We start from the raw sequence: 72089 nt of genomic DNA, 5'->3' as shown, positions 1-72089 counted from the left end.
CCACATTCCATTCTCATTTTCAGGTTTTAGCTGCAAAATTATCAACCTGATGAGGAGATTTGAAAATATAAAATGCATGATTACTGAAGCTTATTGTCTGAGCTACCACATACTTAAGTTTTAGAGGAAATGGAGCAAAATCAGCTGAAATAAAGGCGCTTAACCGTTGTCAAGTCAATGCATGGTTTAAAAAAAAAAAATCACCTCCCATAGACATAACACGTCAACTTGTCTGATTTTGAGTCTTTACCTTTAATCATAATTTGAAGTATGATGGTAAGTCTTCTCGAACTAAGAGTGTGGAACGGAAGCTTCTACGTGAAAGATGAATCATGATGATCACCCGTGACCGACACATCTTCAAAGGGATCAGTTATTAGAGGTGGAACCCTCGTGCCAAGATATTGTCTCAGCAATTCCAAAGCAATGATTACCCTTACATTAAGGTATACCATAATTTCCCTCTGAAATCATTGGTATCATTCATGTACAACTGCTTGCCTTGTCCATAAACTTTGCTTTACAAACTTTCAGTGAAAGGTGTCATAACATAATTCTGTAACTCCATTACCGGTGATTGACTACATACATAAAGATATATCAAATTGAACGCTTAGCGCGTATAACTAAGGGGGATTTTAGCCTGATGCTGTGTTATTCACTGCTCAGATACCAACAACACTCATCACCTACGGTTACGTATAGAGAAATAGCCATGACGAAAATAAGGTTTTCCTTTTCTTTGGCAGATAGACACACAACCCCTTTGAACACACTATAATTGACATGGAGGGACATGAAAAAGTTCATTACTACTACTAAACAGTGATGCCTTCTACTCATGTGGCACAAGATACCTCTATAGCAACATAAAACCTGTCTACAATTCCGTTATTGGGTCAAACAATAACAACCTGGAATTTCAAAGAGACGAGCGAGACGACATACACCTGGCCTAGAGTTAATTCATTCAGTTGCCATTCCTACTTCAGTTGAGTTATGTAAATTATTTTCCGACCTGTCTTGTGCAGTGTATAACAGGAACAAACGTAGAGAAAAGGAAAGAGAAAACGAAAGGTGGCAAGCGGGGCACTGTATACCAAGGGCAATTTACAACATTACGTATGATAAATGAAGCAAATCCAATCTCCAGCCTCCGACAAAAAAAAAAAAAGGAACTTGAGTGACTGTGTGTCGTGGGGTAATGACATCGGAATGAAGCTGAACTGCCAAAAGAAAAACAAAGAAAGAGAGAGAGAAAAAATAATAGCGTCCTGCGGGCCCCGAACATCTCGTCCTAAGGTAGTGCATAATGACCATGCAGCGCTCTAAGCGACTGTAAAGCCACACGGCTGTCCCGAAGATTGGATGTGAAATTCATATCTTTATATCATTTACAACATGAAAAAGTTCATTACTACTACTAAACAGTGATGCCTTCCATTCATGTGGCACAAGATACCTCTATAGCAACATAAAACCTGTCTACAACTCCGTTATTGGGTCAAACAATAACAACCTGGAATTTCAAAGAGATGAGCGAGACGCCATACACCTGGACTAGAGCTAATCAAATCAGCTCCCATTCCTGCCAGTTATCTAAACGTACATGTTCCTACCTATCCTGTTGCAATTTAACAAGAACCAATGAAGAGAAAAGGAACGAGCAAACGAAAGGTGGCAAGCGGGACACTGTAGCAAGGGGCAATTTACAACATTAAGACCTAGTGTGACAAAATTAATGAAGCAAACCGAATCTCCAAATCTCCAATACAAAACAAGGGAAATAGAGCAGCCGTGTTCACGGGTTACGTATACTTGATAAAATAATACGATAAATGACACCGGAGTAAAGCTGAACTGCCGAAAAAAAAAAAGAAAAAGAAAGAAAGAGAAAACTCCTGCGGGAGTCGAACTTCTCGCCCTGCGGGTATGGCGTTATTAACACCCAGCGCGCTAAGCGATTACGCCACACGGCTATCCTGAAGATTCCATGCGAAACTTGAATATATGATAACACTATCGTGACACTGCTGATTGAGATGGCGCTATTCAACTTCCCACAAGTGGCCGCGTGGATTCGACCAATATACAGTTGCAAAGAACAATCGGGAATCGTTCCGTACAGATTGCGTTCTTATTTTCAGTCTTTAACTACAAAATTGTCGACCTGATGAGGAGATTTGAAAATATAAAATGCACGAAAACAAATCCTTTAACTACGGAAGATTTAAAGACATTTTTACCCTAACCATAAATGTATTTAGCCAAGTGTGGCGATAACAAAGGCGACAATGCAGATTGTATAGGGAGTAACGAAATAAACATATTGGGTATAGTCCGAGTCATCATTGTAGGATTATAAGGGAGAAACCTTTAATCTCATTTGAAACGACATATAAGGAGAAGGTTCTATGTCATGATTCAGACAATCCCAGTAATTTGGACCAGTATAGATAAGCGTGTTCGTATTTTAAACTGAAATCGTTCGAAGGAACAGTAGGTAACACGTATTGCAGCGACACGTTGAATAGTTATGGAATAATTGTTTTTGAAGGAACATGATATGGCACGCCAGAGGGAAATCAAATATTTATGTTCGACACCAACTAAAAAACCATTTCATCAAGTAAAATTTCATTCAACAAAAATATATTCGACAAAATATATATTTGATAAAAGATATATTCAATAAAATATGTATTTGAGAAAAATATATTGAATCAAAATATATATTTGACAAAAATATATATAGGTTTGACCAAAATATATATTTGACAAAAATATATATATATTTCACCAAAATATATTTGACCAAAATTATATTTGACCAAAAATATATTTGACCAAAAATATATTCGACAAAATATATATTTCACCAAAAATATATTTGACACAAAATATGTTTGACCCAAAATATATTTGACCAAAAATATATCTGACGAAAATATATTCGACAAAATATATTCATTTCAACAAAAATATATTAGACCCAAAATATATTTGACAAAAAGTGTTTGACATACATGGCTTTCCATACTTTCGAAAAAAAAAAATCATTCGATGAACGAAAAACCATTCCATGAAAATACATTTCATGAGCTGAAATACGTTTCATGACAAAATACGTTCGACAAAACAAGTGCGCAATATTCGCTGTGTACCAAGCTGACCCATGCGACTTGTCTACATGCAGCGCAACACGTACGCATGCATACACTGCACGTGTACCATGCATAGCACACTACAGCTAGCTAGCCCGTCATCGGCGCGGCGCAGTGCGCCGCTTCCCGCCGCGGTGGGATGCTCGATCGAGTGGTGGGGTTTGAGCGCGGTAGCTTTCGCGATTTCGATGTCGATCTAGCTCAAGACTTCACGCATGGGCCATGGCTTCCACTGTTCTAAAAGTGGGAGTAGGAATGATCCCGCCATGGCGTTATGCAAAAGATTCAGCACAGCTTAGCTCCGCCATTGCCATTTGGCGAGCGCGAGATCGGGATCAGGTCGTGGCCGTGGCAGAGCAACATCAGCGGTAACCGCATGCAGCAGTGACCCCAACACGTTACTGGTTACAGCGCCCCGCGCCGGGGTTACATCATCACAATACAAATACACGTACAACCAGTTAATGGTACATAGTACTAGTATTTCATCACATCATCACTATACAACCAGCTATATACCTCATCATTATACAACCAGATACATACTTCATCACTACAACCAGATACTTCATTTGATGAATCTTCAAGTCTGATTGGTTAAGAATTGGGGCATACAGTCAGCAATTACCTGTAGTTCCCACAGTACCCAAACTGACCCATATTATGCTAAACTGCCCTCTTGATTTGTAGCAGCACATTCATATGCACATGTAGGGTAAGCACTTGGCTTCAATAGTGAGAGAGATGACCAATATCCAATACGATTGCAATGCAATGAAATGGCAGCGCAGATGTGTGAATTGGCTATCCAAGAGCTATTGCCATCAACCTACTAAATTTTCATACAATTTTCTTCATTATATAATACATGTATGTACAGATATGAACTGCTTTTCTTCAAGGCAGTTGTTGCTATCGGTGCCCCTGTAAGGTTCCTTGGGTCATAGCACAGAGCCGAGATCCCTCGTGGTAATGATATCAACAATTCCCCGAAGAGCAGTCCATATTTGCACTCTAGGAGATTGTCATTAAAAACTTCATGTCTGAATAGATGGGAGAAGTGTTGTGTGGTGGTTAGTAGAGGTGCCATTGAACTACGGCAAACATATTCCATATGTAGTATCAAAATGTCAATAAATGTTTGTAGAATATGTTGAAGGAATTGAACTACAGTCAACCTTGCCCATGTCGAATCTATTTGGACTGAAGAAATAGCTTCGATCAGAGAAAATTCAACTAATGAGGGATTAAAATTAATAGAATGTACCGGTATAAAGAGAAGAGGACTTGAAAAGGACCTTTGACTTGGGTGATTATTTGACTTATGCGAGGCCAGCTTAAGCAAGGTTGACTGTATTTTCATTTGTGTTGGAACTTTTGCAGCAGTTATCAAAGAATGAATAAAACTGGATACAAATACAGAATCCATGTTATAAAACTTGCAAGGATGATACACTAATTTCATCACAATCATAGTCATGGATTGAAAAGGAACACATATATGCTATTATGTGCCAAGTTTTTTTTTGTTTTTTTTTTGTATGTGAGGGTGTGTGTGTGTGTGTGTTTTCATTTGATTGCTCTTATGGTTTGTTCACTTATAGGTCTCCATACTTTCAACACTGTTATTATTCCTCGAGTACTAGCAGTATGTTGCACTGCATCTTGTATGAAAAAAACAAACACCAAAACCTCTAATTTTGCAGTCATTCACCTGGAGCATATACATTTGTACTGTACTCTTCTGAGCAGCAGTAAACTAATTTGCCCAGTTACAATGAACTGGTTGTTTCCAGTCGCACAACTTACAATATATATAGAAAACTTACAGTTTGTGGGATGGCGTCATTCAGTTGTGTACACAGCTATATGATGTACGTAGTAACTATCTCACTTTTTCAGTCATAAATTTATCTTGTGTATCATTCATCCACTCACGCATTCAATCACTCCTTTCACTTTGTATGCCAAGTTAACAAGGAAAGATATTCGTGCCATACCAATCACAAGATGGAAATTTAATTGCAGTCATTAACAATTCTGGACATAAAAGAAATACAAGTCTATGTAAATAACACTGTATATTCAAATTGGCTTGCCATTATTCAACAAGACAGCTCGCACTGCTGTTGTATGCATTCCACACAACCTACTAAAGAGCTCTGAACCACACTGCTTTCACAGTAGTTTGGGTACAGTCCCTTTGTTATCAGTCCATATTTTCCATTCACAACAGACCCAAGAGATGTCGCCTGTAGGCCACACAGTTTTGGGGGATAAATTGTTTCCTGTCATGAATCGCCCACTTATGGCCAGAAGTAACAAGATTTCAGAGGCTGAACTTATTTCACAGATGAGCCAGCAGGCAGTATTTCTAACATTATGGCGTTGTTATTTCATGTTACTGAGTAAGATCTGAATATTACTGAGTACATGTATTACCAGGTAAAATTTGTATGCTTACCGTTATGTTGTAAAAGTTGCATCGCAGATTACAATTTGCACTGAAATAACCCCCATATTTCTCCTGTTGAAACATGAGAGATATTGAAACATACATTTTCTTCATCAGACACTCACAGATAAAACATAATAACATATGATAACCAATAATTACAGTATATAGCGCCTTTTCAAAAAAGACTTGAAGCACTTCAACAATTACAACACTGATCCACTTACAATGTAACATGTAGGGGGCTCGTAGGCATGGCACATCCAGTCAATATTTGAAATATTACACTTTGGAAAGTCGCAAGTAATTAATGCAGGTTTGATTCATTTCAGAAGGGATCTTTCTTTTCTATCAAAAACAGATCCCTTAACTTCCAAGCTTCAATCATATTTCTTACATGTCATGTGGTTGAAGCTTCTCTGGCATTGCCAGCTTAATGCCACAGTCAAGGTGTCACAAATTCCAATCTTTCAAATTCATGAAATCAAATTCCAATCTTATACAATCTAAATGAGGCAATTGGCACAAATGTACATACCTTGTCACATATCTTTTTTTTTTTCTATATTTTTCAAATTCATTTCATTTCAGTCTCACAATAATTAATGAATGCTAATTTTGAATGGCAAGTACAATGCTTCTGCTCTGACATTATGCTGTATACTGTAAACCTGTTTCAATCAGAGGGGGCAGAAATTTGCTTACGACACACGTTAGCCTTAACCCAATGAGGACTGACTGATTTTGCGACAACAAGCATTTCCCATAGACACCTGCCCTAGTATACTCCGACTGGTTCTCAATTGGTTAAGAGGAAACTCTGTTAAGCAAGACTTGAAGCACCTCCAGACATAAAGAATCTTATTCGCAAGTGGTACATGTACACTGATCTTTGAAGGCACTGAACACATAATCAAATTCTTGTTAACATGAAAAGTTGGCTTACACCAGTCTACTGTCAGCCGCAATTACAGGAAAAAGATCATCAATGTAAAGTATTGTATCATCCAATGAAGTCCCATTCTCTGAGTATGACTACTGCACATCAATAGTTTATACAGGATCCTGCTGTGTACTTCACTGTGAAAACAACCTTCAAACAATCAGAGTTAACATGATACAGACTACAACTGTGTCAAAGATAAGGTGGGTCTGAAAGTCAAGACTACACACAAGGCCTTATGAACATCAATGCTGAACTGTTACCACATACTAGTATATTATTCTGTATGTACAACTTTAATAAAGATGTGGAGTGTAAAACAGATGCACCCATCGTGTCACTGACTTCATTTGTATTTCCAGTTCCAGTGTATATTGTAAGCAACTTTGTTCAACTTTGTCAATAAACAAAACTATTTCATATTGATCACTTAAATAAACAGGATTCAAGTCAACATCCCTTTAAAATTAACTCTGAGACAAATAGAACTATGCAGATATTCATCAGTCTAGAGATACCACACAATTACACTTGCTGTAGGAAGTCTTTAATATTAGAATCTCAGATAAGCTGGAAAACATGATCAAGAGAGGCACTCCTGTATGGATTGTACATTGCTAAGTAATTGAAAAATAAAACTTTATAAGACCAAGGAGGTACTAGTACCTCCTTGATAAGACGATAATTTGTAAATTTACGAATAATTTCTGAATCCAAAAGAAAGATTCATATACACTCAACAACACTGACAAACAGACAGACACACAATAAAAACTCACACACCTATGAAGGAACTTTGTTCACAATGTAGACAGACACACAATAAAAACTCACACACCTATGAAGGAACTTTGTTCACAATGTGGACTAAATCACATTTTTGAACTAAGGAAAACCCACTAGAACTTTAGAAGACTGAGAGCTAAACACTATCAATTCTGTTTATGCTCTTCCAGCATTATCACAGCCAATGTGAAAAACTGAATGTGGATTTTTCTTCCCAACACCAGGATGTAAATCCTGCCTTTCCACTGTAAATCTTACTGTTTTCAACAATCTACATATGGCAGTTTATAATCTGACAATGTAAGTACATTTCAATTGGACCACAGTGATCAAATTAATTTATCATAAAATTTCATTCAAAGTTAAATGGTGCAGTATTTCGAGATATTTACATTGTAACCTCTGGCAATTTAAAGAGTCATGAATACTGAGGAAACACCACAGACAGTATTTTTGTACAGAGCAAGGTGATATCCAATATTCTTACAGAGCTAAACCTGCTCATAATAAAGAGGATAAAATGGGCTTACCCCTTGCATAGAGACTATAAAATCTCTATCCCATTAAAAGTGCTATTCATTGGAGTGGGTGAAAGGAAAGCGATGGAAGGTTAATGGCAGGATGATGTCACGGTTTAGGGACAATATGAAGAATGATAGGAAAATGATGTGATGTCACATGATGATGATGATGTCACAGTGTTTGGTGATGATGTCACAATAATGTGAGAATGATGCTATGATGTTATAAAAGTATAAGAATTATGTCTTGATGACAATGACGATGATGATGATGATTTAGTCTTATTCATAGAGGGTAGCCACTTTAGTGATCTTTGCACTGTTCTCCTTGTGGTTCCTGTTCACATTCATGAATGTAATTCAGCTATCAGGATTCTGTCATGATAATCTAATGATGATGATGATGTGAGGATGTCATGTTGATAATGAGCTGGCGATGTTCCCCTAACATCATCAGCTATCAACCAAAAAAAAAAAAAAATGGCTTGACTGAGAGTGATGGGTTGACATTGGTATTGGTATTCCTCTGAGTAACCAGTGCTATATAACTTGCAAATATATCAAAGACGATTCTGACAGAGAATGTCATCACAACTATGAAAACTGTATGTTTACTTGGGAAAGGGGAGGGAGAGAACTAACCTGAATTCAATTTCATAGGGGCATGATTTGTTTTGTCCCTTTAAGCAGCATTACACATTAAATTGTTCTTGTCATCTTATCATCATACAAATCTGTAACTGCTGAAAGACTGCAATAGTGCAGATGACAGAGTTAGCATTCATGTACCAATTGCAAAATTTCAAATACATGAAATCAAATGCTACAGATTCAAGAAATGAACTAAATATAAATGCATTACTCAATACTGGCAACCTTCATCATCAATAAAAACCATTATCAGTCATAATTGTTTAAAGTAAATGCCCATTATAAGAACCATGAGAAACACTTAAATATAAAACCTTGTGCAAACAGGAACACTTCCATAAGGCAAAAAAAAAAAAAAAAATCATTGTATTGGCGTAACCCGCCCGACCCTAGAAAACCCCCCGACCCTGAACTTTTCACACACACAAAAAAAAGGAAATACATCGTTTTTACTGAGAGAGGGCGCGATACGGGTTTGCGAATTATCAAAAACAACAACAACAACAACAACAACAGCTGGTGTCAGAAAATGGCCGCGCAGTACAGCGTGTTGGCGACTGATAAGTCCGGTTCGAAGATTTTATTTAGTATTATTCAGAGAATCGATTTGTCAGTGGCGCTGGGTGATTTAGCCCAGGAATTTCTGACCGGTATGTCGTGACGGCTTTTAAACTGGTTATATAACAAATTTTGGATGCAACAGACCCTCTCTATCGAATGGGGTTTCGTTAAATATGAGTTTTACACCTAAAATACAGGTAGCAGGTACACAGTCTTCACTTATTAATGACTTTCACTGAGTATACCCAACCAAACAAATGTGACCGTGCACCTCAAAACGAACATAAAGTCGCACACACTGATTTTGCGTGAGGACTGAAAACAAGTGAAATGGGTCAACCTAGCCAAAATTGACTTTTTCATATTTTCTGCAAGAGCAGGTCTTCTTTTACATTATGCTAAAATTTGGTATCATAAAACGGGCAGGAAAGTGTGTTTTTTAGCAGTTTATCTCGGACATTTTTGATAGAATAGTGTGATTAGGTGTGTCTTCAGAATCCCTTTTTCATTTCTGAAAAACCTTGTCCACACTCTTCACTTTCAACTCTAATAACTTTTGCAAGGATAGTGCTACTGCTTTGAAAGTTGGCATTAATTATGGACAGAATGTGTTAATGAGACATGCTTAATTTCAGTTTAATCTGATAATCCCTTCATTGGTGTTACTCCAGTGGTTTACTTCCTGTTTTTTGTCCCATTCATCGCACAGCCAGCACGGTTTGGTGAAGATTAAGCGCTTGAATAGACACTGTACTTCAGAGCCTCTTTTCTCAGTTCACACTTTTTCAGAGGTTGTGCTTTCTTTCCAATATTTAGATAGGTTAGGAGAGTCCATTTGATTTGAGTTATACATCATTTTAAAGCTTAAAGTCTGCTCTTTCAGAATATGGCTTAACTAAAAATTCATGTCTGGCGACTTTTTGTTTGTTTTGAGGTGCACTGTCACAAATGTCCACCAGTACATGTATGAAGATTTTGACAGATTAAACAAATGTCCACCAGTGCATGTATGAAGATTTTGACAGATTGAATGCGTCAGAAATACTGCAAAACCACATAAGATTCCTGCCAAGTATCAATGAGACCATCGTCAGGTCAAACAAGTTCAAAATCACACAGTTGCTTGATGATGTGACGCCGACTCAACCGCCGATGACCCTACTTTTAATCTCCGGCACAACTAAGACAGAGGAAGTCAGCATCACCAAGAAACAGATATCTGAAATGAGCAACAAAAATCAGTAAATCGAGAGTAGGTCATTAAAAGGAGTTCTATGGAAAAGAGTAAAACTGTGCCTGATTGCCCCTCTAATTAAACAGACATGGAAGTCATTGTAGTGCATTAGACATTAAATTAGTCAATTATACCATCCAGTCAGCAGCCTATGAAACCAAATATATAGCATTATTTTCCTACAAATATCTTATAAAGTGAAAAAAAAGTATAAGAAACCTCTAATTTTCTCAAAACATGAAGCAGAGCAGAATACAAGAAATCCTACAGAAGTGCTGAGGTTTAGTTGTGAAGAAGTACAATCATAATGACAGATGTTTTACACATGGTTAACTCATTCATTTTTTTTTTTTTTGCTTTTAAAGGACACATTTTTTAATGGACAATAATTTTACAATGTGTACAATTAACAATTAGCCTGTGATATTTAAATGACGGCCCTTGGTTTCAACAATAACATGACAAAAGTGTGCGAATACACCAGTGGGATGGGAGAAGGGGAGGGAAGTTCATGCCACACTCACCTTATACTGACAGTGCTTCCATCTGGAATATTTCCTGTAGTGGTGGGAAGTAGATAACCAACATCAGTTACATCTTGAAGGACAGCTTACCAAGGCATGATCTGCATGTTTGACAACATTACTTATCAAAATTATCACTCATTACTTTATGTTGAAACGTACTGACAAAGTCTGTACACAACTGAGTTATTTCATCACCAGTGGTGCATCAGACAGTATGTATGGTCTTGTATTCATACATGTATGCTACACGTCTTTTTATGACTTTGTCTGACACAGAGAAGGCTGAGGCAGGATTGCATCTAATTGAGAGGAGCAGTCATTATTACAGTGCCATCTGGACTGCTTGACAGGCACAAGTTGATAAATCCCAGCTCAAGATAGTATCATGCTTGTCCTTGTAGCAAGGGCATAATATTACAATTATGTATAGGAAGAACTTGACCAATATTAATAGAAATGTGTGTACAGTCATGGACAATAAAGGGAGCACTAACCTCTCTCCAGAAGACCCAGAGGTTTCCCACGACGATGAGGGCAGACATGACTACATAAATAAGAAGAGGTCTGGTGATCATGGGGTCACGAACCTAACGAGGAGGCTTCCTTATTACATCCTTGTCCAATGGCTCCACTCCGAGACTGGACAGAGGAGTGGGGAGAGAATGAAACATTATCATACAGTCATGTGAACTACAGAATGCACAATTTTTTTTTTCATGTCAGTATTTGTTCATTATCCATCTTTGATAATACATGTATACACACTCTTTCTTTCTTTTTTTTTACAGAATGAACAAATATTTGTCCTTTCTTCCAAATTAACAATAAAATCTGTAGCCATATAGACAGAAAGAATTTATGGAAACAACATTAATGTGTAGAGTAGAAATAGCTGGCGTCCAGACTTTCTAATAAGAAGGGTCACAAAGAGAAGGAGAGTGGCATACAAATGAGACTTCGAAACACTGCTGATTTGAGAGGTATTGATTTTTACTTTTACAAAATTATTTTCCCCATGACTGAAGAATTATAATGGTACTCACTAAGATGCTGTTTTAGCCGATGAAAAGGTAAAATGAAATATTTTGAAACCAAAGCTTTAATGAGGTTCAAAGATATTTGCTTGAAGAAATTTGATTGATTGATTGATTAATTGATTGATTGATTGACTGATTGATTGATTGTGAATCTTTATGCAGAGTGGCCTGATTAGACTGAATCAGAATAATGACTGCACTGCCGGCATAATTGCCCTCCCCCTTCAGAATGCTCTCAGACCTGCTGATGTGTGCACATTGTGGCTCACCCTTGAGCAGGTGGTCCTTCCATGATGACGTTGATCCAAAGGCTCTGCATGGCATTGAGTGGGTTGGAAAATCTCATGATGATGGATAGGGCTATCAGGGTCCAAGGCAGCTATGCTCCTACCAACACAGAGAAACAAACAAACAAACAAAATCATATGTTGCAATCTAACTTCATAGATCCTTCACTTCATACTTTTGCATAATCATTAATGTGTCCATGCAAATTGGTCATTACGGGATAAGTTTTCATCAATAATTCAAATTTCAACTGATTTCTTGCAAAGTAGAAATCAATATACATAATCTTATCACAATTTGTATTCATGTTTGTTTCAATCAAATTACAAATGATTATAAATGATTACACATATTTACATCATATTTGTTATTAAGGGGTCATTTTCAATAAGACTACGTTGTGCTTCTCATGATTTCTCCATTATCATATTTGACACAGTGCATTTTTGTTTGTTTGTTTGTGTTTTTAATACAGATTTTGTCAACCAATAATGAAAGTGAAAATAAATGAGATGACTGAATGAAATGGATGAATGAATAACGTTTGTTGGAGAATAAGCATCAACCCATTTTAATTCTTCCGTGAAAACACTGTTTAGAGTCTTTAATGCCTATATTTGAATAATTATTCCACTTCCAATTATTTGAAGGGAATGAAGTATACAATCTTTCGTTTTTGGCATGCAGAACTCAATTGAAGCAAAAATAGTGAACCATTTTAAGCCAAACATTTTCGTGTGTATTCCAATTTTGCAAATTTTGTGAGATCCAAGAGTCACAAAATCAAAATACATACATGTACATGCAAACGTTCTTGTTTACACTGTATGCATTGAATTCAAGTGGCATGCTGAACTAGAAATGTCGCTAAAGCGACTGGTATGCCTCCGCCATAATGCATGATTTTCCTAATAGGTCTACTGTACATGTGGACAATGTGTGATTACATTTTCACACAATTGGCAAAATATTAAAATAACAAGTTTGTCACAAATGTGTTGAATATTCACCTTCCTTGACCTAAGTTTAATTGGATGATTAGGAGAGCATGCATTTGGGGATTTAAGGACTTTAACTTGACTTTGCCCATTCATAAGTTTATGCACTGAGTACTTTTCAAGGTATGGAGAAAAAGTGCAATTTCTGTATTGAAAAGTACATTGTTACCATTTTCATCTGGCCTTTGACCGTAAAATTCATAGGATAATCACTGTCAGGCAGAACATGCATAAATATGTAGAAAGTTTCAAGATACCTTGAGCCACTTCTGAGATATGGAGGAAAAAGTTAGTTCAGCACTTTCCCTTGATCTTTGACCTTTTGACCTTTAAGGCAAAAAAATAAGAAAAGAAAAAGTTTCCAGAGAATCTCTATCAGGTTATACATGCATACACCAAGTGTAAAAAAAAAATAATAATCCCGCTGGCATTGCATGAATATGAGGGAAATAGTAAAATGTTGAAGTGTTGCCCTTGTCTTTGGCCCCTGACCTTTGACCCCATGAACCCTAAATTCTCTAGATAATCATTGTCAGTCAGTACATGTATATATGCTATGTTCCATGAAGATACCATGAACAATTTCCAAGTTACGGACAAAAAAATATTGTTACTTGACCTTTTGACCTTTGACCTTTGACCTCATAACCCCAAACTTCCACCAGAGAATATTAATTGGGTAATACATGTATACACTAAGTTTTAAGAAAATATCTTCAGGCATTGCATAGATATGGTGGAAATAGTGAAATTTTACATATTTGACTTGACCTTTTGACCTTTGATCTTGAGCATGTGCACCCAAAAGTTGATAGGCACAACTTCACCCCCTAATACACATACATGCCAAGTTTCATTAGGATACCTCAAAAGGTTTTTTAGTTACGCTGTCCACAAAATTCATTACGGACGGAAGGACGGACGGACGGACGGACGGACAACCCGAAAACATAATGCCTCCGGCACCACTTCGTGGCGGAGGCATAAAAAAAAGAAAAAAAAAAGGCTGTCAGCTGTGATTCAAGAAAATTTCACACTGCAAATATTTATTGCCTTACAGTATGCACAAAACTACTTCCATTGGGGTGTAAGAACAACATTTTGTGTAAGTAGAGAATAGAAATTGTTAAGAATTGGGTGTGCACTTTTGATTATTGCAACACAAGATAGATACTCAGAATCTACTTTTTGAAACAAAAATCTTTACAGTATCCTGTCTTCATTTCTTTCTGAATCTACAACTCCTCAAAGATTAGCTGATTGATGTAACTACCTTTATGAGGGTCGTAAAATTTTGATATACACTGATCAGGATCCTCTGATGAAATAGTTATCGCAGCACAAGCATGGCTCCTGTAAGCAATATGTTGATTAAACAGAATTTCCCCACTAGTTAAAGTCAGGGTTAACCACTCTGGAATTGGACTCCAGCTATCACTGGGGTAACATGACTCTCACCTGGTATAGCAATTATTGAAGACAGCTGCTCTGGTTTGTCCAAAAGATCCACATTCTCTCGACGGAAAGACTTTGACTTGGCACCAGCAAAGTTCCTGAAAGAATACAAGACAAGCTTATCAACAAAGAACATGATACATGTACTACAAAATACCACAAATCATAAGCAATTACATCTGGTACAGAAATCCTATGACCCACCAAACAAACAAATAAACACAAACTACAATAACAGTGAACACATTTTTCTTTTAATACTGCACAATTTATTCTGACAAATGAAGTATGGAATTGTTTGCTTGATTTTCTTCTGAACTTAATAATCTATGCTTTATAATAAGGAGCTACAGTGTCAAACCTTGGCAAAACCATCACTGGATCAATACGTCGGTGTTACCACGAACCGACGCTATTTCGTTTTTGAGCGAAAATGCAATTCTGAGAAAATCGCGTTTAAAGATCTCACAAGTTTTAGACAACGTTTTCAATGACTTTTCCTGTCTTGTGTGTGAAAATTTTGACAGGGTGATGAGAGTGGAAGTTGTTCTTCCTATCCATAGTGTAATTTTAGTGTGAATTCAAAAGAATTACGATATTTCTGTCTTCAAACTCACTGCGTCGGTTCGTAAATCCATCGTTTCTTGCGCGCACCATAGGTTATGTACTTAAGCGCGGGTCTCACGAACCGACGTAAGTTGTATTACGCCGGTTCGTGAGACCCGCGCTGTAGGGCCTGCACAATAGGTAACGTGCAATACGCGTGTATTTACGAACCGTCGCTATTTCATGTTCGTATGTGTTTACATACAAATACTATTAGGGCTATACCTGCTTATCAACAATAGCCTTATTAATTGAAATTAATTGTCATGTAATGATTATTGTGATGATTATAATACATTAGGTGATAATTAAGATGATAAGCCAGTTTCTCTTAATTGTTCTAAAAAGCGTGTTGTCCTTGTTTTCATCTTCATTTAGCATTGTTATTAGAGCTGTCGTTGATCGCTCCAAAGATTTCTTTGCCCTCCCCCCTCCTTTTTTTGTGTGGATATATTATTCGACACTTTTGCATGTGGACATTTATCATTTGGTAATTAATATGTACTCGGTATACTGTGTTTCATATTTTTTTTACTTTTTACTGTTTTATTTTTCTACTTTTTTAACTTACTTTCTTTATTTTTCACATAATTTTTAATTCAAATTCAGTTCACTTCTTTCATAATAATTATGAATGTTTGTTCTAAGATGAAGGATACCGCTAAATATAGGGAAAAAGATGTGCCAGTCAGTAATGATTACTTGCATTTACTCATCTTTCATACTCATGCACTCTGTTATTTCTTTCTCTGAAATAATCTATTAATTTCTTTATTTCTTATTATTCCACATTATTTGTGACTTTTACTTTGTCACAATTTTTATCGGTGTCATTATCGTCATTTGGCTTGCATGCGAATTCACTCATAATTCCTCATTTGCCATCTTTCTCTTTCCTGCTCAACAGATTCTTTGATAGCTGCACTTGATCATATAAAAACATAAAACTCATCCTGCATGCACTCTTCGAAACTGATAAACTCCTAAAAATACATAAATATCAAAATTATCAGAATTTCAAGCTTCATTTTAAATATATAACAATGGTCATGTTTTATTATGCCTTTTGCAGCAATATATTGAAGAGGTACATTATGTAATCGAAGAAACATAGGTTCTCAATAAAGTATCAAATTTGAATTATTCAGAGATGAGTAATGACAATGGGAAGGATAACAATTGTGGAAGAGCTCCATAAATCAATAAATATCTAATGGCAAATGGAGATGGAATCAATATTAAAGAATATGCGTAATTCAAGTTCATTATTACATCAGTTCTTGTGTGTTCACAAAAAGAGAAACACAGTTCGAATATGCGCACCAAATCTTACAATTTACATTTACATCTATAGAGTGCGGACGGAACATATACAAAAGAAAGAATAACATTCTCAAATTAATATATCAAGCATAATTATGTATATGAACATAAAAAGATGTTGCTGCATATGCATGAAGCTTGTGAGTGCTGCAACACACATTATGCTCAGATGGAAACTTGATGTATATCATACAGAAGAGAAGAGGTACTGCATGTACATGTAGATACACTATTCACAGGACAGTAGAGAAAAAGCAAGAGAGAGAGAAGGAAATGGGTGTCTAAAATAGGTCGATGTAAGGAGTGCCAAGCCAATTAAGTCTCTAATAGTTATACATATATGAAAAGGAAACAAATTAATCACAACATAAATGATCGTGCTCATATTAACCAATAATTAGCATCTAAAAATGTGTGTAGAAAGCCCATAATATCAGCCTTTCGCCCCGTAGGCTTGTTACATATGAGAAAAGAGAAATTTTGGCCGACCCCCCCCCCTCCGAATCCTTAATCCACCAGTACTATAAACACATGTGCTAGCAAATTCACAAGAGGGGTGGGGAAATTCTGCCAAAATTGTGTGTGGTTAAGATAATTAAAAAGAAAGGTCATCGGCAAAACTACGGGGTGGATGCAGACGAATTTTCATGTGATGACTAAAAAAAAAATGCAGCCAAAGGGGGGAAAAAGGACGGTGGAGAGGGGCCAAGGCTAATTTGACTCCCCTCCCCCCCCCCCCAAAAAAAAAACACCTCACTGTTTTACAGCACCTTTAAAGGACTCTTAATTTTCTTTTGTAAAATACAAACGTCTCGAAGTAAAGGCGAAATGTAGACCGATACAGTGTATGAAGTGTACATCCCAAGCTATTAAAGAAAAAAAAAAAACAGATTATGAATATTATTTAAAGTAAGAATTTCAGTGCGTTTAATCATCTTTAGTCGAGTTGCAAATGACATGTGCATATTTAATAAGAGCAGTTAACTTCGAAGCGCCCCCAAGCCCTTCTATATTAAACATTCATGTCTAAAGGTAGTGCTAGGGCATCCCGGTGGTCTAGTGGTTATGGCGCTGGTCTAGTAATCCGGAGGTCGTGGGTTCGAATCCCGCTTGGGCTGCCTGTGATTTTTTTTTTTTTTTCACAGCAGCCCACAAACTGCACACTGCAGTTGCATGTGTTACTACGGATGGAGACAGATGAATAATCTATTATTTTAATATACAATGTTTGACATCCTTTTTGTAATCACTTTCTTTAATTGTACATTTAGAGACATAATGAATTATTATTAAAAGAAATCATATTTCTGTATTTTGTTGTGAGTTTGCATGGGAGCATACACGTATCATAATTTACAATTTTAGTTAAATAAAGAACATCTCATAACAGAACTGTCAAGTGATGGTTGAATGATTATGTCAATTTGTTATAAGTCCTATCAGTTATATGGAGTGCATTTCCCATGTTTCTAAGAATCATACGTAACACATTCAAAGTGGGTTGAAGACAACAAAATAATAAATAAAAGAATAAAGGAGAATAGAATGAATTACAGTTTGAGGTGAGTTTGGCATGTCATTAACTGGATTAATATTATCATCTAGCAGAGATGCATATTTGATTATTTGTTGCATTAATTTCATAAAAATACATACATGTATAACATGTCTCAATCAACATTCAGAATGTTTGCAAAATGTAGATGAACATGTATCATGAACATGGTTGAAGATGAAGCTGGAACTTTTTGTTAATGGGTCTAAGCTACCATTTGTGACTCTCATAAATCTGTTTTCTGTGAAAATTCGTACAGCGAGCGAAAAGTTTCTGATATACACATTTTGACAGTGTGACACATTTGGTTATGCCCCCGACAATTTAGATTGACTCTCGCAATTATCACCGTTTACGAAAAATAAATCAGTGAAGGGCATGTTAATCCTCAGTCGATAACTATTACAACTATGTAATGATTATTCAACCATCTAACTTCATCTGATTACAGCATCATCTGAATATTGCCAATGTGCACTTAGAAATTTATCAAGATGTATCACAAGGTTATGATTACCACACAAAACCTTCAAGATTTATTATCATGAAATACATACCAATGAACACTTAAAGAAAATCTAACATTCCATATCCACATGAAGCTTGCCTTGATATAAATGTCTCTCAGTAGTGTTATTAAAGTGTAGCAAAATTGTAATTACGACATCACAGAATGGAATGCATGTTTTCACCTTCAATCTTAGAATCTTCTTTCATGTTTCTACTTTACAATCACATTTTAATGTAGATATACCGTCCTTATGTTGTCGCCCTTCATCCCAAGTTCTCCCTTCTATCCTATCTGTAGATTGTCTTCTTTCCTAAGCCATTGTATTCACATTCCTTGATGATAAGCACGATGCTGTACTTTTTTTCTTCTCTGAAACAGTCCAGCTCTTCGCTACTGCATGGCATTGATCAGTCATGTGAAAGAAAAGACAGAAATTAAGAACTTTCGATTAAAATCAAACATCATGATACAAGATACAACTTTCATTTTGAGAAAAAGAAATCAGCCAACTAAGCTGTAGTTGAAATCATTTTGCTCTATTTATATTAAACATAAAACAAAATGGTATACAGGATCAAAGAATGTCAAAAAATACTGCTGTTCGTCTTTGATGCATATTCAAATTGTCTCGCCTTTTACATATTTTAATGATGCAAGATCTTATGTCTAGCACTTAGTAAGTCTCATGTAGAAATTAAATTATCATTCACATGAATAAATCTACATGTCCTTGTAAATAAGGCATTGCTTTGAAAAAGCTGAATATTACTAACTGCATTTGGGAAACAGTCTACGACAATCAAACTTCTTTATTATCAGAGACTTTAACATCTTGATTAGACCTAGACTCTAATTACCATTGTATTCACATCCGTTGATGATGTACACGACCCTGTACTTTTTCTTTTCTTTTCTGAGACAGTCCAGTTCTTCGCTACTACATGGCACCAGTCATCTGAAAGAAAAGAAAGAAATTAAGAACTTTTGATTAAAATCAAACATCATGATACAAGATACAACTTTAATTTTGAGAAGAAAAAAAAAATCAGCCAACAAAACTGAAGTTGAAATTATTTTGCTCTATTTATATTAAACATAAAACAAAATGGTAGGCCTACATATGCAGGATCAAAGAATGTCAAAATATACTGCTGTTCGTCTTTGATCCATATTCAAATTGTCTCGTCATTTACACATTTTAATGATGCAAGATCTTATGTCTAGCACTTAGTAAGTCTCATGTAGAAATTGAATTATCATTCACATGAATATAAATCTACATGTACTTGTAAACAAGGCATTGCATTGAAGTAGCTGAATATTACTACCTGCATTTGGGAAACAGTCTACAACAATCAAACCTGTTTCTTATCAGAGACTGTATCATCTTAATTAGACCTAGACTCTACATTATCATTCAGCTTTTAAAGGTATTAACCATTCACCTATAAAACAGTGGCATTGTCATGTGCATCATATTTCTTTGATACTGCACATATTTTCATGAAGTCTGTGCAAGAATGCAAATGAAACACGTCTGCTGTTTGGTATTTATCAAAAAAAAAAAAAAATCACTAACCCGGAAGTCCTTGGCCTTAGGAATAACACGTGTCGAGTTAGCAGGAATTGACATTAAAATAGAATAAGAATAGATCTACTAAATAGGCCTTTGCCTCATGAATGTCTGGTCTAATTATAGACTAAGTGAAGTCTAGACCTTTCACTTTTAAGTTACACAGATTTCATATTACTTAGATCTAGACTACATCTAAATCTAGACATCTAATACTATTAGATCTTGACAACTTTTGTCTTTGTGACACGAAATTAACACGTCACGGATGATATTTCGGCGATGTCCAACAGGATGACAGTACCACTATTACTAAATCAGTAAGTTGACATAGATAACTAACATCAACTTGTTAAAGTACGTTAGAGATGGCACCATATACAATAACCGGTGACACTGACACTGACAGATCTAGCGACTACGTTTAGACTAACGTTAAAGAGTGAGACTCGCCATCTCAGTAAGTCGGCCAAAGACAAAGTCAATACAGGGCTAAGTCAGTGTTACTGTTATGTTAGGCCTAACAAACGTTAACGGTTACTCGGTAAGGTTAGGTTTACCAGGACTCAAGAGTCCTGGTTAAATCAGTCGAGGGACATTTCTTAGGAAGTCCTTCGATTCCAAGAATAAAAAGAGTGAAAGAACAAAGGGAAAAAAGGAAAGAAGAAAGGACAAAAGATTATGTTTGGCTGCTGTGGAAATCGACAGCGCCACTGTATCACTATCAATCAAGCGTAAATATATAAACGCCATTTGGTTGGGCCACATTCACAAGTTTTAGGGGAAAAAAGCCCCACTGCTGTGCTTAGGTACTCCACTCGAACTAACGTTAGACATACACTACACACAGTACGGTACTAGGGCTGAATTCACAAGTATACTTTAACACTGCACTGTACAGGAAAGCCACCTAACCTGTAGAGTACTCGTAGTGTTTAGGTAGTATCACTAGACCACATACTGTCATAGATGACATCTACACCAACGCTGCACACTGGCACTGGTCAGACGGTCCCTGACCAGGAAAAATCACTGTTGAGCACTGACCAGTAACTTTTTCAGGAATGGACCAGTAAAGATTGGGGGAAAAAATAGGTGGACTCTACCTACTATTACCACTAGTCTAGATGTAGATCTAGAGCTAGACTACCGGTATGGCTCTGAACTGTGTTAATTTGACTTGGTCTTAGACTTCAGCTGATCTTAGTTTTAGTAACTGGTATTACAAGTCTTAACTTAGACTTAATAGTTAGACTTGAAAGTAAAAGTCTAACATGTCTAACTTTATTCTTTACTCTTCCTTTGAGTTTTACTGTTAGACTTTTTGTTTTTTTTTTTGTTTAGTACGCCTCATGATTTCATTTTCAACTCAAAAGTCAAGGCTTTTAGTGTCTTCGAGACTTTGAAATCTTGCAATCTGCATGTCTTGCACACAGACGTTACGACTACAGTACTCAGTAGTCTCAGAAGTAACGACATAAGTTGAAAAGAAACAATAAATAATATGATTTGGGATCTAATTTGAAATTGGATGGCGTTTACAGACTAGGCTTCATAAGCATCACGCGATTGAATACATGGGACTACACACTACCGCAATTAATGGTTATGGTAGTCCAACTGAAACTGTTATTTTGAGCATGATTTTAATAGGATTATAGCTTACCATTCACTTCACTCGTGGACAGTGGGCTGGCTTAGGCCGTCATTCATCTTTCAGAAGGTTTGGTTCTCACTCTGAGGTCTGGATTAGGGCCAAAACCTAATTCTAGGCCATTAAGTTGAACAAAGCTCAAAGTAATGCAACTGCGACGGTTCGTAAAACCCGCATTGCTCTTCACCGTAGCAATTCGGGTTTTACGAACCGGCGTATCTTTCGTGCGTCGGTTCGTGAAACTCCTTTTTCTCAATTTCTCGATATTTCGAGTACCGTCGTTTTTTTCTTTCTTTGATAAAATTAAGAATAATTAATTTTGTGATCTAAAATTTTGGGATTTGGTAGAGTTTTGAAAGCACTTTCATTTGGTACCAATATCTCGATTTTGAAAATTTTGACCAAAATCGAAATAGCGTCAGTTCGTGAAAACGCCGACGAATAGAGATCAACACAAAGTGACTCACGTCTTCCAGTCCTCTTCTGTTTCCCAGATCTCGTAGACGGCATAGTTACAGGTCCCCTCATGGCCTCAAACATTCTCACACTGTAGCTGCCATTGTGTATTAGTGGAAACAACAGAAATACAATGCACGACATTACTGGGTAAATACTGTATACCTTTTGGAACATAATTTTATCAACATATAATAAACTTGATGTTGAAAAGATGAACTGAAATGTTTCCAATTAGTACCATATTGATGTACCGGTACTTGTTTCAGGTTTCTCTAGGTACTGCTATTACAGTTTGCCTACAATATATTTAGAGGCATATATATTGTAATTCTGCAAGGGGGAAAGCAATGATAAATGATGATGATGATGATGATGATAATCATGACTAGAAACATCATTTTCATTATTCAAGTAATAACAACAGTGATAATTCATCATGAAAATTTTATTATGATCACTACCATCACTATTTTATTATTCCTAATATTACTAGCTTTGAAAAAAACACACCAAATCACTATATTCCAAGTTTATCACAAAAGTAAAAAAACATTCACAATGGGGCATAAAGTCTTGACTTCCTAAACTTCATCTTTGAAACTTTAGTTTCAACACACACACACACACACACACGCACACACACAAATAAATAACAATAAAGAGGTAAAATTTGAACAACAATTTTCAAACAGTACAAGTACTTGACTAAGTTAGTACTTGACTGGATTAGGCATCCAGAATTCTGCTCTGTTGAAAGATAGGGATGGCTGTTTATATCACATATCTATATCCTCTGAGAATTGTTCATTCAGCTTATTCAATCTCATAACTTTCCATAAGAAACATCACATTCATAGAAGAAAAAAAAAAGAAATAAAGTCAATTTTCCTAACTCTGTCATTAGTATAATATTACTGAAGCACTTTCCATTCAAAATATCACACCAGTGGGAATCTAGCAATGAGGACACGATGTCTTACCTCACACATCCATCATCTCTTCCTGCTGCATCAACGTATGTCCTCAGGTTGTCACGGAAACTTCATATTCTTTTCCTCCTGTACGTACGGCGAACTACCTGCTGACAATGAATGCCTGTGGAGAGTAATCGTGATCGCGTGAATAACTGCAGTCAGCAACGCGCTGTCGTAATGATACTGACCTGTGTGACAGTAACTCTAATTGTTAGTCTCATGGGGGGGGGGGAACAACTAGCAATCTATATTTCATTATGAGTTACACATTACTCCAGGTTAGAAGGCATATAACCTTGTTTTTTATGATGTCTATGATGGTCCCCTTTATTTAAAAGCCACCGTAATGTGTAACGTTAACATTAGACAGCGTAAGCTGTGAGCGCGAGCAGAAACAACCACAACTAAGTCAACGTTGAATTCAATGCTTCCCCATGTCTCATTTAATTCAAATTTATGTGAGTGACTGGAAATGAGATACTAAGGAATCCCTGAAATTTTGGTGGAATTTGGTAGAGTGAAATTTGAGGTATATCTTCTTGCCTCTTAGATACGATATTGGCTTACTGCCAATACTGCATTACCATTTTACTACCGCCGGAATCTGTCTCTAAGAAGCCCATGACCGACGGCAACGAGAAGAGACAGATCTCAGACAAATTTCAATGGTCGCGCTCTGTACACGTAGTGCTCCTCTACAAGTCAGCGTGGATGTGTCTTCCTGGACATTTTGCTGACTAAACCATACAGATACAGATCTCATCGGTCGCTCTACGACAGTTTACCAACCTGGGGTTGCTGAGGCTGAGCCCGTAGTGCCGGTGCGGTGCCGGTGGTTGAGCCTGAGCCTATTTACAGCCTCAGGCTGTGGTCTATTTGCCCTTGGCCTGCTTGATATTTGGGTTGGAGACCGGGGGTGGTATTCTGTAAGCGCGATCCTTATTTCGATCCTAGGAGCGCGCGTAGGACAGAAAATAGGATACCCTTAGGACAGGCAAAATCGGTATTCTGTAAGCCTGTCCTAAGCCTATCCTAGGACAGTCATTTATGAATAATGAATATTAATGAGGAAAGACAGGACACGCCCGGCGCAGTATCTATAAGCCAATCATCTGGCTAATTTTACGCAATGCGCGCCCAAGATCTACATTGCTCAAACATGCGCTTCACGCAGCTCTACTGTGCGAGGAGTTAAAATGTATTGTCAGTCTAATTTTACAGTTAAGAATACAATTTTGATTATCAAAGCTTTAGCACGCACTTAGCCCACCATAATAGATGTGACCTTACGAGTTCCATTAATTAGCATTTAAGGTTTTTGCAGAAATTCGCTCAAATTTTGAACTTTTGGAGGATGTTGGGGTAAACTGGGATATCATCACTGCATGCCAAACTTCGCCCTTAATTCAAAGTTATTATAAAATATATAAGATTTTCCTAAATAAATATAAATAATAATAATAATAATAATAGATGCACTCACAGACACACACAACACATGCGCTCACATTATTCTATGATCGATATGCCTGTAATAATGTCTTGCTAATAGTTACTGTTTGTCCCACTTAAACCAAACCAATGTTCCACTTCTCCCAGGAAAAAAAAAACAATGATAACACAAATATGAGACTTATAGGAATATAGCGTAGCAACCCGTTATATGGCTGGCATCAAAAGTCTTTTGGTCCGATACATGTGTGCTCCATTCTAAATGTTAGAAAGTTATTCGAGAACCTTCATCAAATCACAATTTTTGTCCCACTTAATTCACCCCGCTAGCTCTCCCCTATCTGTATGGTAGTATAGACTAACATGCAGGGCAATGATAACAGAATAAATAAAGGAGATTACTGATAGATTAAACAAAGATATAAACATGGAGCTACTATAGCTCCATGATATCCTTGTATACGGGTGCTGATCGTTATTCCGAAGGTTCGCTATTCCAAAGGTTCGTTATTCCGAAGGTTCGTTAATCCGAAACACACAAATTCTCCATACCTAGAGGTTCGCTAATCCGAAAATGAAAAGGGGTTCGTTAATCCGAATATTTGTGGCGTTATTTCGAAGGTTCGTTATTCCGAAGATTTGTTAATTCGAAAATGAAATTTGGAATAACGAACCTTCGGAATAACGAATCTTCGGACTGGAAGAGCCTTCGGAATAACGAACCTTCGGAATAACGAGCTGTAACCGTATAAACACGTAAGTTTACATTTTGAAAAAAAAAATGCTAACCCATGCACATGGACTGTTAGGTCACCGGGTTGCGTCACACACTACGTACGTCTTAACAATAATGTGAGCGTATGGATCGTTGCGTTACTAGTACTTTACATGGCCGGCGGAACCGTGGGGGCCGTATGGGGGCTCAGGCCCCCACACCTTTTGGGCACCATACAAAGAAATACATAAGGTGTCATCACTTTGGGCCCCCACAATTTTTTTTTAACCCGCAAGTGCGTAAGTGGCACTACTATTAAATAGAAATAGATAGAGATCTTGAAGTGTGCGGAGCGCGGTAAGGTTATGTTTTTCCAATGTAGACTTTTTTTTTAATTCGCTTGTCAGCAGAAGAAACCCAGAAATGGAAAGGGTGAGAGGAGCTGAGGACCTTTTTTTATTTTTTTTTCTTGTTAGCTCATGAAACCCCACGCTTTTAAAACGTTCAGTCGACCCTGCTTTATTCTTCACGCGACCTAGAAGCACACTGCATACGTTTCTTTTTCTTTGGTTACTAGATCTTCATAGCAACGACTTCGAGGGTCACGTTATGTGGGCGGCAAAGGTAGGCTACTTGCACTGCGTCCGCATGACGTTCGGGCAGACGTTGAGCATAATAATAATGATAACAACAATAATGACAATAATAGTAATAATGATAATAATAATAATGATAATGATAATAATAATAATAATAACAATAATAATGACAATGATAATATTAATAATAATTATCATTATTACAATATTAATTATAATTATAATAGCTTTTGTTGTTATATTGTGTACATAATGTTTTTATTATTTCTTTTGTGCCGAATAAAATGAAGTGTGAATTGAATTGAAAATGGCGAACAAAACACAAATAAACACATACCAGCTAGATAAAGAATACAACTGTTTCGAACATTATAAACTGCAGTTTTAGAATCCTCAGTATGAGAGGAACAGATAACTCTGTTATAACGATTCATGTATTTATTTTCTTGTTCACGAACATATAAAATAAGAGACAGTGGGTCGTCAGCAGGCCTATATACGCAATAGCCCGGCATAATCGCCAGAGAAAGATTGCCTAGAGGCTATCCTTACTTTTGCTCCTAAACTTGATCCTACTTGTGCTTACAGAATACCACTTTTCTTAAGATCTCATTAACATCTAATTACATCTAATTAACATATTAAGTTACGCCCCTATCCTAAACTGGGAGAGAAATAAGGATCCCTGACGTCACTATCCTATTTCTCCTCCTACGCGCGGTGTTACAGAATACCAATCGCGCATTTAGGAGCGAGAGCTGTCCTAGGATCCTTACAGAATACCACCCCAGATCGTCATGGCAGGCGCTGCCGTAACTATTGACCGATTCGGGTTCATTGAGGGCAGCAGACATTTTACGGCACAGGGCGCAGCCATAGTGGGTGTATCAGCCGACCCCCCCCCCCCCTGCTCTCCCCCACCCCGGGGCAACATGTTTACACGCACTTGTAACAAAGGTTCGCGCACTAAGCAAGCATTCGCGCACTCAGTACGAGACGCCTATTGGCTAAAGCAGTTTTTCATTCTGCGCGCGTGCTAATGTAGGGAGAGGGGTGGGGGAGTGCGGAGGGGGGGGGGGGGGGGTCGGCTGATACACCCACTATGGCTGCGCCCATGACAGAAATACACATAGCGCGTCACAGAATCGGTCAATACACAGCCCAGTCGCTGTACGTAGGATATTCGCACAGCGTACTCCGTCTGGTCGGGCTAACGCTGCCGCTGATGTAACCCCCGCGCGGGGCGGCCGGGCGCTGTACCAAGCACTAAGCAAGCATTCGCGCACTCAGTACGAGACGCCTATTGGCTAAAGCAGTTTTTCATTCTGCGCGCGTGCTAATGTAGGGAGAGGGGTGGGGGAGTGCGGAGGGGGGGGGGGGGTCGGCTGATACACCCACTATGGCTGCGCCCATGCCAAAAATACACATAGCGCGTCACAGAATCGGTCAATACACAGCCCAGTCGCTGTACGTAGGATATTCGCACAGCGTACTCCGTCTGGTCGGGCTAACGCTGCCGCTGATGTAACCCCCGCGCGGGGCGGCCGGGCGCTGTACAGGTAACGTGTTGGGGTCGCTGCTGCGGTTACCGCTGATGTTGCTCTGCTCGTGCTAACTTAGTCTCCAAGTATGTCCACGACCGGGCGACCTGATCCCGATCGATCTCGCGCTCGTCATCTCACTGGCAATGGCGGAGCTGAATCTCTTGCATAACGCCATCGAGATCATTCCTACTCCCACTTTCAGAAGAGACAGACATCAAAATCGCTAATGCTTTGTATAATAGCGCGCGTACCGACGCGCGAGCGTCTAGCTCTCACCGCACGGTACGGGCTAGCAAGCGCGCGCGGATGTGCATGCGCATGCAATTTGCAGATTGATGGTGCATACCACAGTGTACACGCAACGACATGTGCAGTGTAAGCTTGCGCTGCGCTGTATTTTCATCGAATGACTTTTTATTTTCATGGAATGATTTTTTGTTCATGGAATGGTTTTTTGTTCATCGAATGATTTCTTGTAAGTAAAGAACGCCATATAGGTGTAAAACACTTTTTGTCAAATATATCTTGGGTCTAATATATTTTTGGTGAAATATATATTTTTTGTCGAATATATTTTGGTCAAATATGATTTTTGGTCAAATATATTTTTTGTCAAATATATTTTGGATCAAACATAGTTGGTGTCAAATATATTTTTGATCAAATATATTTTTGTGAAATATATTTTTGGTGAAACATATTTTTTGTCAAATATATATTTTGTCGAATATATTTCGGTCAAACCTTCATATTTTCTTGTCAAATATATATTTTGTGTGAATATATATTTTATGAAATATATATTTTATCGAACATATTTTTGTGGAATGAAATTTAAATTGATGAAATGGTTTTTTAGTTGGTGTCGAACATAATTATTTGATTCCCTTCTGGCGTGCCATAACATGAAATACAAAAAAAAAAAAATAGCGGGGAGTAAATAATTATTACACATAATCCTAAGTTGTTCTAACATAAGTAAAAGTAAGTCATTCCATAACTTCTTTGGATTATAGAAGCAAACAACAAATTTGTATTGCAACTGATTGACAGATTGCCCCTACATCGGGGTAAATAAGCACTGAATTGATCAGTGTTTTAGTAGTAGCCATGATCAAAATCATGCACGTACATACTCGAGCAGGATTCGAACCTACGACCTCCTGATCACCGGACATTTACGTCGATGTAGGGCAATTTGTCAATCAATTGCAATGAAAACATCTCGACGGAAGAATTTCACGAATTTATATATGAAAATATGAAATAATGCGGAGGGCTTTCTTTTGCAGTGATAAGATTCTATTCAGGAGCATCTGATGAGTATTTTCCCGAGATAAGATTCCATAATTAAGGTAAGGCAATATCAGAGAGGAGTACAACAAATATACGTGATGACTTTTGAGCGCAGTGAAATTCCATCTGTCTATGACGCCTACACAACGAAATAATTTTACAAATATAACAAGTACTTTTCAAGATGATAGTTTATTGGATCTGCAATTATATCCAGAAATGTGAACAAAGATAAACTTTCTAAATTATAATCCTCCAGAACTCGCTCTGGACAAAACAATAACAAAAGAAATAAAAAAATCCACAGCTTTGCTGAAAAATAACTAATCATTTCATTTTTTTTTTAAATAACGCTGTATAATTTTGACTGACCCGATAAGTCACTTTCCCCCTTATTTTTTTTCAACTTTTTGAACAAGAACATCCATATCATTTTGGTCACTACTAATACATTTGTAGCATCGGCAAAATCTTTAAACGGAAGTACTTCAGATTCAGAAGAAACATGATAGGGCAATTTGTCAATCAGTTGCAATGAAAACATCTCGACGGAAGAAAATCGGTGGTCTAGTGGAGATGACGCCTGTCCGGTGATCAGGAGGTCGTAGGTTCGAATCCTGCTCGAGTATGTACGCCCATGATTTTTTATCATGGCTACTACTAAAACACTGATCAATTCAGTACTTATTTACGTCGATGTAGGGCAATTTGTCAATCAGTTGCAATGAAAGCTAATGAAAACATCTCGACGGAAGAAAATCATGAATTTGAATAACAAAGCAGTACCCGCTGCATGCTATAAGGATTAGAACCAACACTTGCTGTCGGGCGAAAGCTCGGTGGTCTAGTGGAGATGACGCCTGTCCGGTGATCAGGAGGTCGTAGGTTCGAATCCTGCTCGAGTATGTACGCCCATGATTTTTTATCATGGCTACTACTAAAACACTGATCAATTAAGTACTTATTTACGTCGACGTAGGGCAATTTGTCAATCAGTTGCAATGAAAACATCTCGACGGAAGAAAATCATGAATTTGAATAACAAAGCAGTACCCGCTGCATGCTATAAGGATTAGAACCAACACTTGCTGTCGGGCGAAAGCTCGGTGGTCTAGTGGAGATGACGCCTGTCCGGTGATCAGGAGGTCGTAGGTTCGAATCCTGCTCGAGTATGTACGCCCATGATTTTTTATCATGGCTACTACTAAAACACTGATCAATTCAGTACTTATTTACGTCGATGTAGGGCAATTTGTCAATCAGTTGCAATGAAAACATCTCGACGGAAGAAAATCATGAATTTGAATAACAAAGCAGTACCCGCTGCATGCTATAAGGATTAGAACCAACACTTGCTGTCGGGCGAAAGCTCGGTGGTCTAGTGGAGATGACGCCTGTCCGGTGATCAGGAGGTCGTAGGTTCGAATCCTGCTCGAGTATGTACGCCCATGATTTTTTTTTTATCATGGCTACTACTAAAACACTGATCAATTCAGTACTTATTTACGTCGATGTAGGGCAATTTGTCAATCAGTTGCAACGAAACATGATTAATATATTACTATTAATTACAATGGCTCTAAAAGAGTTCCTTGTCGAACATCAAACTCAATATTTCTTTTTGATGATGAATTTTCTGCAATTATTGAAATAAACTGATTTCTGTTAACTGGATAACTCTTTAACCACTCTTAACGCCTTCGCGCAAATTCCATAGTGCACTGAAATTAAACGTTCTAATCAATTGTATCGAAGGCCTTGGTGAAGTCATGAAATGTGACCCTGCATCACAAAACGAACAAAGAGTCGCCAGATACATGTATATGTTTTTCGTTGAGGGCAGATTCTTAAAGAGCAGACTCTTAGCTTTAAAATGATGTATGATTCAACTCAAATGGACTCCCCCAACCTATCTAACTACTAGAAAGAAAGCACACAATCTGTAAATGTGTGAACTGAGAAAAGAGGCTCTGAAGTGCAGGGTCTATTCAAGCGCTTAATCTTTACCAAGCCGTGGGAGCTGTGCAATAAAAGGGAAATAAAAAAAAAAGAACAGGAAGTAAACCACCGGGGAAAAAATGAAGGGATCACCAGATTAAATTGAAATTCAGCAGGGTTTATCAACACATTCCGTCCATGATAAAATGCTAACTTTCAAAGCAGCAGAGCTATCCTTTCAAAAGTTATTTGACTTTAAAGTGAAGAGTGTGTAAAGGATTTCAAGAAATGAAAAGGGAACTCTAAGATTTACCTGATCATTCTATTGCCCCCCCCCCATGAGATGCAGAAAAACTGCTACAAACACACTTTCCCATTCATGTTAAGATCCCAAACTTAATGAATGATGGAGAAGAAATCTAGCTCTTTCAGAAAATATTAAAAACTCAAGATTTCAACATTTGTGTGTGTGTGTGTGTGTGTGTGTGTCCTCACGTAAAATCAAGGGGTGCGACTTTGTGTTCGTTTTGTGATGCACGGTCACAAATGATAGTGGTTTCCAATTCCATTATCTGCTTTGTCAACAAAATTAGGAACTGCGACCGGCAGTTTTACAAGCGTTAGAGTATTTATGTAAAGGCCCCATTATATTTTTTTCATTCCGTTGGGACAACTTTACATCATGATATCGCCATTTGTGTTCGGTATGTTCTGTTATTTTTTCTTCTTCTCTCTCTCTCTCTCTCTCTCTCTCTCTTTAAACCAAGGATATGGTTGCATATATTTTGCATTTTTACTTGCTGTATTGCTGTCAATTATTTTGTAATTTCTTTGAGAAAATGAATAATATGAACAAGAATTGAGCTGAACTGAGCTGAATTTATTCACCCTTATAGGAAAATACTTATATTGGAATGTCAATTTTGTGGCCGCCATGTCGGATGCCTCAAAGGCCTCATGATGCAAGATTTGCTTTATCCAGGTTCGGATTTAGCATTCGGCTTGAGAAAGGGTTGGAGCATCAATTCATTTTCTATTGTTCAGGAAAAAAAATTAGAAAAGGAAGAAACATTTCCCTCCACGTTGAATATCTAAAAAGTCTTAGAGGCGCAAGAATAACACCATCCAGATTCAGATTCAGTACTCATGACATAAAGGGTGAAACTATCAGGTCTTTCGTATCTTTCATCATAGGGAATCAACACTTACGAATTAGGTCTAATTAACTTTTTTTTTTTCACTTTTTCACCATTTATGAGGAAAAGGGAATATCAGATTTTGGCGGCCATATCTGAGGCCATCTTGAATGTCTCACATCACTCAAGGATGTGTAAGAGTTACAGCATTCAAATTGAGATTTGGCACTTTCGAAATAGGGGAAAAGATCATAACCATTGGGAGAACGCTAATAGTCAAAACTTTCTACAAAGATTGCATCCGGCAATCTTTACGGCCTAAACAAGTATTTTAGAGCTATTAGTTCACCCTGTGACGATGACTTCGATTGCGTTTTGAACTTGTACCGAACTACTTTCAACACAACTATTACCTTTATAGTTCGATTGATGAACTAGTCTTTTGAATTCATAATCGACATTCGTAATCGTAAGCATACAGTAACAAAATACTGTCAATAACAGTTGGAAAATGCAAATGCTATAATAATAGCGCGAAATACACGAGTAACGATCATCTTCATACATTCTAATTCCCAAGTGATGTCGCTTCGAAAATGACACATGGTTTGACTACTGCTTCAAGCAAAGAAAAGGAAAAGGAATGGGATATACTTCTAATGATAATATCACGCCGTACAAGGCATTCCACTGTATTCGGTAATGTCGGTTACGTTTTTGTGCGCTTTACATACGGAAAATAAAAGGCAGATAGATGCTATTAAATCCTAACACAACACATTCAAAATGATTTTTTTTTTTTGAAATAGACCCTGTACAATGTAATGTTTTAGTATTCGGTTTGAAACTTTAAATTTGCGAGTCCTTTATAACGTTATATGGGTTATTACATTACCAAGCAAAAAGTACAGTACTTTAAGGATTCAGATTTGCTCAGAAGATTAACAATGCTATCTTTGGCAATAGTTTGCAACAGAGACAATCCGCGTCAACAGATATATAATGTAATTCTGTTTTCATAAATAGAAAGGAAAACGTAAATAAGTCAACTTTATAACTTCAATTAGCTTTCTCACCAACTGAACTTGATTTGATCTGCCGTGCATGATATCGCTGTGTGTTCGTTTAATTCTATGATATTGTTGAATTTGATATTGTTTAATTGGCACGCGTGTTTTTTTTTTTCTTTATGCAGAATATTTCAGGTAAGTATAATTCATTGAAGCTAATAATGTTTGTACATAATATGACGTGTTCGTTGTTTTGTATTTTCATTTTTATAATATATCACGTGTCCATTATCTGATTATGACTACGAAAATATGACAACTGTTTAAATGCGGAGTATGTACTGGAACACTAATGTCTCCCACCAGTATAGACAAACTAATTTCTAGTCGTCTATCCCCGCTTGAAATGGAAATGAAATTACACACAAAAAAAAAGAAGAAAGAAAACGAAGTTCAATTTTCATCAGCTTTCAACCGTTTTGTTTAGTGCCTGATACATGTAATGGACCAAATTCTTTAGCGCATAAGCAATCACACAACTTTTGGGAATAAATGTATGTCTTAATGATTGTATCTTATGGAAGAAAACTCGTCTCCCCACCTGAATTTTAGCTTCTTATTTTTAAAGCTTACGGGAAAGAAATAGTTGAACATCAATCGCAATCATAAAGAGAAGCCACATCCTTAAAAATAAACACAGGAGTACTGAGACGCACTACGAAATAAAAACTGGTCTTTTATCACTATTGACAACGTATGACAATGAAATGCTTCCTTCTGTTGGGGGGGGGGGGTTATTGATTACTCTGAAGGTTCGTAGATCACAAAATTTATATGGTTCGCTATTAGCTTAGGTTCGTTAAGAAAAAAAAAATAAACAGATAAATGCGTTCCTTTTCCGGTGGTTCCTTTACCCGAAAGTAATCAAGCAATCACTTATTTCAGTATAAGATTTGTGAATACAAAACGAAACGAGGACGGCCTTTCAAGTATTAATTCCGAATATAATTGTAAATATGATTATCGGTCTATACTCAACTTCTCAAATGCAGAAAGATTACAACTGTAAATGTGGTGTTCTGTAAATAAATAAATAAATAAATAAATAAATAAATCAAGATAGGTTTAGGCTACAAGTTAATGGTTCTTTATATGCTATGGTATCACAAAAGTGACCGAGAATAAGAAGTACTATAATTTGAAATCAGTATGATACAATCATAATTATAAAAAAAAAAAAACATGAAGCTGTCAGACCTATACATCAACATTTGCTTCTGATACGTATAGTATAAATTATGTGCAGCTTTGGCAAGCGCGATAAAAGCGATAAATAATGTGGACGCAACGCCTGTAAGGGAAATGTGCCTAATATGGCGGGAAGTCAGAATGTTACGGCTGTATACAGCTGCAGCAGAGCAGGCACGAAAGCAGTCGTTGATGCTCTGCAACATTACGACCATGTGCATTATTAGAGGGCTTTTAGTACACACAAAGAACACGATCTGAAAAGACGACTATCGTTAATTAACTTCATTAACTTTCTCTACTGATGCTGTCTTTTGAATCCCCGCCTACAATGGGTTCTCAGGTTCTATTCACTCTAGTAGTCCATGGGCCAGGCCAGATATTGGTACCATCTGAGGTGGCAATACCTTTTTGGTGTCATTTTGTTTGTCGGGCATAGATATGCCTATCAAGCTTTGATAGCATTTCCAAATGAGTAGCTTAATCAAAGTAAATGAATTTTAAACCAATTTGGTCTCGTTGTTATATCCCTCTACTTCTGAATCGAGACCAACCGCTATAAAAAGAAGAGCGCTGTCTTCGGTATGTTCACATGATTGTGTTCTGTTGTAAACGCGGTGCGCTTAGTCTTTTTTCAAGGCAGCGAAGGGAATATCCAAGGGTTATGATGTCCACGGCGCTTAGTCTAATATTCAAGACGGCGAAGGGAATATCCAAAGCTTATAATACAGTGTATATCCCTTTATCTAAAACAAACAACAACAACAAAGCAATTTCTCGTCGATTTTAGCGTATTTTTCAACTATTTATCATTTTCCGCTGAAAACGCAACGGTGAAAAAGCTAATACCATGCCAATGTCGCTTTATTTCCATTCAACAATGAAAGATTATGCAAAAACAATGTACCGGTACACTACAATACATTATAGTTAATAATGTTGTAAATGAACAGAGTGATTTTTGTTTATAACTGATGTATTTGTTGAGAGGGTGGTATAAAAACAGTATAGATAATCCCTTTTATTAGGAACTTTAGATATGATAACGGTACATTGTTCTAGACAAAGACTAAGCGCACCGCGTGACAGCTGTGGACATCATAACCCTTTAGATATTCCCTTTGCTGCCTTGAATAAAGACTAAGCGCACCGCGTTTACAACAGAACACCTGTGGACATACAGAAGGCAGTGCTCTTCTTTGTATAGCGTTAGTTTCGATTCAGAAGTATAGGGATTTAAAAACGAGACCAAATTGGTTAAAAATTCATTTATTATGACTAAGCTACTCATTTGAAAATGCTATCATAGCTTGATAAGCGTATCTATGTCTGACAAACAAAATGACACCAAAAAGGTTTTGCCACCTCGAGTGGTACTAACAACCCATTTTTCGGCTCTTGGCCCATGGACTATAGGTATTGGTACTTGCTAAACGCATCTCCTTTAGTTTCCATTGACAACAACATGGGAGGAGAATGGAAGCGATCAAGGCCCTCGCTAAAAGACGCTTGTTGTAATACGCATTGCGTGCCTTTCTTTCTACTGTTTCCTATTGTTTGTGAGTTAAAAACTTGCGGCAACTAAGTCACCGCAGCCGACACACGACGCTTACCGACTCATTCATGCGGCGGCAGCGGCACGGACACAAACGCACTTCAGTTTACATTCGGGCTGCCGTATTGGTTAGAATAATTAATGATAGACCTGTCCTGCGATTGGGTCATTATCTTACTCATCCAAGCTATCGTCGTATACGGTAGTGCGTGCGATTGAGCGTAAACGCCGTCGCTAAGCAGGACTGTTGTATTGTTTCGTCCCGTGAAAGAAACAGGTTGTTAGCTTGAACATAGGCCGAACTTGTTATCATTAATATTGGCCTTTTAAATAGTTCAATTTCATATCGAAATTCCGAGCTAAAACGGTGCAGTATTTATGGTAACGCGTAAACAAGGAAATGTGCTGAAGTGCCGAAAACTGTAACTACGACCAGCAGCCTCATACGCATCTACGCTGCCCCATACGCATCTACGCTGTGCGTGTGGGGCTGCCAGTCGCAGTTACGAAAACTGGCACCCTAGCTGTATATACCACAACAGCGTAATTCAAATCATTTTGACTGAGTGAGGATGACAATAAATGTGTGTAATATATATATATATATATATATATATATATATATATATATATATATATCATACATAATGTATATGGTTGGAAATAAAAGAAATATGGATATATAATGATAGAATTTAATCTTTTTTAAATGAATATTAATGATTGAATCATAGGGAAATATAGATATTATATAGTCTGGCAAAAATAGTCAAAATTATGACTAATTGCCATTAAACCTAAAACAACAACAACAACCCATCATTCTTTCTTAACCCGTTTGTGTCTCGAGTATACTCGGGCTGACGTTTTCCAGGCTGTGGACTAGACCCGAGTATACTCGGGCTGAGCGAGTGAAAGAAAACGCTTTTTTAAACTTAGAATTTCACCAACAATTCGATGCCTATGTTAAAAATGAATTATATTTTCTGGGACTACATACATCAAAGTTGCCATCTGTGTACATTTTGTGATGATTGGTCATACATCATGTCTATAAACAAGCAAAATATCGGCAAACATGAGTGAAATTTTCACGACATTCAGACCTTTGCAACGGTTGGGAAACTAACCAATGACGAGCAACTATCCGCACGCTCTCGCGATCTCATTTGCATCGTTATGCAAATTGCCACACTCGAGTGAAAAACGTTCGTGCGGCGGTCAAGAGCATTGTGTGCACGCACCTACCTTATTAGCACACAATTACATGATAAAGAATTGTGGCATACTACGTCGTATATATCAGTAATGTTACGGATTTTCTATGAAAGCCATCTCAGCACGGCGACCTGCTTACCATACTGGCATGAAATGTTGGCCTTCTTCTGCTGCCGAATCCTGGGATTTACCAAAACTCGGCAAATTGCATAAAGTCAAAAGTAAAATCTTTAGCGTGTCCCTGCATGTTGTGTTGATGTTTTTGTTTTTGTGTGTTATCATGACAGCAATGTTACTTATAGTTGTTTGAAGGGTTTTACCGTCATGAATAATATTCTGATTATGTTATAAAATCGTAAAAAAAAAGACAACTTGGCCCGGAACAAACCTAGTACAGGATGTATGGCATACAAACAACGCCGTCGATTGTGCTACTTCATCGAAGTCGTATATTCATTATGGCGTAACACAGCGTCACATGTGCACTTGTTTTGGGCGAAAATATTTTGAATAGAGCTGCTGGCAATTTGAGTATCAGGTTACATTGTATCTATATGAATAGACTGGATGCAGATACAAAAACACTCCTAGATAGACCCTCTCTTTGACGCAATCTAAAAGGGCAGGGGATTAAGAGCATAATAGAGAAGGTCATAGGTCAATTACTGGCAGTCTCTTTTTTTTTCTGTACCGGTCCATATAGAATGGATGTTAGTGACGTGCTTCGGATGTATTACGTAACCATAACTTTATGGTTGTTGGGAATCGAATGTGCAAGTTCTCATGTGCAAGTTCCAAACATTTATCTATTATAGAAATTAAAATACAACGAAATACGCTGCAATAAAGCGAATAAACAAGACACATCGCACAAATTTTCTCTCATACGCTTCTAGCATTTGGAGAAATTGTCTATGAAAATAACGATCGGTATTTGATATCTGCAACAGTTAAAAAAAGTATATTAGATAAAATTATATCCCATATTACGTTGAAAGTGACAATAGTGATTTCGTCTGTGTAGTCTGTTTCTATATTTTTGTATGAATTCTTTATAATATGCTTCTTTTCAGCCGCAGTCGCTCGATAAATTATTCAAAATGTTTAGAAATCTGGGTCTTTAGTTCATTTGTTTCGTAAGTTTATAAGTCTAAATGATTTTGCAATCATTGAGTTGCAAGGATATTAGCCATACGCGAGTGGTTGTAGTTCAATCCATTTTCAGTCAATCGGATATGACAACTTATGCAAAAGTATCTATTTTTTATTCAAATTTGTAGAAAGCGGTCAAAATTTGCAAAGCGCTTATTCAATTCTGCGAAAGACCGAGATGTGATTATGGAGCCCTTGTGTAACACTCGACTTCTTGAGAGTAAGGTATTTCGAGCAGTAAAAGTACGAAATTAACTTCTTTTTAACTGATGTAAATAATGTTTTATCGCTATTACTAAAGTGGTTTAAGCACTTATTGTGCATGTGTCTTCTTTCTATCTCTGAATTTAGGTACATGTTTTCATTCGAATTATATGAAGTTCATGAAATCGCGTTGCCGCATTTTCATATTCATAAACGATTGCAGCAAATGCTTGTTTGCTTTATAAATTATGCATAGTGAATGAGAAAAGTACTTTATTTTCTGCCTTTTATCGGGGGATGATTGATACACACAATGAAATAAATATTGATTTACACTCTTGACAGAAGAGAAGATAATTTCATGGGAAGTAGCCGTTTGCTATGAGAGATCACAGAATGTCGGGAGAAATGTTTTAATTTCAACAAGCATGTTGTCTTTTCGTTATTTTCTGAAGTGTTGTATCGATGTTAAGCCTTTAAGCCTGTGTGGCACGTGTTCACCATTCTTCCATGGTCATGCCGACTTCTTCATCTTCCAGGTGGCAATCCATTTGTTGCTAAATTGAGTGCACTTCTCTGACGAACTCGGAAATGCTCACCTTCGACTCTGTTTGAAAAAAACAAACAAACAAAAACAAAACCACTCTCTCATATAGAGACGAAAGTAAGTTCTCGATTGGCATTCTAATAGTCCATGGGCCAGGCCAGATATTGGTACCACCTGAGGTGGCAAAACCTTTTTGGTGTCATTTTGTTTGTCGGGCATAGATATGCTTGTCAAGCTATGACAGCATTTCCAAATGAGTAGCTTAGTCATAATAAATGAATTTTTAACCAATTTGGTCTCGTTGTTATATCCCTATACTTCTGAATCGAAACTAACCGCTATACAAAGAGGAGCGCTGTTCTCTGTATGTTCCGTAGAGCTGCAAAATGCAGCTCTATGGTATGTTCACAAGTATTCTGCTGTAAACGCGGTGCGCTTAGTCTTCATTCTAGACGGCGAAGGGAATATCCAAAGCTTATGATACAGTGTATATCCTTTTATCTGAAAACAACAACAACAACCAAAAAAAAAAAAAAAGATTCCTCTTGAATTTTACCGTATTTTGCAATTATTTATCATTTTCCGGCAAAAACGCAAGTGTGAAAACGCTAACACCACACCGATGTCGCTTTATTTTCATCCAACAAAAAAGGATAATGCAAAAACAATGTACCGGTACACTACAATACATTATAATGAATAATATTGTAAATAAACAGAGTGATTTTCGTTTAAAATTGATTTATTTGTTTAGAGGGTAGTATAAAAATAGTATAGATGATCCCTTTTATGAGGAACTTTAGATATGATAACGGTACATTGGTCCAGATAAAGACTAAGCGCACCGCGTGACAGCTGTGGACATCAATACCCTTTGGATATTCCCTTCGCTGCCTTGAATAAAGACTAAGCGAATCGCGTTTACAACAGAACACCTGTGGACATAAGGAAGACAGTGCTTTTCTTTGTATAGCGGTTAGTTTCGATTCAGAAGTATAGGGATATAAAAACGAGACCAAATTGGTTTTAAAAAATCATTTTTTATGACTAAGCTACTCATTTGGAAATGCTATCATAGCTTGATAAGCATATCTCTGCCCGACAAACAAACTGACACCAAAAAGGTTTTGCCATCTCAGGTGGTACCAACAGATACAGATATTTTGCCCGTATATACAATCTAAAACGATATTGCCATAACATAGATAGGCAAACCTGACCGGATGTAACATTATATTTCGATTGCTAAAGTGTGATCGGATTACCATCCATCAAAAAGAATTTAGAAGACCATCATATTTCTCCCCCACCCTCTTTGATCTCTCTCCCTTATGGCAAGCCATATTACTTTTTAAAAAGATTTTCTGATATCACGAATTCCCTTTCGTGATATCAAAAATTCGAATTTCTGATATCACGAATTCAATTTTTGATATCACAAATACCCATTGGTTTATCACGTAAAACCAATTTTTGATATCACGAAATCGAATTAGTGATATCAAAAATTCAATTCGTGATATCACGAATTCAATTCGAGATATCACGAATTCACATTCTTGATATCAAGAAATACATTTTGTGATATCACTAATTCCAATTTGTGATATCATTAATTCACATGGAATTTCAGCACATATCTTTCGCAAAGAAATTATTTGATTTCGAGCATTAGTTTTGCGCTGAAATTCAACCGTAAATTCTAGCGTTTGTTGAGGGCAGAAATACACAGGGAATTCGAGCTTTAGTTCAGTGCAGAAAACCAACAGGAATTTGAGCGTTAGTTGAGCGCAGAAATACACACGGAATTCGAGCATTAGTTTTGCGCTGAAATTCAACTGTGAATTCGAGCGTTAGTTGAGCGCAGAAATACACAGGGAATTCGAGCATTAGTTTTGCGCTGAAATTCAGCTGTGAATTCGAGCGTTAGTTGAGCGCAGAAATACACACGGAATTCGAGCATTAGTTTTGCGCTGAAATTCAACTGTGAATTCCAGCGTTAGTTGAGCGCAGAAATACACAGGGAATTCGAGCATTAGTTTTGCGCGGAAATCCAACTATGAATTCGAGCGTTAGTTGAGCGCAGAAATACACAGGGAATTTGAGCATTAGTTTTGCGCAGAAATTCAACAATGAATTTGAGCGTTAGTTGAGCGCAGAAATACACTGTGAATTCGAGCATTAGTTTAGCGCAGATATTCCTATGGAATTTCAGGTGTTATCTTTTCATAGTATATAACGATAGTTACAAAAAAAAAAAAAAACCTAAATGAAGAGTTTAGGCAACTCGTCTTCATTTAAAGTGATTAGGAATTGGTTTTAAGAGAATCGATGAAATTAAATCGTTTAGCAACATATCTAAAATGCCATTATTGATATGTTGTCAATTACTTCAAAGTCATTATTATATTATTTTTTTTTCTCCATTTCTCGCCACTGATTTGGCAGAGACTGGTTGACTTACAACTTTTGTTTGCGTTTCTCTTTACTCTGTCATGTGAAAGATACTCTCTCCCGACCTCCCCCTGTTACTCCTCCGAGTTAATAAGAGAGATTTCTCATTGCGCATATTAACAAAATTGAAGTCCTTCGTACCACTGCTTTTTTCTTACTACAAATTCTAACTGTTTGTTTGCCATGCATACTGCTGCATAAACTCCTCATAAGATCTGGATATCTTCACTCTTCTTGATCTGGTCTGAAGACTTTTGGGCTTGTGCATTCCAGTTTTGTTCTCCCCCGTTTTGGTTCTTGAATAAACTTGCCTATATGATTACACTTTAAATTATTTTACAAAATCATAAACATATTGGGGCAGGCAAACTGTACACCCAACACTGTCGGTCTTAATGGTTACACCCCTTTGTTCCGGAGGACTGATTTTGAGGAGTGAGAAAATGTCTTTAGGAGAAACACGTTGCTTTATGTGACCACCAGCCGACACCAGTGGTGGACATTAAATTGGCAAGTTTACGACTCCCTCTCGCACCCCGCATGACTCACAGTCTCTCTCTCTTATTCTCCGCTGCTGACATACACAGACCAGAGGGTTGATTGCCCTCGGTCGGTCCTCCGCAATACAAACACAATCATGGTATATGCTTTTATAACACACATACACATACAACCATACATAATTATCATCGATTTGGTGGAAGAGTCTTATTGTAAAGGGGATTACCACATGAAAAATGTATCATAATTAACAATAATGTGGTAATAGATGACAATTTGAGGACCAAAACGATGAATTAATGTAGGCCCTAAGTGAACATATAGTATCATTGAATTCATGATAACATGTTGCAAAACAATTGATTTGTATCAATAATTCATCGAATATACCTTGACGATCATTTAGGGAATAAAGTAATGTTCCAATTGCCTGTGTATTTCTGCGCTAAAAAAACAAACAACAAACAAAACCGCTCGAATTCACAGTTGAATTCCAGGGCAAAACTAACGCTCGAATTCCCTTTGTATTTCTGCCCTAAACTAATGCTCGAATTCACAGCGATTTTCTGCACTAAACTGACGCTCGAACTCCCTGTGTATTTCAGCGCTCAACTAACGCTCGAATTCACTTTGTATTTCTGCGCTAAACTAATGCTCGAATTCACAGCGATTTTCTGCACTGAACTAACGCTCGAAATCCCTGTGTATTTCTGCGCTCAACTAACGCTCGAATTCACAGTTGAATTTCAGCGCAAAACTAATTCTCGAATTCACTTTGTATTTCTGCGCTCAACTAACGCTCGAATTCACATGGATTTACTGCACTGAACTAACGCTCGAAATCCCTCTGTATTTCTGCGCTCAACTAACGCTCGAATTCACAGTTGAATTTCAGCGCAAAACTAAAGCTCGAATTCACTTTGTATTTCTGCGCTCAACTAACGCTCGAATTCACAGGGATTTACTGCACTGAGCTAACGCTCGAATTCCCTGTGTATTTCTGCGCTCAACTAACGCTCGAATCCAGAGTTGAATTTCAGCGCAAAACTAACGCTCGAATTCACTTTGTATTTCTGCGCTCAACTAACGCTCGAATTCACAGGGATTTACTGCACTGAACTAACGCTCGAATTCCCCGTGTATTTCTGCGCTCAACTAACGCTGGAATTCACAGTTGAATTTCAGCTCAAAACTAACTCTCGAATTCCCTGTGAAACTGATATCACAAATTCGATTTTGTGATATCAATAATTCAATTCGTGATATCACAAAATGGAATTTGTGATATCAGAAATTCGCATTTGTGATATCACAAATAAGAATTCTTGATATCACAAATTCAAATTAGTGATATCACAAATTTATTCGTGATATCACAAATTCGAATTTGTGATATCAAAAAATCATTTTGTGATATCACGAATTACCATTGGTTTTTCACGTGAAACCTTTTTTTGATATCAAGAATTCGAATTTTTGATATCACAAATTCATTTAGTGATATCTGAAATTGAATTTTAGATATCACAAATTCGAATTTCTGATATCACAAATTGAATTTGTGATATCAAGAATGGATTTCGTGATATCACAAATTCGATTTCTTGATATCACAAATTACGTTCATGTGCTACACTTACGGGAATTTGTGATATCACAAATTTAATTCTTGATATCACAAATTGAATTCTTGATATCAAAAATTTGATTTTTTGATATCACAAAATGGAATTTGTGATATCAGAAATTCACTTTAAATGTAAAAAAGGCTTGCCATACTCCCTCTCTTTCCAGTTATCCAATTCTTTGATTGAATAGTATCATTAGTGAAATCACTTCTCGATGATGCTTTGCCTGTATTATATAATATATATATATATATATATATATATATATATATATATATATATATAAAATATATATATATGTAATATAATATATATATATATATATATATATATATATATATATATGTATATATAATGTATATACATTCATCAAACAACATTTAGAAGACCAGCCTATTTTTCTCCCTCTCTCTTTCTCTCCCTTTCAATCTTTCTTCTCATCGCATAGATTCCAGTATTTCGCCTGAAGACCGGAAGACCTCATAAATGTTCTATCAAATATACAAATTCCACAAAACAATAGTCTTTCCGGTTAGTGATGAGTTTTATTCATAATTATATTATAACAAATAACTTCTGTCTTGTCACTATGTGAAATCTTATTTCATGTGATTCGTAATGAGCAATACTTCTTGGCAGTAGAGTTTTAAGTCAATTATAACATTGTACATAAAATTGGCAGCATTTAAAGGGGAAGGCTAGTAACTGATCAGTGGGAATCAGTGGAAATGCTGGGAGATGATTGTTTCAATCCTTATGGGATTCATTCAAGAGTTCATTGTATATCTATTGTTGTGTGAAAATGATTTGCTTCAGAATGGTCTCATATTCAAGTAATGTGCAGTTTAATGCTTCCAGGTTAGCGTCCCTGGTCAGTGACGGAGCATTAATCTGCACATTACTTGAATATGAGACCATTCTGAAGCAAATCATTTTCACACAACAATAGATATACAATGAACTCTTGAATGAATCCCATAAGGATTGGAACAATCATCTCCCAGCATTTCCACTGATTCCCACTGATCAGTTACTAGCCTTCCCCTTTAACCCCCTACTGTTGAATCACAAATGTGCTCGTTGATCTCTTTTATTTATCCCATGGAAACCCTAAGTCATATCTGTAGGCAGACATAATTGATAATTCCAGAAAGCAAACTTCTTATACAAAAAAAAAAGAAACTTCTGTGTGGATGGCAGGTACCGCAATAGCATGGATTTTTCAGATTTAGTTATCATAAGTTGTCAAAGAAAGCAAGAAAGATGCAATGATTTATTTGAATATTGAAAATCCCATCAGGCTCTTGTCAACATTATGAAAGGGATAATTGCTGAAACAAAACCGAGAAATAAACTCAAATGAAAGATTGGTTTGCGAAACTCAACTTCGATGCTGGTTGAAGTTTTTTTTTTTTCCTTTCTCTCATACTTATGAATGACAGTCTGATTATGTCATTTAAAGATCGTTCAAATAATCTACTTGGCCAACAAACCAAATAGAGGATATTCTGTATAACATTCATGCAACGCAAGAGCCGATGGATATTGCCTTTATGGGGTCCTATATATTCATCATGGTGAAACACAGCCTAACATATGCGAATGTTTTACGCAAGAATACTTTGAATAGACCAGGTGGCCAGAGTATCAGGTTACATTGTACCTCATTGAATAGACAGGATGTTGATACAAAGACATTCCTGGACACGCTCGTAGAAAAGTCGGGGATTATGAGCATAATAGAGAAGTTCAAAGGCCGATTACAGACGGTCTCTTTTTTCTGCACCGGTCCATAGAATGCATTTGCCTTCGTATAGAAAGCGCTCCAAATTTGCGAAGGGTGATTCAATTTTGCGAGAGATGGACCTGCGATAACCCATCGCTTCAATTGAACACTTTGTTTAGGAGCAAGGTATTTCGGGCAATAAAAGTATGAAGTGTTCTTGTCTCATCTCATGTGTATCGATGTAATCAAATGTTTTCATGCTGCTATTGAAGTGGTTTATTCACTTATCGTGCCAGTGTAACATATATAATATATATATATATATATATATATATATATATATATATATATATAACATATGAAGGGTTTGTTTGCAAAAACCGATAAGTCCATTTTTGAAGATGTTGAAGTAGGATCTCTGTCATAAAGTACAAAATAACACCTTTTAAATGATATATTGGTCACTACATATAAAGGTATATTTTTGAAGTTATGGTCAAATGAAGCAAAAATTTCCTTATTATTCTCTTTATTTTTCTCGACCTTTAATCGCAAATATCTCCATTTGGCCAATATGGACTTATCGGTTTTTGCAAACAAACTCTTCATATATATATATATAAGCATAGATCTGCATTTAGGTAGGACTACATTTTTTCATTCCATTAGACTTCGCGAACTCATGCACATTGCAGCATTTTCATATTCATAAACGATTGCAGCAAATGCTCATTTCCTTTATACATTATGCTTATTGAATGAGATTAGTTCTTCATTTCTTTCTTGTCTTTTATCGGGGGATGACTGGTACTGTATAAACAATAAAACAAATATTGATTTACACTCATGACATAAGAGAAGAACAATTCAGCAAAATTAGCCGTCTGTTATGAGAGATTGAAGAATGCCAGGAGAAATGTTGTTTATTTCAACAAAAATATTGTCTTTTCCTTATTTTCTCAAGTGATGTAATAATTTTAGGCATTCAAGCCTGTGTGGCTTGTGCTTGTCATACTTCTATGATCATGTCGGCTTCTTCTACAGCTGCTGAAGTATACGCGATGGCCAGCCTTTTTTTTTTTTTTTTTTTTTGCTAAATTGAATTAACTTCTGCGTCGAATTCGGGAATGGTCACCTGCGACCCTGTTTGAAAAGACGCTCTCTCACATGGAGACGAATTTGAATTGTCTATGGACATTCTAATTTGAATACGTTTTTTGAAGTGATAGGATATAGTGAGAGGAAACTGATATTGAATTATGAACATATTCATGGCGCTATCTTTTTTTTAATTTTATTTTGTCGACGAGTTTGAATTACATAACTGTAAAATTAGAAAACAAACGTACACACACACAAACACAGAAAAAAATGACTATGAAATCTTCGCATAATGTTAAACCATTTTGAACACTCGAATATGCCATTTTCTCTTCTTTTGTAATACATTTGCCTCGATTCGTGCTCCTTCATTTTATCTTATTGCATCACATTACTTTCTTTTCCAGCTATCCACTATGTCTTCTTCATTCTCATCATCTTCAATTAGTCGTCTAGATTGAATATCCTCTTCGATGGTGGCGATCACTTATACAAGATACTTTACCCGTATTATTATGTATAATCTAATAAGATATCACCATAACACAGATTATAGGCAAACCTAGCCGTGTATAATATTTCATTTCGTTTGCAAAAGTGTGTTCAGATTATCATTCATCGAACAAAATATAGAAGACCAGCCTATTTTATTTTTCTCTCTCTATCTCTCAATCTTTCTTCTTATCGCATAGACTCCGATGTTTCATACGCAGACCGGAAGAGCTTATAAATGTTCCGTCAACTGACTTGAACATGTGTTTTTATAAAATTATATAGTTGTAAGTGAATATATATTCTCCTCCCTTTCTCATGTCTCTCTCTCTCTCTCTCACACACGCACACACACGCACACACACACACACACACATAGACAAAACAATAATCTATCCCGTTTGCTGATGACTTTTATCATATAAAATATCATATCACTGTGTAAGATTTAATCTCACTTGATGTGTAGTGAACAATATCTCATCCCGACATTGCGGTATAGGGTTGTAAGTGAATCGTGATTGCACATAAACTTTGCAACATTAAACCCGACAGGAAACCTACGAAAATGCGCTCGTTGATCTCCTTTTTTGATCCCATGGAAACCTAAGTCATATAATTTTATACGGTCGAAATATGGAGGCAGTCATGATGGATAAATTCAAAAAGAAAACGTCTCTATTATACCAAAAAATAAAAAAATGAAAAAATAAATAAATAAATAGGTAAATCGTGGATTTCACAGGTTTAGTCATCATTAGTTGTCAAAGATTGCGAGAAAGGTGCAATGATTTATTTGAATATTGAACATTCCATCAGGCTTTTGTCAACATTATAAAAATTGTTGAAACAAAACCGAGAAACCAACTCAAATGGAAGATTAGTTCGAGAAACTCAACTTCGATGTTGCTTGAAGTTGTTGTTTTTTCTGTCATACTTATGAATGACAGCCTGCTTATAAGATCGTTAAAAGAAACTACTTGGCCAACGAACCAAATGGAGGATCCCTGTATAGCATTCATACAACGCAAGAGCCGATATTGCTACTATGGGGTCCTATATTTTTCATCATGGTGAAACACAGCCTAACATAATTACGCGCGTGTATTACGCAAGAATACTTTGAATAGACCAGGTGGCCAGAGTATCAGGACAAGTTACATTGTACCTCCATGAATAATCAGAATGTTGATACAAAAACATCCCTGGACGCGCTCGTAGCCGCCATCTGAAAAGTCGGGGATTATGAGCATAATAGAGATGTTCAAAGGCCCATTACAGACAGCCAGTTTTTTCTGCACCGGTCCATCGAATACATTATAATGAGGTGCTTCGTATGTATTATGTAACCTTTTTTACGGACCCTAATGATTTAATGGTGGTTGGGAATCGAATGTGCAAGTTCTCATGTGGTTGTTACCAACATTATCATAGCATTTATACTTCGACAATGACATACGCTGCAATTAAGCGAGAAACAAGACATATGGCAGAAGTTTTTTGTTCTTTTCTATCTCTTTCTCTCATACGCTTAGCATTCACGGGAAATTGTATATAGAAATTACGATTTAAATTCATGAAATTCTTCCGTCGAGATGTTTTCATTGCAACTGATTGACAAATTGCCCTACATCGACGTAAATAAGCACTGAATTGATCAGTGTTTTAGTAGTAGCCATGATAAAAATCATGGGCGTACATACTCGAGCAGGATTCGAACCTACGACCTCCTGATCACCGGACAGGCGTCATCTCCACTAGACCACCGAGCTTTCGCCCGACAGCAAGTGTTGGTTCTAATCCTTATAGCATGCAGCGGGTACTGCTTTGTTATTTAAATTCATGACATTCTTCCGTCGAGATGTTTTCATTGCAACTGATTGACAAATTGCCCTACATCGACGGAAGAATTTCATGAATTTAAATAACAAAGCAGTACCCGCTGCATGCTATAAGGATTAGAACCAACACTTGCTGTCGGGCGAAAGCTCGGTGGTCTAGTGGAGATGACGCCTGTCCGGTGATCAGGAGGTCGTAGGTTCGAATCCTGCTCGAGTATGTACGCCCATGATTTTTATCATGGCTACTACTAAAACACTGATCAATTCAGTGCTTATTTACGTCGATGTAGGGCAATTTGTCAATCAGTTGCAATGAAAACATCTCGACGGAAGAATTTCATGAATTTAAATAACAAAGCAGTACCCGCTGCATGCTATCAGGATTAGAACCAACACTTGCTGTCGGGCGAAAGCTCGGTGGTCTAGTGGAGATGACGCCTGTCCGGTGATCAGGAGGTCATAGGTTCGAATCCTGCTCGAGTATGTACGCCCATGATTTCTATCATGGCTACTACTAAAACACTGATCAATTCAGTGCTTATTTACGTCGATGTAGGGCAATTTGTCAATCAGTTGCAAAGAAATTACGATGTTTGATATTTTGATGCTTGCAGCATTTTCAAAGAAACCTTGAGATAACTAGACCGGTGATGTAATGTAAAACATTTTCTTGAGTAAAGAAACGATTCAATCAATATCTATATACATTTATGTATATGTATATATATATATATATATATATATATATAGATATAGATAGATATATATATATATATATGTATATTTATATTTATTAATCTATGTATATAAATATATATGTATATATATACACACATATATGTATGTATAAATGTATATTTATATTTATTAATCTATGTATGTAAATATATATAAAAACACACACATACATATGTATAATGCCTGTGTTTTGCTTCAAGCACAACAGCTAACAGCGCACTTGCAAATGTGGTCGTAGCCTTCTTGTCGGTAAGGGGATGTAGGGAGCGTTCACTCAAAAAAAAAAAAAAAAAAAAAAAAAAAAAAAAAAAAAAAAACAAGGGGGGGGGTCAGTTCGTTCCTTGATTCTTATTTCAAGTAGACTAATGATTTTATCAAAACATTTGGCTGGAGTATGACCTCAGTACTGTATCCATACAAAAGACATTTCTAGAAGCCTGGTCGCGGATGATGGCTTTCAGAGGTGTAATCCGCCTTTTATGTGTGGCACAATGCGTTCTTTTAGTGAGGGTTACGTTATATTAATTAGTGGCGGAGTCAAGTCCAGAGCTAGAATAATGTTTTTCAGATGCCGATAGCCCAAAACAGTTTTGATTATCGTAACAATCTCCCGAGATTGTTCTTCATGCATTAGTTCCCCCGTCAGCGCAATGGAACAATGCATGGTTGATAATAATCCGATACATCGGATGCGAGGTACAAGTTGTATGACAAAGAAGTATAAATATGACATGATTGTGCTTCATCATCAGAAAGTGCCAAACTAGGCTGAAAACAAAACCACACCATACATAACACTATTCAATGCATCGATCGGCAAATCGTTCCAACCGCCATGATGGATGTTTATTTACCCACATTCCCACAATGCACTAAGCCAGCTTACCAATATCCAGTCAACATCCAACAATTACGCAAATACACATGCATGCGATAGGCGCGAATGTTATGGTGAACCAGTCACAAATCGGATTTTCCCGAGGTATTTGTTCGTTTGTTTGTTTTTACGATACTCGCGGGTTAATCGATCATTATCAAGGGGGCATGTTGGTGCATAGCCATCACAAGAAACGTTTTAAATCCACATATGTGTGGCGCTCCGACAAAATGAGTCATAAGTCGCACGGGGACTTTTCCCGTAATGAGCCGAAAATGAAGGGGAAGCACTAACTGCTCGGGTCGAAATTTTTTTATGACGGATTTTGATTCCTTGACGTTTTATCTATTTGTACAGAAAATTTCAGAGTGTAAAAATGAAGACAAGTGTCCCAAATCAAAGTTTTTCGGCGACAATTTTTTTTCGGTTTCATTTTTTTCGAATGCTCGCCTTTGCGTTGCGTTTCGCACCTATTGTTCTTGCCCGAGTGAAACTCCGCCTCCGTTGCTAGGGCGTATGCTAATGAAGCATTGCTCTTGACCCCTTTGAAGTCAAAACAAAGCATGGTGCGTGCGGCGGCGTCGGCGGCGGCGAAGGCTTAATTACGTAATAACAGTGAGCTGACCAAGGCTATCCATTGCATGACTAGCGAGTTGCGTTTGATACATGCACCACATTTCATGAAGTGGTAATTGATGTGACGCACAAATGGCGCTGAAAAAAAAAAAATTAATTCCAACAAATGATCAAGCAAAATATATGATACTTTATCAATGAGCTAATTCATGATCACATATCGAACTTGAAACCTCTCTATGTGTGTGTGTACTTTTACAACTTTTATTGGCCTCATTAATGAATTCATTCAAATAATTATAGCTTTCGTTCCCTGGTATGTGACTTGCTGTTTAAAGTTCATCTTTGGAGATATAGCATGGCCTAAGTTGTCAATTATTCTCGTCTTTATAAATTCGACAATTCGTATGATAATTAAAGCCAAATGTATGTAATGCGTAATTTTATTTCCCCGATTAATAAAACTTATTGCCCTATTTTCTTATGATGGTTTGGGCCGCGACGGCATGGAGAGAAATCGGACGACAAACATTATCAATGCCCAAGTAGCTCGTGTTCCCTTTGGAGGATATTCTGACTCTTGTCATTTGTGTATTTTTTAGAAGTAGGACCTATTTGAGAAAGTGACAGAAAGCTGTGTCACTACTCAAAAGTGTGTTTCTTCATTTTTCTAAAATCAGAATGTGTGTAATGATAACTGTTTGTCGTGTCTTACGTGTAGCTGACATGTGAGAGGTCAAGTCTGCAAAGAATTTGGCTAACAGCTTTGCGAAGTAGCAGCGCTAATTGCCTATTGAATTGTGTATTCTGAGGAATTCCGAATGAAAGGACTCGGACGACACTGTTCACGCCTTGTATCCGACCGAGTAAACCCCGCATCAACGAAGCCTTGAACAATGAAAGGTAAACTTCCTGCTATCAAGGGGTGGATAATCACGCAACCAGTATTTTTTTTCCGCCATTGATAGCAGAATTAGTGACGTAATGGAGCGACAGTGTTGGAGGATCGTCATTACGTCTGCTAATTTGTAAAAGATTTTTTCAGTCCCCTTTTGTGTTCAGAACCACAGCCAGGGACGCTAACTTACTTTATCTCCTACAAGCTATCGTTATCTTAAAACGTGAATTTTATGAAAGGTTAAAAGTGATCGCGGAATCAGTTCTTCTGCGTGACACAAGGCTTTTATAATAGCATACCAAGTATGAATCGTTTACCTGTATAGAAAGGGCGGGAATACATGCTTATCGCAATCATTCGGATTTGAGAGTGATACACTCTACTATTTTTCTTCATCTTTCCCCCGACAAAGACCATGGTAATTCAAAACAAACAAGCAAACAAACAAATAAACAAACAAGCAGTTGCATTATATCAGAACGTACATAATTATTGTGGTTCATGTATAGATCATCTCGTGATGTATAGTAGTCATTTGTTGTCGTTTTTACAGCGTGTCCTAATAAATGCCTTTAGCGAAAACCCAACACAACTTTTATCAAGGAGGGAAGGGAACTTAAATTTAAATATAACATAGTTTATAGAAATCAGACATGTAAATAAGGCAATCATATACATCCGCATGGCCGATTGTAATCTCTTACTTTGACTATTAAACATGATCGCCTGCATTTACGTGCTTTTTCTAATTTCTTGAACTTTGCCTCATTTTCTCTCTCTTTTTTATTTAAGAATTGCTCGCAACATTTAAAAATCGTAACACAGTCCGCTTTCCCACAATATGATGTTCCATTTGATTCGTCACTTATTGTTGGTCGGGTGACGCCAAATGTTGGAAACTCGAGCGATGATACATGGCATTTTGTTTGTTGGTTTTCGTCTCATCGCTCAAAAGAATTTTGACTACGATTACAGAGGTATCATCTACGAGACTTATCTGATGGTTTTTAATACAGAAATTATCATCAATCAGCAAAGATTAATCAACAAGTCATGAATTCACTTTACCCATCATGTCTAATCGAACTACGACATTGTTGAGGTAACCACGCATTTTTATTCTCATAGTTCAAACTAATTCTTGGCATAATCCAAACAAATAATTCTTTATATAATTTCTCAAAATACTCAAAAGATGGCCATAGTCAAAACTTTCACAAGGATTGCATACGGCAATCTTTATTGGCCTAAACAAGTTTTCTAGAGCTATCACTTCCCCCTATGACGATGATTTCGTTTGCGTTTCGAACTTGTACCAAACTACTTTCAAAACAGCTACCTTCATAGTTCGATTAATGAACCAGTCTTTTGAATTCATAACCAACATCCGTAATCGTAACCATACAGTACCATAATACTGTCAATAACAGTTGGAAAATATAAATGCTATAATAATAGCGTGAAATAAATGAGTAACTATTATCTTCATACATTCTAATTCCTAAGTGATGTCGCTACGATAATGACACATGGTTTGACTACTGCTTCAAGCAAATAAAAGTAAAAAGGAGTGGGATATACTTCTAATGATAAAACCAACCCGTACAATGGATTCCACTGTATTTGGTAACATTTGGTTCCGTTTCTGTGCGCTTTACGTACGGAAAATAAAAGGCAGATTGATTCCATTAACATGCTAACAGACAACGCATTCAAAATGTTTTTTGAAATACACCGTGTTCAATGTAATGTTATAGTATACTGTTTGCAACTTTGAATTTGCGAGTCCTTTTTAAAGTTATAACCAGTGTTATTACATTATCAAGCAAAAATTAAAGTATAAAGGGATTCGGATTTGCTCAGAAGACTAAAAATGCTTTATATGGCGATCGTTCGCAACAGAGACAATCCGCTTCAATAGTGTAATTCTGTATTCATAAATTGGAAGAGAAACGTCATTTTGCTTTCTCACCAATTGAACTAGATTTGATCTGCCATGCATGATATCGCTGAGTGTTCTATTAATTCTATCAAGTTATTTGTTTGGCGTGCTTGTTTTTTATGCGGACTATTACAGGTAGGTATATAATTGATTGAAGTTCATAATATTTGTACAAAATAAGTCGTGTTTAGTTGTTTTGTATTTTCATTTTTATGATAATATCACGTGTGTATCTGATTCTGACCGTGAAAATATGGCGACTGTTTAAATGCGGAGTATGTACTGGAAAACTAGTGTCTCCTGTCAGTATAGACAAACTAATTTCTAGTCTATCCCCGCCTGAAATGGAAATGAAAAGTTCGACTTTTAGCAGATTTCAACCGTTTTGTATAGTGCCTGATACTAAATGGGCACAATTCTTCAGCGCATAAGCAATCACACAACTTTCGGGAATAAAACGTACTGTGTGTCTTAATGATTGTATCTCATGGAAAAAAAAAAAAACAAACTCGTCTCCTTGCCTGAATTTTAGCTGCTTCCTTTTCAAGCTAGCGGGAAAGAAATAGCTGAACATCAATAGCAATCATAAGGAGAGGCACATCCTTAAAAATAAACACAGGAGTACTGAGACACAATACTAAATAAAAACGGGCCTTTTATCACTATTGACAACGCATGACATTGAAATGTTTGTTTGTTTGTTTGTTTGTGTGGGTTTTTTTTTAGGGGGGGGGGGATTCAATTGATTATTCTGAAGGTTCGTTAATCACACAATGAAATATGGTTCGCTATTAGCTTAGGTTCGTTAAAAAAACAACAAACAAACACACACACATTAAATGCGGTTCCCTTTCCGGTGTTTCCTTTAGCGAAAGTAATCAAGCAATCATTTATTTTAGCAAGGTTTGTGAATACAAAACGAAATGAGTAAGGCCTCCGTAAAGTATTAATTCAGAATATATGTCAGTATAATTATCTATACTCAACTTCACAAATGCAGAAAGATTGTAACTGTAAATGTGAGGGAAAACAAATAAGCTTAAGCTACAAGTTAACGCTTCTTTATATGCTATGGTATTACAAAAGTGACCGAGAATAAGAAGTATATTCATGATACAGTCATAATTATAAACCCAACGTGAAGCTGTCAGGCCTACATCAACCTTTGCTTCTGATACGTATAGTATGTGCAGCATTGGCAAGCTTGATAAGCGATAATTACTGTGGACGCAACGCCTATAAAGGAAATGTGCCTAAAATGGCGGGAATTCAGAATGTTACGGAGGTATACAGCTGCAGCAGAACAGACGCGAAAGCAGTCTTTTTTATGTTCTGCAACATTACGACCATGTGCGTAATTTGAGGGTTTTTAGTACACGCAAAGAATACGATTTCAAAAGACGACTATCGTTAATTAACTTCATTTTGAACCCCCGCCTACAATGGGTTCTCAGGTTCTATCTAGGTATTGAAACTTGCTAAACGCATCCTCTTTAGTTTCCATTGACAACAACTACATGGGAGGAGAATGGAAGCGATCAACGCCCTCGCTAAAAGACGCTTCTCGTAGGACGCATTGTGTGCCCGCCTACAATAGGTTCTCAGGTTCGATTTAGGTATTGGTACTTGCTAAACGCATCCTCTATAGTTTCCATTGACAACAACATGGGAGGAGAATGGAAGCGATCAACGCTCTCGCTATAGATGCTTTTCGTAATACGCATTGCCTGCCTTTTTTCTTTCTACTGTTTCCTATTGTTTGCGAGTTAAAAACTTGCGGCAAACTACACCGCAGCCGACACACAACGCGTACCGACTCATTCATGCGGCGGCAGCGGCACGGACACAAACGCACCGAAGTTTACATTAGGACTACCGTATTGGTCAGAATCGTTAATGATAGATCTGTCCTGCGATTGGTTAATTATCTTACACACCCAAGCTATCGCCTTATACGGTTGTGCGTGCGATGGAGCGTAAACGCCGTCGCTAAGCAGGACTGTTGTATTGTTTCGTCCCGTGAAAGAAACAGGTTGTGAGCTTGAACATAACCTGAACTTTGAGAGCGATTTTCTCCGTTATTTAGAAAATGGACTGACATCATAAGCGTAGTTAATATTCGTTTTTATGATCTGTAGGGATGTCGAAATGAGTTGTATTACATATCAGTGTAAAGCTTAGAGTCTGTAGAATTCACATTTTTTTAGGCATAACTACGATTCCATTTTTTGCGACTTTTGACTCATTCCGACGGAGCGCCACACATATGACTTCGCTCTCTTCTAGCAATCTAGTAGTTGTCAGTATTTTTCCAAGATTACAAACCAATCGAGACGGAAACTGTAAACCCTCTGAATGCCACATTGATTTCCTCTCCATAGGTTTGTGTGTGGCATTTGTGTACATTTGACTTATTGGCACTGAAAGGGTTAATATACCGACCTATCCTGCAGCGACGATGTTTTTTTTTTTTTTTTTTATCTCCTGCTTACGACAATGTGTAAGCTCTACATATATTTCAAGGCTTTGGGGGAATATCAGAAAGGACAAAGAATGTGTTTGTGTGTGTGTGTTTTTTTTTAATCCGCTCCCGTGGGAGCAACTGATATACGGGTTCCCAAAATGAAGACAAGGGTGCCTGCTTCAGTGGCCTAAATTCATTTTTCTTTGTGTTAGAATGCTCAGAAGAGTGGGTTTGATAAAAAGATCCGAGTTTATTCTATCAGGATTTGTTCTCCTGCTGTTTAAAAAAAGGGGTTTTACAGTATTATGTACCTTTTCCTGATTTAGTTTTTTGCTTGTTCTGCTGTAAACTCGTACGAACATGTACATAAAATGATCAAGGCTGAGATCAGTTAGAAATGCGGGTTCGCTGACCCCAGTCACCTCTTTCAGGTACCTGGTTTTGTGTAGAACAAACGATTCTGAGAGCTCATCAGCGCACGCTCTGTTCATACCTCGCACCCGATCGATATTTCCATTGTTCACGGGCACATGTAGTTGACCGTAGAAAGGGGGACACAATGAACCGCTTGACTGCCTTCACACAGCTGGATTACCAACCTGTGTGCCTCTCTGTCGACGGGCGAAAAGAATCTCGTTTGGGGGCATTAAAGGCACTCAGAGAATTGCGGAAGGAACGGGAGGCAAAAATAGTAAAAATACTAATAGTAACAACACCATACTGATAATGTAACAAGGAAAAGTAGAAATTACGCGGTGCGTAATATATGTCCCCGCCGGAAGTAGCATTTAGTAGCAAAATGTACAATATAGGTAAAAAGATGAAGGTCAAAGGTCAAAGAAGTGAAAGGTCAAAATTCTGTGTAGAAGTTTTGAAGCCCTCACCTAGTGCCATCACTTAAAGCAAAGGGAATTGAAATCGGGTTACAAATGGCAGAGGAGTAGCATTTTGTAGCAAAATGTACAATATAGGTAAAAAATCAAGGTCAAAGGTCAAAGAAGTCAAAGGTCAAAATTCTGTGTAGAAGTTTTGAATCCCTCACCTAGTGCCATCACTTAAAGCAAACGGAATTGAAATCGGGTTACAAATGGCGAAGGAGTAGCATTTTGTAGCAAAATGTACAATATAGGTCAAAAATCAAGGTCAAAGGTCAAAGAAGTCAAAGGTCAAAATTCTGTGTAGAAGTTTTGAAGCCCTCACCTAGTGCCATCATATAAAGCAAACGGAATCGAAATCGGGTTAGAAATGGCGAAGGAGTAGCATTTTGAAGCAAAATGTACAATATAGGTCAAAGGTCAAGGTCAAAGGTCATAATTGAAATTCTGTATAGAAGTTTCAAAGCTCCCATGTAGTGCTATCATAATTATAAAGCAAACAGAATCAAAATCGGGTTAGAAATGGCGAAGGAGTAGCATTTTGATCATTTTGATCACACACGGACGCACACACGGACGGACACACGGACGGACACACACACGTACGGAGCCCGTTTCATAGTCCCCTGCTCGAACTCGTTCCGCGGGGACAACAATATGGAACATCTACAATGTACATTTATTACTACCTTTTGAGTCATCATCAACATCATCATCATCATCATCAACAAATGGTTCCCTTAATGTAATAATACAATAGCTTTTCTCTGTTGTTGTTGTTGTTGTTAATTGTCATTATTACCATAATTATTTCTACACTGTTCAAGTTATCGAGTGATAAAGACACACATACAACCACACATTTTTTTCCAATTTCTTTGCAAGGAGACATACATGTACACACGGTGATGGTACTCCAAATTCTTAGAAAGATTGGCAGTGATCTCTGCAATGTAGGAAATCGTCCATTTTGGACAGGCATGAGTGTTTACATGTAATACGCAGTTGCACACACTTATGAGGGCTTTCATTGAACATTGTACAGTGTGTACATCGTATCGTCTTCTCGCGATCGCTTGCAGGCACACAGGCATGGGCGCGGATCCACAGACATGGACACGCAGGTGCACACATAGTCATGAGCACACACTTTCAAAGGGGATATTATTATTTACAATGCATGCACGCACGGCCTCCAATGGATTCGCACGCAGGATGCTAGTCCACTGCCTGGACTGCCTTCGTATACGGTGTGTACTATTATGGTGTGTATGGTATTAGCAATATTGCACACGGAAATACCGTCGTTGAGGGCGTGTAGTATAAGGAGAGACCAAGTGTAGATCATTTTTCTTTTCTTTTTTTTTCGGGGGCAGCAATTAGTGGACTCACGCGATGCGTGGACTGTCGCGATCGAGAAGACTTCGCGCTACCGCCAATGAGGGCGTATGAGAGAGTGAAAAAAAAAGATAAGAGTCCCGTATCGGGACTAGCAGGATGCTGGATTCGCACGGACTCGCACGGTAGCGTGCCAACACCACGCACGGTACCGTGCCAACATCTCGCACGGTACCGTGCCAGATGGTCCGCACTCGACGGTGGCACGCAGCCGCACGGAGGCGCACTGACTGGCACGAAGCCGCACGAAGGCGCACGAGGTCGCACGGGGTCGCACGGGGGCGTACAGAAGCGCACGCACCCGCACGAGGCCGTACGAAATGGCACGGAGCCGCACGCACCCGTGCGAAACCGCACGCAGCCGCACGAAGCAGCCCCGTGCGCAGTGCGTGCGGGAGTAACATAACTTAATGGTCTGACTGTACGTTATTCTATTGTGAAATACGAAAAAAAAATAAACTGAATTGAACTGAAATATCGCTAAACCAGTAACTGGCCACTTCACTGAATTTGGTATAAATTTCATGGCAATAACTTCAGATTCTTCATTTTGTAGCTTCTCTATTCAAGAAACAATAGAACTCGCGTGAGGAGATTAAGACACTTAATAATACTCAAAATCTCCATCGTTTCGTTTCAGTGGTCAACACTGTCTCCACCGTTCAGGGATGGAAAGGAGAAGACATCCGACTGCCATGCCACTTCCAAGGGGAGCCTGAAGATGTGGCCTGGGTCAAGGAGAGCATCTTTTATCAGCCGGCTCCCAAGGCTGAATTTAGCAATGGGACTTTTGAGAGCTTGGAGGAGGGATTCGAATTTGACAAGAATTTCAGCCTTTCCATCACCGACTTGAAGATTGCAGATGAGGGCCATTACGTTTGTCGCGTGCTTCTGAAGAATTTCGATAATATAGAAAATTCTGTCCATTTGAAGGTTAACTGTAAGTGATTTTTTGTATCATCATGATGTGGAGGATATGGTTTTTTATAATTGGTTTGCATTAACTTATGAACGAATTTGATGAAATCAAAGCAACAGTCAGTGGAAGAGACAACTAAAGAAGTAAATAGTAATGGTTGCAGGATGTCCATTTTACTTGTCCGTAAAATGAATGCATATGCCAGAAATTGTACTGCTCCCTGTTACAGATTGCAGAATTGCTGGAATATTCATTTTGTCTTTCATATTATTCGTATGGCTTAGCGGTTCCGTTCACTCTTCACTTTTTGTCTTCTCAATCGATATAGTTCTTTCTTTCTTCTATTCTCCAACCATATTATCTCTTCTTCTTCATCATCTCTCTGCCTATTATTTCTCGTTCTCTTTACTGCATGACAGCGACGTAGTGTTAAGATTTGTCTGAGTGTCTAGTTTCTAGTGTCTAGAAGGGCTAGTTAGGTTCTTATTCGTAATTTGTGTAATTCTTTTTGTAAATTGAATTTGGTGTACAAAAGTAAAAGATCAAAGATATCTTATGTATATGTGTTTTACTATGTTCGGGGGGAATGCACCCTACAAGCATTGCTTCTTCAGCATTCCTCCCCCATCTCCTGCATTTTCTACACTTCAAAATGGTTTGTGTTTTTTTTTTCCACCTTATCATTTTTTTTTTCATAGATATAATTTTTCATATTTTGTCATTGTTGACACATATATGTGACCCGCTACAACAAAATGGTCCTAAAGTCGCGCACGGTCGAAGCCGTGAAAATCGAGTTTGAAGTCAGAGCATCAAAATTGGTCAAAACTTACGATTTTCTAAATTTGACATATTATTAGAGTCTGACATGTCTTCTATTGTCTGTCGAAATTTTGAAGCAAAATGATGAAAGGAAAGACCAAAAAATAGCATTTTTCTGGGCCATGTTTTTTGGCGTTTCAACGGAGCAGAAACTGGTTCGAACATTTGGATTGAGCGCCACAGATAGGCTCCGCCCCTAACAACGACCAGAGTCATGTCATTGGTCAGTTTGCTGCTTGCGCTAACCGAAGCGTGAAGTTCCCAGACGTCTCGACATGATCTCTTTTAAACATCGATATCTCCGCAGCCGATTATTTTCATAAAATGTGTGATATATATTAATTTCAAGCAGAAAGATTAGGGAATTGTGTCATGCAATTTTAAAATAATCGACCTCTCCCGACTTTAGGATCATTTTGTTGTAGCGGGTCACATATGTACTTATGTTTTATGTGTGAAAAAATGTATTTACAAGTTCTATTGGAGTTGAAAAAATAAATGAATGAAATAAATGAAAGTGTTAAGCTACTTCGTTGTTTCTGGCAGGTGATAAATTTCAACAATTTTAATGTTATTACTATTGTTTATAAGTTCAATTCTGATTCAATATCCTCAGGTCTGCAAAGGAGGAATGTGTTTGCTCACAAAAGCTATCAGTGCCACCGTGCAATAGTTTTCCTTGGCAAGAGTTATGAGCAGGGGCGGATCCAGGAATTCTGTAAAGGGGGGGGGGGGGCGTGACTAATATTTCTGGTGCCTCTTCCGGGTTTCATTTCAGTTTTTCCTTTTTATTTTCTTTGTTTTTTACGAAAATTAACGGGGGCGTGCGCCTGTGGATCCGCCACTGATGAGTTATGATATTGTTTGAGATGTTACGCCTGTATACTCAGTATACACGAGAGTGTTGCAGCCTACGTATACTATGAAATACAACATCACAGTTGAAACGTGCATAGAGCCTTCATTGACCAATATCACGAGATACTTAAAGCCAATATAAGACGGAAACTTCATAGTCATAACTCTTTTAAGAAGATGGCAGAAACAGCAATGGAATTTTGCAAGCATGAAAGCTAAGTAGCTTAGAAGGTCAAGACATGAAATATGGATTACTACATAAATGTAAATAGGTTGTTTTTTTTCACATTCTAGCCGTATTTGTAAAATACCAAACCATAACGCAGTTATACCGGGTGTCCCCCCCCCCAAAAAAAAAAAAAAAAGCGGAACCGTGGATTTTCATTACCTTGCGTTCTAAAAGTGATATATTTTTTGACATCATTAGAAAGAGCATCTTCCGCAGAAGACTATGACACCAAAATCATTAAATTTGGTCGAGCACTTTTTATTCTACGTCAATTTCTGCAAATGCAGTCATTTTCAATTTTTCGCGACTTATGAGATAATGATTTGGGTGCGACACCCGTTCCATACGGTGAATCGTGTAAGCTCGCTGATCCATGTCAACAAAGGATAACGCTTTCATATTGGGAGCGCGCGCGCGCGCGCACACACACACACACACACACACTCTGTTTTTCCTGGCCCGTGCCCAATGTGAAAGCTGTATCTTTTGTTGACATGGATCACCGAGCTTACACAATATTCACCGTATGGATCGCGTGTCGCACTCAAATTATTATCTCATAAGTCGCAAAAATCCGGCGAAATTTGACAATGACTGCATTTTCAGAAATTGGCGTACAATAAAAAGTACTGAACTAAATTGAATTATTTTGGTATCATAGTCTTTTGCGGAAGATGCTTTTTCTAATGATGTCAAAAGATATATAACTTTTAGACCGCAAGGTACTGAAAATCTACCGTTCCGCTTTTTTTGGGGGACACCCGGTATAACTGTCTTTCCACGAAACAGATTTGGAAACTGCCTGAAATATTTACTTGGTAAGAAATATATCAGACAATGTAATATGAATAAAATATATATGTATATGAAGAGTTTGTTTGCAAAAACCGATAAGTCCATATTTGTCAAATGGAGATATTTGCGATTAAAGGTCAAGAAAAACAAAGAGAATAATGAGAAAATTTTTGCTTCTTTTGACCATAATTTCAAAAATGTACCTTTATATGTAGTGACCAATATATCATTTAAAAGGTATTATTTTGTACTTCATGGCAGAGACCGTACTTCAACGTCTTCAAATATGGACTTATCGGTTTTTGCAAACAAACTCTTCATATAATTGTTCAATAAACTGTGTGTCTGTTATGAATTTCTCGTTTCCCTAGCGATGGCATCAAGCCATATAATCGAGGAATGCGTCAATAAGAGTCAGTCCAGTCAAAACCGATGTATGTACCAAACTCCCTCCAACGCTACTTCCATTGCAATTACGTGTGTCGTGAGTGGATTCAAGCCTGACATTTCTATGATTTGGACCGATGAGTCTGGAGATAGACTACAATCCGTGGCTTCGCTACAGACAACACTCTCTGACGACACATATGCGAGGTTCGAGAAAATCAATGTTTCAGCCAATCACGGGACAGAGCAAACCTTCCTGTGCATAGCTACCGGTGACGCGGTCAATGGAACGTCGACCGCAGAAATCACTCTTTTGCCTATGTCAGGTTTGTAAAAATTGTCCATTTTGTGTTTCTCAATATCAAAGAGTCATAACATAGCTTCTGGCGTCACTACTATAAATTTTGTTATGGAAATATAAACAAATGTTTTACATCTGATTTGTCACGGGGGTGTGGGCAGTTTTGAGTATTATAATTCCCTGACCACACAATCATATAATTTAAGTCTATTATATTATAACAAACACACGTTCAAAATCGTAAATGAATTTCGTTTAGTAAAGGCAAGGGCCAGTAACATGTACTTTTGTGTAGAACAGTTTTACAATTACAGTCAACTATGTTTTCAGGCACTATGCAAAATGTGGTGATGCTGTAAAATTATCGAGATACTATTTTACGCCTTCTCACTCTTGTAATGACTGAATAACGCGATTTTGCTGTGTCTTTATCAAATTTCAGGAAAACGTGATAATTTCGGTCTCATCATCGGACTTGTCATTGGTATACCACCTGCTGTAATAATCTTGGTTTTCCTTGTTGGAAGGTTTCGGCAAAAACGCGATCAGGACTACGTACCGCAAGAAGGTGTCGTTTCATGTTTCCATGTTTGATTATTTGATTGTTTGATTTTTTCGTCGTAAAGACGGTGAAATCAAATAAACTAGGACGTTTGTAACATTCTTGGCCCTTTGAATGATCGTATTGATACAATCGACATTATAAACAACCACTTCTGATATGGCATGTTTGCATAATAATTTTTGGACAGACCCTCTAACAAATGCAAACATCTCGCGCTTTACAATAAAATCTCTATTCTGTTGTCTGTTTCAGAAGAATCACCACCCACTGTGCAGACAACTACGATCAGTAAAGATGAGAGCAGAAAGTGGTACTCCGTACAATGGTCGGACTTCAAGCTTGATATTAGTAGTTGCAGACGATTAAAGGACATGTCCCCACTACGCGTAAGTATGAGATGGGGTGTATAGACTGACAGCGCTCTTCATGTACACAAGATTGTGTTTGTTTTTTATTTGTTTTAATAATATCTGAGCAAGTCATGAAAGTTGAGCACCCTCCGAAGATAATTAAAGTAATGTCGTGCGTTTACATTTAAGCAGAGCGAAGACAATGGTTGCTTTTGTGAAGTGTTTCAATGTCCAAAACGATTCATTATGTACATACCCCTCTCTCTTAGTTGGCTATAGTCACAGTGCCGAAAGCTGTAGTAAACTACCCTTGCACAATCATGATTACAGGTATTCACACTATTATAATTATCAAAGGGTATTCATAATCCTTTAATGATTGTATGCTGTACTTTGATGCTGAGGAAGGTAAGAAACTTCGTTTCCTCTTCTGTTTCTCTCAATAAGACTGAAGGAGTAGACTCAGTTTCAAATATCTTTATATGTTCCATGCATTGGCTGACCTTTGCCACAGCAGAATGAAAAAAAAAAAAAGAAGAGAGAGAGAGAGAGAAAAAAAAACTCAACAACCTCTGTAACTAGCCCTGGTGGAAAGAACATAGTCTGTCACAGTGTATTAATTGTGTGTCCACCTAGTCAACTATATGAAAATCCTCGAATTTAACAGTAAAGTGTGAAGGTGATATAACGCTGCACACTAAAAAAAAAAAAGTTCAATAAGGGAGCTAGAAGGGTTCGAGCTCCCGGAAATGGGTGCAACCTACACGATTTGCGGAAATGGTGGAACTTTGCTTCTTATCGGGTTCATTTGGGGGTCGATCTTGCCACGGTCATTGACGGTGCAATATTGCGCCCCACACTAGTCTCAAACAAAGACCTCCTATGGTGTTGCTCGACACTTAAATGCAATAATACATATCCTTGTCCAGGTATTATGAACATATATATATATATATATTTTTTTTTTTATATCAGGAAACTTAATTTTCTTTCATATTCTATAATCATTCATCGAAAGTAAATTTTCAAATTAAGTTGAATCCATGATGAAAATGGTCTACGAAAAAAAAAAAAAAAAAAAAACTAACGTAGAATACCTGATTGCTTGTCTGGTATTGATCAATCACATTGTACGCATAACCCAGGAGGTTTAACAGATGAAGTTCCAACTGGCTGTAATTATTCAAATAGTCGTCAGATTTCTATTGCTGTACAAAACAATTCCACAGGTGGATTTGTGCCTTCGCTGATCGGGATTCGATCTCGTCTCGCTGAGCAATCTGAAGGTTCATTTTGGACGTTAACATAATTTTGGCTATATTTTGCTTGTTTATCTATTAAATGAAATCCTACTTTAAGATAAAAATATATAACGCAAAAGCCATTCTGAACAGAAATATTATTGTGCAAGAATGTAAATCAGAGCTGTTTCATGTGAAAGTGTTTAAAATGTACCCTGGATAGCCGGTTTTATTTTTTCACTTTCCTCATGATTCTGACAAATCAAACTGATAGGAATCTTCCAATAGAATTCTTTATCAAAGATTACTGCCCAGGCATGCCTATTCGAATGGTGTTCGTTTTATTTCATTTTTTTTTTTGCGCAATTTCTATTCGTGTATCCCCGTGTCTTTAACATTCACCTAACCTATCTCTTAGTGGTTGGGATGTCGAAACGTAATTGACATTACAAAGACATATCTTCCTGTTTGTGGTTCATTCTTGCTAAGGTGCAATATTGTGCCCATAACTAGTCTCAAAGAAAGACCTATATGTGACCCTGCACCTCAAAACAAACAAAAAGTCGCCAGACATGAATGTTTAGTTAAGACCATATTATGAAAGAGCAGACTTTAAGCTTTAAAATGATGTATCATTCAAATCAAACGGACTCTCCTAACCTATCTAAATATGATTGGACGGAAAGCACAAACTCAGGAAAAGTGGGAACTGAGAAAAGAGGCTCTGAAGTACAGTGTCTATTCAAGCGCTTAATCTTTACCAAACCGTGCTGGCTGTGCGATGAATGGGACAAAAAACAGGAAGTAAACCACCAGCGTAACAACAATGAAGGGATTATCAGATTAAACTAAAATTAAAAATGACTCATTAACACATTCTGTCCATAAATAATGCCAATTTCCAAAGCAGTAGCACTATCTTTTTAAAAGTTATGAGTTGAAAGTGAAGAGTGTGGACAAGGTTTTTCAGAAATGAAAAAGGGATTCTAAAGACACACCTAATCACACTATTCTACCAAAAATGTTCGAGATAAACTGCTAAAAAACACTCTTTCCTGCCCGTTTTATGATACCAAATTTTAGCATAATGTAAAAGAAGACCCGTTCTTTCAGAAAATATGAAAAAGTCAAGTTCGGCTAGGTTGACCCATTTCACTTATTTTCAGTCCTCGCGCAAAATCAGTGTGTGCGACTTTATGTTCGTTTTGAGGTGCACGGTCACATATGGTGTTGATCGACACCTTGAATACAATGTTGCATACCGTCATGGTGGTACTATGTACATGATCTTTTTAAAACATCATGAAACTTCGATCTTCTCCCATAATTTCATAATTATGCTCAGATTTCCGCATGTTAATTTTCTATCTTTTGATAAAGGATATTTTGATCTTTCAATTAAAGTACTCCGTTAAAGCGTGTTCCAGCGTGCTTTTAAACTATTTGCTGTTAAAATTGTGAGTTTTACACTGCATTTTGATTCGCTGCTCCAATTCAAGGTACACAAATTCATTGTTGCCATCACATTGAAAGAGAGAGCGAATTGCAGTAGGAGCAAATATTTCTAGGATTCAGAGCGCTAGTCCCGATTATTGATGCTCTCTTTTGTCAAAGCATATTGTTACGTATGACCATCAGACACCATCGATGACGTCAAGAACCACAAAGGGCGACACCCACGAAAAGATACCGTGCATGGCAGCAGGTTCAATCTGCAATTCAATATGAAACATCATCAACTCTTACACTACATGAACCAAAGGAGTAATCATTCTGACTTCTGCCCCCCCCCCCCCCCCCCCCACGGAAGAAAGCAGTAACTGCATAACTGCTGAGCTGAGATAAATGCGATTTTGTGTTTTTTGCAGATTCTTTAAAAACACAGAAACATTCAAAAATAATGTTGTGGTATGATTATGCACCATACCTAGTTGTCTAACAATACCTAGGAAAAAATGATGTTTCCGTTATTTTTTAACTGTTATTTAGGAAAATGCAGTTACTGCGGTGGCTCACCCTTGATTCTGGGTAGTTTCCCCACGGAAAAAAGCAGTAACTGCAGACGGCCAGGAGTCTGCTGTTTTCCCCATGGAAAAAAGCAGTAACTGCACATGTCACATGACCATAGGAGGAGAATTGTTACCAACACCAGGTTATAAAGTTCTTCTACTTTCTGGTTAGTCTAGATCTATAAGATCTAGGACCTATTGCTAGACCTAGACTAGGTCTTGTCGATTGAATGGCATTCTGTGTAAAAATAAGGTAGACACCTATATACCCTAATTGAACTTTGGAGTGCCCGGCCTGGCCCCTGACACATACCCTGGACTAGACAATAAAGTCAAGTCTCTTCGTCTTAGATCCTAGTCGAACTCTGACGTTACACTTAAGCTAGACTACAGATCTATGCCCAATGTTAGTGCTAGACCTAGATCTATTACGTTAGATTAGGCCTACTGACATTTTGTCTAACACTAAACAGTTAACAATAGATTAGAATCTAGATCTACTCTGTAACTTTAGATCTGGTAGACCTATTTTAAACTTTAGGGCCTACATCTAACATTAGACTAACGTTAGTGCATTAATACTACTAGTGCTCATCTCCCTTCAATATATTTTCAGCTCACCTAGATTTTCTGGTTCTGGCCAAAGCCATGGCTACCATGACTTTTCCTCTGCAATTCATGATAGATTTACAGGCATGCCTGGACCGCAGAAACTGTGTGACAGCATGGTTAGCACTGGCATGATCACTCAGACTGTACCAGACCTGCAATACTGTGCATGCAAGTGATGACTGTGATGTGATGCAATGTTTATGCTGCAGAATTTATGCGCATGCAGCTGCTGCACGCGTATTCTGCACTCTGAGCGCGCTGAGTCTGCCAGGTTTGCTAGTCTCCAGAAAGAAGCTTTTTCTACAACTTGTCATATGATTCCCTGCGGGCAGAGTCAAATTACTGGTGAAACAATCTTTTTATATCTACTCTCCTAAATTATGGGAGAAACTGCTGTTTACATTGTTTTAAAAAAAATTAGTAGAAAAAATAAATGGTATTAGGGAAAAAATATACAGGAAGGACTATACAGAAACTGAATGATAAAGACTAAATTGTTAGTTACTGCTTTCTTCCGTGGGCTTTGTTAGTTACTGCTTTTTTTCCGTGGGGAAACTTGCAAAGTTGAATCAACTGGATGCAGTTACTGCTTTTTGCAAAAGTGAAAAATTGTATTTTTGGTCACTTTCATTTTTCTTTTTGCAAAACTGACCTATTAACATTGGAGAGCATTGGGTAAACTATTCATTTTTGCAAAAAAGTAAACATTCATAAAAATGTCAGTTACTGCTTTTTTCCGTGGGGGGGGGGGGGGGGCAGACTTATTGGCATACAGTAATGTGCCTTTGCATAAGGCTACTTGCCATCAATAAATGTTTTGCACCAAATATCACCTAAATGTAGTGTCTTATAAGTTGCCTGTATGACCCAAAGTGTGATGAGTGAACTCTCTTTGATGTTGACTAGCATAATACAGGTGCAAGGGCACTGTCTACCTGCAATAAAATACAGTTGCATTTATCATTGACACTGTCCTTGCATGACGTTGACATGCCTTCTTACACATAGTAACACCACACTGTACCTTTTACTAACCTGCCCCTTGTTATACATCTTACATAGGCCTTATCTCTTCCATAATTACCTCAATTAAACTACAGTACTCTTCATACACTAAATTAATCATCTGCTGTATATCTAACGTAGATCTGTAAATGCCCAGATTATACAGAGCCCATCGGGACTTATTCATCGTGCATCATCACTACGTTATAATGTGTACATAACGCATTACGTATATGCTATGCAACGTGCACTTCGACTGTGTACTTTCACCTATTCAACCACTCCACATGGGCAACTCATTCACACACTACACTGTATTTTGTTGCCTCATTTATATCATTTGTGACCCTGCACCACAAAACAAACAAAAATTCGCCAGACATGAATTTTTAGTTAAGACCATATTCTGAAAGAGCAGACTTTAAGCTTTAAAATTATGTATATCTCGAATCAAATGGACTCTCCTAACCTATCTAAATATTGGGGAAAAAAACCCCACAAACTCAGGAAAAGTGAGAACTGAGATAAGAGGTTCTGAAGTACAGTGTCTATTCAAGCGCTTAATCTTTACCAAACCGTGCTGGCTGTGCGATGAATGGGACAAAAAACAGGAAGTAAACCACCAGAGTAACAGCGATGAAGGGATTATCAGATTAAACTGAAATTAAGCATGCCTCATTAACACATTCTGTCCATAATTAATGCCAACTTTTAAAGCAGTAGCACTATCTTTTTAAGAGTTATTACAGTTGAAAGTGAAGAGTGTGGACAAGGTTTTTCAGAAATGAAAAAGGGATTCTAAAGACACACCTAAACACACTAATCTACCAAAAATGTTCGAGATAAACTGCTAACAAAACACACTTTCCTGCCCGTTTTATGATACCAAATTTTAGCATAATGTAAAAGAAGACCCGTTCTTTCAGAAAATATGAAAAAGTCAAGTTCGGCTAGGTTGACCCATTTCACTTTATTTTCAGTCCTCATGCAAAATCAGTGTGTGCGACTTCATGTTCGTTTTGAGGTGCACGGCCACATTTATACTTCGTCATTCATAAAGCCAAATGGCTAAAGAATAAATGAAACCTCAAACTTCTTATAATCATACTCATTTCCACTTACATCATTGGGCTTGTAACGAAATCTGAGCTAAATCAGTTGCATCTCTCGGCAACGAAAGTTTCGGAACTCGAAATTAGAAGCACACCTTTATAGCGCCCCCACAGGCCGGTACCCAATTTTCTGCTTCACAAGCCCGCCTATGACGTCACAATTAATGCTAAACGTATCACCAACTCATACTTCATTCTGTCCACAATATCCCGGCCCCCCTTAAATGTATCTAACGAAACATTTAACCTTCACCTTCTTGAATTACTCATCCTCAACTTGCCCATTCAAATCTATATTGCTTCTTGCAATACACTGTACCTTTAACTTTCTTCTACACAAATGATTTCTCAAAGTAACTCTTCCAACAATTCATGGCATAAGGCATTGAATGATGTTAGTTACTGTACACAACTCAGCACATGTATTATATAACTTTCGATAAGTCTTGCATTTGCCTTTCAGCATGATAATTTGCATATAACTACGCTTAAACTTCACTATCATCATATGATTGCTTTAATATCACTATAACAACCAAATGGTTGAATAATTTTGCATCTCTATTAAATCATTACACTATTTCTGTTCTCCATGACAGATTGATAACATTAGCCACTCTTCCTTTGCACAATTACCAATCAATTGAGTTTCGATTTCAACAACTCACTGGACATTTATCCAAACAAAAATGCTCTTCTTTATCTTTGAACAAACCTTACACTTCATATATTACACTTCGTATGTTTTGCATAATCTTGCTTTCACTTTGACATTCATACCTTCGTGAACTTCAAACTGTTCACATTTTCATTACCGCATAAGGTCAACTTCAACTTCCTTTCGTATATCCACTTTACTGCCCCCCAAGGAAAAACGCAGTATCTAACATTTTTAGCGATTTTCACTTTTTAGCATAAATATAGTCAGTGGGCAATCCTTCTTCATATGACATATTCAGATTTTTGAAAAAAATGTTTGGAAAGCTACTTTTCCGTAACTGCCAAACACAGTATCTACACTTAACTTGCACTTTCCCCAAGGAAAAACGCAGTATCTACGTGATGAATATTTCCCCAAGGAAAAACGCAGTATCTGCAAAGCTAGTCTTAATTACCAGACACTGTTATCTATATGTGTGAATACTTTGCCGGTTGTTCTGTAATTTCAACGTAAATTACTTTCTTTAGATATACTTGCTCAATAATAAGACATAATGTTCAAAATATCTAACCGAAACAATACTGATTAGTAAATATTTTGATGAGATCGTGATCCTAATATAAAACACAGTGTGTGATTAAGACTAACCGAGTGCACGTTAAACAATACAGCACAACACTGACAGCAAGACTTGCAGCTCACTCTGCTAGCTGCACTGAGCATGCAGTCAGCACAGGGCCCGGCCGGGTAGACAGCATACAGTGTGAGTGTGTACTTGGATTAAAACAAAATGTTGTCGCGGGGAAAATTACTCGTGAGCCTAGCCCTCAAGAAAAATTTATCTGCATATAATGAGTAAGTTATTAAAAACTATTTCAATATCGAAAGAATAAAGCTGATCGTTTGTCACACGAAGCGAGGTAAACACAAATGCATGTTTGTCACATGAAGCGAGGTAGAGTTGTAAACGCAAATGCATGTTTACCTCGTTTCGTGTGATTAACGATCAGCTTTTCTTTCACATTCCACCTCGATGATGAACATCTTCCGTACTATTTCAATATTGACTTGTTGTGAAAACTTTGATAGGCCTAGACCCTTGTCAACATTCCTCAGGCTCCAAATCTGAAAGTTTCGTCTAAAGGCAATAAGGGCCCAGATCTATTTTTGTTGTATCGGATAAACGTCGCGTTATACTAACATATTAATAGACCCTATATTTAGATCTAAGTCCAAGTCTAAGACTGTCTAGACAGTAACGTTTGAGTCTTGCGTCTCTTTTCTAACGTTAGACTTAACGTTAATCACAACTTTCAGGGTCCGTATTCCGAAAGTCTAAAGAAAGATGTAGTGTAGGACTAGAATAGGCCTACTCTAGGGCAGGCCTGTTTATAAAACTAAGAAAGAAGTCTTAGACTAAAACTTAACCACTTAGAATCCTATTTCTAAGTCTAGTGAAGTGTCAATGTTCAACTATCTACTCCATACCATACTGTCTAAAATTACATAGACAGCGATCTAGTTGAAAATAGATTATAAGAAAAATCTAGGATAAGAATATCTAGAATAAATCTAGAATAAGTTGTATTTAACTCTTATCGGATCTAGCGTTAGACAGTGTCTAGACCCTAACGTTTAGTGAGACTGGGCTGCGTAAAATGCATGCATGATTCCATGCTGCATGCTACAACTTACAAGTAAAAAAGTTACATTACAAATTTACATGACATAACAAACTTAGATTCAATCCAGAAGGAATAGGCCTAGAGAGTGGATGTCACTTCGATCTAGACCGGTTCTAGATTTATTTTTTTTCTAATTAA

The 72089-nt window shown here is 37.3% G+C and overlaps 1 protein-coding gene and 1 long non-coding RNA gene across 2 annotated transcripts; one reads left to right on the top strand and one right to left on the bottom strand.

Moving 5' to 3' along the window:
- Positions 1-22305: 22305 nt before the first annotated feature.
- LOC140227485 (uncharacterized) lies at positions 22306-67754 on the bottom strand. Its single transcript, XR_011901051.1, has 3 exons — positions 67498-67754; positions 23282-23396; positions 22306-22395 (listed from the first exon to the last, which is right to left on the bottom strand). It is a non-coding gene; the product is annotated as an uncharacterized lncRNA (long non-coding RNA).
- LOC140227091 (uncharacterized) lies at positions 62397-63686 on the top strand. Its single transcript, XM_072307521.1, has 3 exons — positions 62397-62736; positions 63154-63278; positions 63522-63686. The coding sequence occupies exons 1-3, from the start codon at positions 62397-62399 to the stop codon at positions 63684-63686; spliced, it is 630 nt and encodes a 209-aa protein (XP_072163622.1).
- Positions 67755-72089: the final 4335 nt, after the last annotated feature.

The sequence above is a fragment of the Diadema setosum genome, chromosome 4, assembly GCF_964275005.1.
Source record: "Diadema setosum chromosome 4, eeDiaSeto1, whole genome shotgun sequence".
Lineage (NCBI taxonomy): Eukaryota > Metazoa > Echinodermata > Echinoidea > Diadematoida > Diadematidae > Diadema > Diadema setosum.
Note: the sequence above shows the minus strand (reverse complement) of the source record. Positions and strands in the feature narration are given on the sequence as shown.

Excerpts from the sequence above, each read along its gene's own strand:
- LOC140227091 (XM_072307521.1), top strand. The coding sequence starts at position 62,397 with ATGGCATCAAGCCATATAATCGAGGAATGCGTCAATAAGAGTCAGTCC. Across the intron at positions 62,737-63,153 it reads CACTCTTTTGCCTATGTCAG|GAAAACGTGATAATTTCGGT; the intron begins GTTTGTAAAAAT and ends ATCAAATTTCAG. Across the intron at positions 63,279-63,521 it reads AGGACTACGTACCGCAAGAA|GTTTCAGAAGAATCACCACC; the intron begins GGTGTCGTTTCA and ends ATTCTGTTGTCT.